Source organism: Octodon degus, unplaced genomic scaffold, assembly GCF_000260255.1.
Source record: "Octodon degus isolate 3935 unplaced genomic scaffold, OctDeg1.0 scaffold00286, whole genome shotgun sequence".
NCBI classification, from domain to species: domain Eukaryota; kingdom Metazoa; phylum Chordata; class Mammalia; order Rodentia; family Octodontidae; genus Octodon; species Octodon degus.
This window is the reverse complement of record NW_004524862.1, coordinates 1,448,399-1,518,519: the sequence shown is the minus strand read 5'-3', so window position 1 is coordinate 1,518,519 and position 70,121 is coordinate 1,448,399. Positions and strand designations below refer to the sequence as shown.

The 70,121-nt window shown below is 49.2% G+C and overlaps 2 protein-coding genes across 3 annotated transcripts in view; both read left to right on the top strand.

Moving 5' to 3' along the window:
- The first annotated feature begins 39,475 nt into the window (after positions 1-39,475).
- On the top strand, positions 39,476-65,437 carry Ctdsp2 (CTD small phosphatase 2). Of its 2 annotated transcripts, XR_002819301.1 has the most exons (9): positions 39,476-40,059; positions 54,375-54,523; positions 57,269-57,307; positions 57,945-58,046; positions 58,671-58,727; positions 61,204-61,296; positions 61,413-61,598; positions 61,878-62,157; positions 62,433-65,437. XR_002819301.1 is itself a non-coding variant. In XM_004647041.2 (8 exons), the coding sequence occupies exons 1-8, from the start codon at positions 39,996-39,998 to the stop codon at positions 62,001-62,003; spliced, it is 816 nt and encodes a 271-aa protein (XP_004647098.1). In that variant the 5' UTR covers positions 39,476-39,995; the 3' UTR covers positions 62,004-65,437. The 2 variants fall into 2 exon arrangements, 1 of the variants encoding a protein (XP_004647098.1); XM_004647041.2 differs by having other exon boundaries at positions 61,878-65,437.
- Positions 65,438-68,563: 3,126 nt separating this feature from the next.
- Avil (advillin) overlaps positions 68,564-70,121 on the top strand; it is a 20,115-nt gene continuing 18,557 nt past the window's right edge. The window contains exons 1-2 of the mRNA XM_004647040.2: positions 68,564-68,652; positions 70,079-70,121. The exon at positions 70,079-70,121 is cut by the window's right edge and continues 32 nt beyond it. Coding sequence (XP_004647097.1) covers positions 68,587-68,652; positions 70,079-70,121 — 109 coding nt within the window. The 5' untranslated portion in view covers positions 68,564-68,586. The remainder of the gene's footprint in view (positions 68,653-70,078) is intronic.

The following is a 70,121-nucleotide window of genomic DNA, read 5'->3' as shown; positions in this document are numbered from 1 at the left end:
AGTTTGGGCTGAACTTGTGCTCACTTTTATAGCCCCCAGACTGGTCTCGAAGCCTCAGAGATCCTCCTGTCTCAACCTCCTGAGTGCTGAGATTATAGGCATGCGTCAACAAGCCCAGTGCTGGGCTGCACGGTGGACACCCGCATTAAGTGGGTGCCCACATCAGGTGGGCGCCGGCATCAGGTGGGCTCCCGCATCAGGTGGGCGCCCACATCCGGGGCCAAGACCACAGAACATGTGGGGCTGGGATCAAACTTGGATGCTTGTGCTTGCCAGGCAAGTGCTTATGCCTCTGAGCTGTCTCCCTGGCCCCTATTTCACCATTTTTTGATAGGTGTGTGTGTGTGTGTGTGTGTGTGTGTGTGTGTGTGTGTGTGTTTCTTTTCTTTCTTTCTTTTTTTTTTTTTTTTTTTTTTTGGTACCAGGAGTCAAACTCATGACCTTGTGCTTGCCAGGTGCTATGCCACTGAGCTGTGTCCCCAGCCTTGTTTTGTTTTGTTTGAGACAGGGTCTTGCCTATAGCCTAGGCTGCCCTTGGACTTATTATGCAGCTTATCTCAAACTTGTCTTATGGTCTTCTGGCCCAGCCCTGTGAGTGCTGGTATTTCAGGCATGCACCACCATGACCCATTCTCTGTTTTGTTTTGTTTTGTTTTGTTTTGTTTTGTTTTGTTTTGTTTTGTTTTGTTTTGTACCCAGGAATCAACTCAGGCCTTGTGCCTGCCAGGCAAGGGCCTATGCCACTGAGATGTCTCCTAGCCCCTTCACTTTCATTTCTCAAAGCTACTTTTGCAGGGATACGAATTCTAGGATTACGTTTTCCAGGGTCTCCCTATGCAGCCCTGAGGACATGGCCAGCATAGCATGTGGGGCGGGGAATCAAACCCCCCCCCTGCACTTGTGAGCTTAGTCCCCTGAGCTATCTCACCGACCCAAATAAAGCGCTTTTCTTTCTTTTATAGTTTATAGGCATTGCTCCATTGTCTTCCAGTTCTTATTGTTCTCAAAAAGCAGTCTGCTGGGCTGGAGAGATGGCTCAGTGGTCTAAAGCACCTACTTAGAACAAGCTTAGCAAAGCATCAGGGACCGCGGTTCAATCCCCCAGCACCACATGCCAGCCAGCCCCGCCCCCTGGTGGGCTGAGCTGGCCACACACACACACCCCACTCTCTCTCTCTCTCTCTCTCTCTCTCTCTCTCTCAAATAAATAAATAAATAAAAAGCAGTCTGCTGCTGTGTTTAACTTTTTTTTTGTATACAGTTTGTTCTTTTTTCATCTGACTGTTTTTGGAATATTTTATTAAACATACACTTTAATCTGTAGGACTGTGACAGGTCTTGATGTTGTTTTTCAGTTTCTTGTGCTAGTGGTTCACTGAGCAACTTGAATTGGTAGGGTTTTAGTTTTCATTCCATTTGGTATATATTTGACCAACATATTTTCAGGTATTTTTTTGTTCTTTCCCTCTTTTCCTGAAACTCCAATTCCACAAATATAAGTCCACTTAAAGTTTTCTTTCAGATCACTGGTACTCTATTCCCCCACCCCAGATGTTCCTTCTATGCCACCCTTCATTGCTGGAGATGGATCTCAGGGCCTTGTACACGCTATGAAAGCGCCCTCCCTCTGAGCTACACCCTCAGCCCTTCTCTCGATTTCATTTTGGACAGTCTCTGTGACTAGATTTTCTAATTTGTCTCTTTTTGCTTCCTCAGTCTTAATCTGAGTGCTTTCTCAGTTCAGCAGTGGGTATGTGGGGAAGTGTTTGTAAATTTCCCAGCATGTTTTTCATCTCTAAAGGTTGGTTTTTAATATTTTTTGTGCCTTTATTTACCATACTTTTTGTGGTATGGGGATTGAACCCAGGGCCTTTTCACTGAGTTACATCTCCAAGCCCTCTCACACTCTTTCAGAGGATTTTGCTAAATTGTGAAATTACTCAGGCTGGGCTCAAACTTGGGATTTCCCTCGCTGGGAGAATGCTGAGATTACAGGCATGCACCACCAAGCCCACTTCTTTACTTTCTTGAATATATGATAGCTGTTTTAATGCCCTCTTCTACTAACATCCTTCTCCTTCCTTTCTTTTTTTATTTCTTCTTATACCCTTCCTTCTTCTCCTCCCTCTCCTTCTCCTTTTCCTTCTCCTTCTTTTCTTTTTTCTTTCCAGTACTAGGATTTGAACCCAAAGCCTTCAAAATGAGCTCCTTCTCCACCTTTTCATTTTATTTTTTAATTCTTTATTCTGAGACAAGGTCTCGAACATTAGTAAATTAGCCAGGACAGTATGAACTTGCAATCCTCCAGTCTCAGCCTGCCAGAGTGCTGGTATTGCAGGCATGCATGATCCTTCCTAGCTCTGACACCCTCTTACTAAGGTCTGGCATTTCTGAGTCTAGTTTTATTGATTGGTTTCTTGATTTTTGTGGATTTCTGGGAGGGTTTTTGTTGTTGTTGTTTTTGCTGTTGTTGTTTGTTTTGAGGGGTTTTTTTTTTTTTTTTTTTTGTCTTTTTGAGATAGGGCTTCACTATACAGTTCAGACTGGTCATGAACCCACTTTGTAGCCCAAGCTGGTCTCAAGCTCACAGCAATGCTCCTGCCTTGGCCTCCACGCCCAGATGGTTTCTTGTTATGGTTCATATTTTTCCTAAGTACTTGCGTGCCTGGTAGTTTTCGAATAGATGGTAATCACTGTGAATTTTATTTGGGTGAGTCTATATGTTTTTATGTTCTTTAAACAGTCTTAAACTTTATTCTAAAAAAAATAATTTATTTTCTTGAAAATGGTTTGATTGAGAGCCAGGGAGATAGCTCAGCAGCATATGGACCTGCCTGGCAACTGAAAGGTCCTCAGTTCAATCCCCGGTACCAAAAGAGAAAAGAAAAAAAGTGGTTTGATCTTTTTAAAGCTTGCTTTTAAATTTTGTTAATTGGAGCCAAGACACCCACTAGGTAAGATTAATTTTGCCCCATGGTAAGTTAGTCCCCTTCTGAGTATTTTATCTAATACTTTACAATTTATGAAGCTTTCCATTTTGGCTGGTGAGAGCATAAATGATTTCCCGCCTTATGTGAGTTCCAAGGATTGCCTCTTCTCTCCTTTTAGGTGGTTTCCCTAGATTCAAGGACTTTCTTCACTCCTATACATGCTGTGGTCAGTACTCAGCCTAATACTCAAGGGTATCCTCCCTCCCTCCCTCTCCTCTCTTCTCCCCTCCCTCTCCTCTCTTCTCTGCTTCTCTTTCTCCTCCTCCTGCCCCCTCCTTCTTTCCCTCCTTCCTTTGCTCCCCTTTTCCCTCTCTCTCCCTTCTAGCTCCCCCTCTTCCATTTCCTCTAATTCTCCTCTTTCTTCTCTCTACGTCCTTCTCCTCATGGTAAGCTTCTCTCTGATTTCTAGCTGTCTTGGCCACTCTGGACTCCCTGTTCCATCCCCTCAACTCAAAGAGAGGAGTTGATCCTCTGTACCTGGCCTGGCAGCTCTCCTAATGGAATAGGTGGGAGCGATGAGAGGGCTCATTCATTTGGTGTTTTCTTTTCCTCAGGGATTATTGTCCTATGCTGTACAATATCCCAAACCAGCACCTCTGCTGTATCTATTTTGTAAAACTTCCTCTTCCAGTGCTGAGGATTGAACCCAGGGTTGTGTGCATGCTAGGCAACCATTCTATTACCAAGTTACCTCCTCAGTCCTTTTTTTAAGGCTTTCACTAAATTGTAAATGCTGGCCTCAAACTTATAATCCTCCTGATTCAGTCTCCTGCATAGCTGAGATTTTATATAACTTTTTAATTGCTTTAGGTAGGAGGGTAAAATCCAAACCTATTGTCCCATCTTAGTCAGAACAGAAGTTGGTCTGGGTAATTTCTACTTAAATACGTACATTCCACTCAGGATCCTGCTTTCAGAAGGTTTCCCTACCTCACCATCACCTCCACCTCTGCAGAGGAATACCCTTTGATAGTGAGCCAATGCGGCCACTTCCTGCTCATGAGCCTTTCGACAGGGTTCCTATGTTGCTCCGTAGTCTGTGGGCTTTGGGGAAGGCGGGTGCCTAGGCACCTGTGCATGCTCTCTGGTGTTCCTTAGCTGACTAAATGTTTAGAAGAATGAAGAGAAGCCCATGGCCACCAGGCCATCACCAGCTAGAACTCAACCATGACAAGTTCATACCCATCACAGGTGCGTACTGCTGGACGTACGGTAAACAGTGAGCCTTGGCACTCACAGCACTCCTTTCAGCACCTCCTGCACCCCTAGCTGAGTCGGCAATGTTCAGAGTGCCCCCAGGAGTCTGATTTTAAATATCCAGACCTTGACAATCGCAGGCTTTGCATGAAGCATGTGTGGGGCTGAGACACATGAGTCAACCATGATGCCAGAAAAGGGTAACTGTTTCACGAAGGCTCTCAGATACTCCCTGTCCTGAGTGTGGTGGAGGGAGGAACAGTGAGGCAGAGCCTAGTGCACACACACACACACACCCCTGCGTCCCACAGATGTGTCCAGAACTCTGCCTGTGCAAGGAACAGGCACAAAGGATCCCAGGCACACACATGGCCAGCTATGTATCTGGGCAAAGCAGTCCCACAAATGCAAAGTCAGACCAGAGTGAACCAAGGAGCAGAGGATCAGGGCGCAGGGGAGGTGAGCCCCAGGATCCAGGTTGCCAGGTCCTTCCTCAACCAACTCAGGCTCTGGAAAGTTTTCCTGGGTGAGGCTCTGCTGAGTGCCCTCTCTGGGCCTTGCACAGGCCACACACACTATGAAGACAAGAGAAATCCTGCTGTTGTTCCTAAGGAATTTCATAATTTCCCTAAGTGCGATGTTTCCCAAAGTGGGGTTCCCTAGCAATCTGCACGCCAATCATTAGGGATATTTGTGAGTAACAGAGAAACTTGAACACAGTGGCAGGTGGAAGAAATCAGGTTTGTGGTGACAAAGCCAGAAAGCTATATATTTAATAAACTTCTTAGGCACACCAAGGTATTAAAGCTCCTGCTTTAGCATTTCATCTCTGTGAAGAATAATTCATTATATTTTGAGACCTAAGAATTATATCTGGAATTGAAAAGCCTTCAGTTTTTGTTTTGTCATCTTTGTTTAAAATTTTTGTCTTTACTTTTTTTTTTTTTTTTTTTTTTTCAGTACCAGGGATTGAACTGAGGGCCTTGCATTTGCCAGGCAAGCGCTTATTCTACTGAGCTATCTCCCCAGCCCTCTTTTTTGTTTTTTTGTGTTTGTTTTTAAATTATTTTTTTTAGAACAGGTTCTCACTAAGTTGCTGAAACCGGTCTTTTAATTCGCAATCCTCCTGCCTCAGCCTCCCAAGTACTATGGCGGCATGTACCACCACACTAGGCTTTGGCTTGGAGGGTTTTTTTGGGCACTATTACTCCCTTAGAGGGCTTCTAGTCTATTTGTTTCTGGTTGATTCTACGAGAGTCTTTATTACGTTTCTCTCATTGCTGAGACAAAATATCTGACACCAAGAATTGAGGAGGGAAAGGTTTATTTAGCTCATAGTTTGTGGAGGTTTCAGTCCATACTCCACTGGCTCCAAGGCAGAGTGGCTCATGGGCAACAGTTCAGAGTGACAGAAAACAGAAAACGCAGCAAGAGCAATAAGAGAGGAGCAAGGACCAGTCAGATAGCTCAGCAGACTAAAGCATCTGCTTAGGCAGGCACAGGAACCAGGTTTGCTCCCTGGTGAGCCATGCCAGACCCACCCCCAGGGCACAGTGAGACAGTGACTGAGACTGGGCTTGGTGGCGCCCACCTGTAATCCCAGCACTTGGGAGGCTGAAAATAGGAGGATCACTACGAGTCCGGTCTGTGTAGTGAGACCCTGCAGACTCTGTACTAAATATACTTTTTTAAAAAGAAAAAGAAAAAGAACAGTAAAAAAAAACCCTCGTTCCTTCCCTCAGATTGTATGCGGGCTCCCTGCCCTAGAGTGGATGTAGTACTCACACCCATAATCCCAACAATGGACCGTGAATCAATCACAGACTCTGGAAGCCTGCCCCAGGACTTCATGAGGCCTTGGTGGGAACATCTAAACACAAACCGTAACATTAACATCTCGTGTATAAAGCTAGAGATCTTGTTAGTCTAGTCTCAGTCTAGAATCTGGCCTGGTATTTCTTTCTCTAAGCAATAGGCCTCGGTGCTCTTCCCAGACAGAAAGAGCTTTCAGTTTTATCTTGAGCTGTACCTTAGAAAAATTTGAAGAAACAGGTTGAAGTCATCAAAATCTAATTCTTGAGCGGAATGTGGTTGTCCATGCCTGTAATCCCAGCACTCGGGGAGGCTGAGGCAGGAGAATTACTGCAAGTTTGAGGCCAGCCTGGACTACCAAGTGAGCTCAAGGCCAGCATGGTGAAACCCTGTCCCAAAAAGACAAAAAATATATCCGATTCTTGCCTGCAAGCTGCACCCCACTTCTGTGGCTCACCTGCAAGGAAATGGAATAAAGGTCTCCTCTCTTTTGCAGTCATTAAAAACCACGAAGTGCTCTGAAAGGAGACAGGGATGAGGCCATGCCACACCGGTCAGGTCCCATGTGGTGCTTCCCATCCTGGCTTCTCCACACCTTGGGTAACTACAGCTGATCTCAGGGACCTACTGACACCTACTAACACATCTAGGTCAACTTTGGGGGCTTTTCCAGTCCTGCTGGTTTCTAGGATCTCCGCCAAGTTTTACTGGCAGCTTTTTTTTTTTTTTTCTTTTTTTTAAGTAAGATATTCTCTTATCACAGCTGTATTTTACCCCTTCTCTGTTTGGTGGCAGGCTACTTTAGGCATGAGTTCATCTATTTTTTTGATTTTTTAAAAAATTTTATCATGGGGCTGGTGAGATGGCTCAGTGGTCTAAAGCACCTACTTAGAACAAGCTTAGCAAAGCACAGGACCACGGTTCAATCCCCCAGCACCACATGCTGGTGGGCTGAGCTGGCCACACACACACACACACACACACACGCACACACACATAAATAAATAAATAAAAATTTAAAAAAAATTTTATCAGAACAGTTTAGATGGACACACTAGCACTTATCACAAGGGATCTGCACCTGTTCACCATCTATCCTGCTTCTCCCATTTTGCCCACTCCCCCTGCCTTCAGCCCCTCTTCCCCTGCTTACTTACAACAGCTTTTGTTTCCACTTTTCCCCTTGTATTCTCTTTTTTATCATTGTCCTTCCTTTCCTGTCCCTGCCCCTCCCTTGTTCTTCTCATCTGAACATTTTCTTCCCATTTCCCAATATGTTACACATTTCACAGTTGTTTACACTTTTAGTTTCTTTTTCATTTTCTTTCTCTTTTCGAGGAACCAGGGATTGAACTCAGCCCCTTGTGCTTAACAGGCAAGCGCTTATTCTACTGAGCCATTTCCCCGGCCCCAGCATTTTCAGTTTCTCATACCAGAGAAGCAGTGTTGTGAAGTTTATCTTTCAACAGTGCCTTACAAATACAGTAGGGACAAGAAGGAGCCGACCCAAGCCAGCACTAAACTGTCCTACTGTGGCTTACTGTGACAGCCACAGTGGGCTTGTGGTCCTATCACGAAACTGCATAACTAGTTACACTGCACTGAAATTTTATTTTGCACCAGCCAGATTCTCGCTAAATCACACCTTCATTTTACTACCCTTCATCTTACTTCTATTGCTGAACCAGGTCCATTTCTAGGACCTTTTTTTTTTGCGAAACAGGGACTGAACTCAGGACTTTGCCCATGCCAGGCAGGCACTTATGCCATTGAGCTGTCTCCCTGGCCTTCTAGGACCTGTTTCTGAATGGAGGAAACATCCCACTCAGGACACTGGGTTTTGTAATCAGAAACATTTAGGTTGGAATGAACACCTGACTAAATTGGCTTAAACAACAGAGTATTCACTGATTCCCATTGCTGTAAAGTCAAGGGAGACAGATGACCTTAAGTGAGGATTGTCCTGGGGCTCATATATTTTTCCAAGGACTCATTTTCCCCTTTTCTCTCTGTCTTTCTGTGGTGATTTCACCATGCCTCCTGCCACTCCAGGCTTCCCTGTGACAGCCACAGCCACGTGGCTACAGCAATTCAGTGCTTACAGCGTCACACTGAGCAGCAGCCGGGACTCCTTTTCTCACAAAGTTGAAATGGGTCAAATGGCTGCCTCTGACGGAGGCTCTGTGGTCGCTGTGCTGATCTGCTTGGAGACAGCAGAGCTAAGGGCCCATCCCACTCAAGTTCTATTTTGCTTTTCTTTTTAAGATTTTTTTCCCTTTTTTCCTGTATTTAGCGCAGGGTGTACAGGGTCTCACTACGTGGATTGGACTCGCAGTGATCCTCCTGTTTTCAGCCTCCCAAGTGCTGGACTTACAGGCGCACACCACCATGCCCAGTCTCCACCGCCCTCTCAGTGTGTCCCGGGGACAGGGCCGGCACAGCACACCAAGATTCAAACCCTGGCCACTGCGCTCTGCCTAAGCAGGCGCTTTTGTCCCCTGAGCTATCAGGCCAGCCCTTAAGATTGTTTTTAACTTATTTTATTTATTTATTTTTTTCATAACCAGGGATTGAACTCAGGCCCTTGCACTTGCCAGGCAAGTGTGCTTATTCTACTGAACTAACTTCCCGGCCCGTGTTTTTTAAAGTCAAGAAAAATAAACGAAAACAATGGTATGAAATTTCAAAACAAGATTGTAGGAGAGTAACAATGTTCAGCATTTGTTGTCTTCAAAGTACTTGCTCATAGGGTCAAGGATATAGCTCAGTAGAATAAGCGCCTGCCTGGCAAGCACAGGGTCCTGAGTTCAATCCATGGTACTGCAAAAAAGAAAAAAAAAACAAAAAAGTAGTTACTCATAATAGAAGATACAGGCATGGAAAAACCAATCAAACAATATCCTTTCAATGTGCTAATAGTAATCAGTAGTATATTTATCTTAACTATGTGTGTGTGTGTGTGTGTGTGTTTCTTTTCCCCTTCCTTCTTTTCTCCTTTCCCCATTCCAGTTTCTCTTTCCTTTTGAGCATTTTCTTCCCATTTCACAATATCTATTGTACATTTTGGGTTTTATTTACTTTTTCAGCTTCTTACACTAGGGAGACAATATGATGTTTATGCATGCAGTACTGATTTATTTCTCTTATAAGTATGGACTTAAGTCACATCCATTTCCCTATAAGTGGTTTACAGTTCAGCCTTCTTAAATTCCATTGCTGAGGAGGTGAAATCCTTTGAAGCAGAACCATGAACTACAGCAGGAGGCAGGGAATAGACACTGAGTGGGCAACCAACAGCAGTTTATAGGCAACTAGTCAAAAATTAGTATGATCTACAAATTTTTTCCCATACCTTAGCCAAAGAGATTTTTCTAAAACTCAGACCCCACCCTTGTATCTGTGTATTCAAAGTGGTTAAGATAGATATATAGTTACATTCTCTTAATGAATAGAGGGATTTGTTCTAATGGTGTTTGTAAATAGGATGTCATGTCCGCATCTTGTACAGCAATTAACCATTAGGAAGAGTGTATGCAATGTGTTAATTATTGAAACTGTCCTACCAATTTGGTTTGAAACTGTCTCATTGCTATTTGTTTCTCAATAAAATTATGGGGAAAAAAAGACCCCACCCATGACTATCCTGTTTTAAACCCTCCTGCCTGCCAGTGTGGTGGCACACACCTACCATCCCATACTCAGTGAGGCTAGGATGGAGAATCCCAAGTTTGAGTGCAATCTGATCAACTTAGTGAGTTAGGGACCCCCTACCTCAAAATTTTTTAGAAAGAGGTAGAGATGTAACCCTGGGTTCAGCATCACATACACCAAAAAGAGTCAAAACTTCTGGCTTCCATTTCTTTTAAAATAAAGGAAATTCATGTTAATAAGAACTATATGACCCCATGTGATCCATCACTGTTTAGCTCCCACCTCCTTTCTCTTCATACCTGAGGTGGCTGACACGTGCTGCACCCTTGCCCGAACCTTCACGTGTGCTCTTTCCTCTTGCCTCAACCACTGGCACCACCCCTCTTTGGCTAATTCCTACTCAATCCACAGAGTCCAGCTTGGATATCAGCTCCTAGTAGCAAGTTTAGTGTCCCTCTGGAGCCCCCACAGTGTCTGGAACTTTTCATGCAAATCATTTATTTGGTATCCCTGATGCTTAATAAAAAGATAAGGAGGCTGTCCCCATGGTCCTCAGGGTATGACCTCCTGAGAGAAAGGGTGGCTGCAGAAACAAGGGAGAGTGGTGAAAGCATTTAGAATGAGCCCCATGTTTCCAGCTTGGGTAACAGATGGATACAGTGTTATGATAGGGAGTTTGGATTCATCTAACAGAAAACTGTAGATCTCCTGTGCTCCATATCCTCTGCCCACTTAGATCCACCTGCAACTGCAGCAGAAAGTCCCCCCACTGTGATGGCATCCCTCTGTGTGGCACATTGCTGACTCCCCATCTTAGGTGCAGCCTGGGCCACTTTGTCAGGAGCAGGCAGAGCAGCCCAGAAACCCAGTGAGGTTCATGTCCCAATACAACCACCAGGACACAGGGACAAGAGGCCACTGAATAAGTGCCCTCATTTCCTGTTCTGCAGAGCAATCAGAGATGCATGCCTCTTGGTTTCTTGTTCCCTTCCTCAGGCCTCCCAACACCACTGCCCAAAGAGACACCCTGAGCAAAATCCCCAGCTCTGCCTTCTTGCCAGGAAAGAGTCCTTGAAGACTGTTTTGGTAGAAGAAATGGAGCAGCTTGAGGGAGCTGTCGTACAACAGCATCTTAGCTGGTGTCTTTGGGAGCCGCCCGTGGGCTGCTGAAGCTTCTGCTCTACCTGCAGAACCTTTTGCCTCAGTTGTCCTTGCTGACTGAACTCTCCCCTTTGACATGCTTCATTCATGTGGTTCTTCCTGAGTTTTCCCTTCCTAGTCCTGGATATTTTTTCAGTTTCCTTTATAAGATGCAGTTGGTGGTGTTGAAGTTATGAGATGGGTACATACGAGCTCATGGTGCTGCTTGACACTTCTGTACATTTTAGATTCTCCAGAAATGCTTTTCAATTCTTAAACAGGGTTTCTCTTCTTGTCTCTTTTTCATTTACCTTGATGTTCTCAAATATGTGCAAAGCTTACAGAAACATCTACTGGGGCTCTGGTTAAAACACACGACCATGCCCTATTTGACCTAGCCCTGCCTTTCTGTTTCCCACCACACTCCCTCATGTCCACACTGCCTGCCCATCACATGGGCCTTCCTTCTCTTTTTCCAACACACTAGAAAGTTCCTGTTCCTCTACGACCTTTGCACTTGCACAGCCACTGTTGACAGACGCAACAGTACCATCCTTTGAAACAGTCACTAAAATAACGTGTATGTGCACACAAGCCTGCACACACACACTCTGTCCCACTGGCCTGTTTTATTGGCTGCATAACACTTATCGCTATCTAAAAATATCTGGTTTACTTATGTTTCTTTGGATTTTGTCCACTTGGTTCACGTTGGCGAGCACTCCCAGAAGGCGAACTCCTATTTACTGCTGCATTCCAACTCGCAGCAGATTCAAGCTGCTCAATCAATATTTGGTGGATGGATGGACAGATATGCATGTGCAGAGCTGGGGAGAGAGGGTTGGAGCATAGATCTGGGAGCTGGCATTGCCACAGTAACAGTGAAAACCATTTCGTGGCAAAGAAGAAACCATTTCTACCCCGTCTGAGTGGGCAGAAGGGAAGGAGACCAGAATAGAATGCAGGAGATTGCCTGGAGTGGAAAAAGGAAAAGCAGCCTGGGAGAGAGGCTAAGAAAGAGGAGTGAGGGGGCCTGGACAGGCATGCGGGGAGAGCTGTCACAGAAGCCAAGACAGACGAGGCCTGGGGATGCAGCTCAGTGGTAGAACATTCGTCTAGTGGGTATAGGTTCCTGGGTTTGCTCTCCGGCATTGCAAGAACACACCAGTTGCCTTGTTTATTTTTGGTCTTTTTTATTTTACTGAATTTTTTTTTTGGTTGAATTGTTTTTTGGGGAAGTTTATTTTTTGTTTTTGGTGCCAAGGACCAAACCCAGGGCTTCCAGCTTGCTAGGCAAGCATTCTACTGCTGAGCCAAATCCCCAGCCCCTGCAAGAACAAACCAAAAAGGACAGAAGAGAGTGCAGAAGGAAGTGATAGACAGATTAAGCAATGATTTTAAAAAATTGAACATAAAAGCACTCATTTGATTAACAAGCTAGAAGTTCACCCTCTCTTGGCCTCTCTCTCTCTCTCTCTCTCTCTCTCTCTCTCTCTCAGATAGGGTCTCACTGTGCAGTTCAGACTGGCCTTGTGCTCACTTTTGTAGCCCCCAGGCTGGTCTCGAACTCACAGAGATCCTCCTGGCTCAACCTCCCAAGTGCTGGGATTACAGGTGTGTACCACCATGTCCCACTTCTGGGGTACACAGCGCACCTAAGTTCTGGGGGATCGAACCCAGGTCCTCAAGCTTGCCAGGCAACTTGCTTAGACTGCTGAGCTATCATCCTAGCCCTTTTGTTTTATTCTTGTCACTTTTTTATTCCTTTTTCTGCTCCCTGGAATGCTCCTCCCACATAAACAAAAAAGACCTGTCCTCAGCTAGCAGAAAAATCCAAAGTATAACATATTAGCTGCACTTTCCATTTCTAGTCTGTTTTTCAGGGAAGGAACAAGACTTTTCCTTACATCTCTCTGTTCAAAAATGGTTTACATGCCCAGGTCTAAATTATCATAGCTGAAAGAAGGGTTTCTCCCGGGCTGGGTTGCCATACATTGAGAAGACCAAGTCAAGCACTGGCTGCACTTCCAAAACATCACACAGGGGCCAGGGAGATAGCTCAGTGGAATAAGTGCTTCCCTGGGAAGAGCAAGGGCCTGAGTTCAATCCCCAGTTCTGAAAAAAAATCACAGTCCCCAGCACTAATGAGGTGAAGGATGGACAGATATGCGTGTGCAGAGCTGGGGAGAGAGGGTTGTCCAAAAACGTGGACTAAGCTGCACTTGGTCATATGTACCTGTGATTCTAGTGCACTGAGAGGTTGACACAGGGAGATCACAAATTCAAACTCAGCCTGGGCAATTTATTGTTACTGTCTCAAAATTAGGAAGAAAGGGAGGAAGAGAGGGAGGAAGGAAGGAAGGAGTGGGCTGAGGATGTGGCTCAGTGCAAAGAACCTAGGTTCAATCCCCAGCACTGACAAAAGAAAGGGAGAGGGAAAAAAAAAAAGCGTCAGGGCTGGTGAGATAGTTCAGAAGTCTAAGTACCTGCCTGACAAGCACAAAGACCCAAGTTCCATGCCAGTAACACATGCTGGGCCAGCCATGGAACCCAGGGTTTGCCACACAGGCCTCAAAACTGGGCGTGGTAAAGCACTCCTATAATCCCAACACTGGGGTGGCTGAGGCATGAGGATCACTATGAGTCTCAACTGCATAGTAAGACCCTGTATCAAAAAGAAAGAAAGGAGCCGGGGAGATGGCTCAGTGGAATAAGCGCTTCCCTGGCAAGTGCAAGGGCCTGAGTTCAATCCCCGGTTCTGAAAAAAAAAAAAAAAAAAAAAACAGAAGAGAGAGAAGAGAAAAGAAAAGAAAAGAAAAGAAAAGAAAAGAAAAGAAAAGAAAAGAAAAGAGGGGCTGGAAAGATGGCTCAGATGCATAAGCAACTACCTGGCAAGCACAAGGACCTGAGTTCGACCCCCAGCCCCACATGCCAGGTGGTCTCAGCCCTGGATCCCTGGGCACAACATCTGGGCCCCGGATGCAATGTGGATGGCCACCATGTGGCCCCTGAATGGGCGTGGTGGCACACACCTGTAATCCCAGCACTCGGGAAGTTGAGACAGGAATATCTCTGTGAGTTCGAGATCAGCCTGGGGGCTACAAAAGTGAGCACAAGGCCAGCCCAAACCATATGGTGAGAACCTGTCTCAAAAAATAAAATAAAAATAAAAAAGGAAAGGGGGCTGGGGAGATGGCTCAGTAGAATAAGTGTTTGCCTGGCAAGCGCAAGGGTCTGAGTTCAACCCCCAGTTCCACAAAAAAAAAAAAAAAAGGAAAGAAAGAGAGAGATTAGGAGGAAGAGAGGATGGAGGGAGGGAGGGAAGGAGGGAAGGAATGGTGGCTCTCAGTCCTACACAGTCACTTACCTGTACCAGCCACAGCTGGGGACTGCAGCACACTCCGTTTGCTCACACAGACATTCCACAAGCTAGCTACTGGGTGGCTGGAGTGCATGACTACCACGCAGGATCCCTCACCCGAAAGCAGTGTCATCTGGACCCATTTCATATGCACGCGAAAAGCACAGAGCACAGCACCATTGATTCACACCTAGAAAACAAAAGCTCGGGACAGTAAGGAAACAGCCACTCAGACTTCTTTATGCCGCGCGGCAGCCTTCCCGGATGCACAGGAGGTTCCACTCCTGGCATGCTGCTTGCTCCAGAACACAGCCTGATGGAGCAGCCCGGATCTGGATAGTGCCCACTGCTGAGTCAGAGGAAAGAGAACTCAGAGACCTTTTGAATTCGCAATTGAATTCTTGGCCCAGAAGTGAAATGTACGGCTTCCACTCACATGCACTGGCTAAAACTGGCCATATGGCCTCATCCAACCAGATTCAGGAAGACAGAGCCTGCCATATGCCGGCGGGCGATAGGCACAGATATCTGGTGAACAGTGCAAGGCTTCCAGAAACCATCAGGGAAGAATGAAATTTAAACTGAGTTTTGAAACATATTTTAGTCTCCAGTAGATGAAGTGAAGGGCCCGAGAGGAGGATCTGCCTGATGGAGAATTATATAGGAGAAGGCACCAAGGTAGGAAAGTGGTTGGCTGTTTGCCCCAAGCCTCTTCATGAGTAAGTGAGGATTGGGCTTGGGTCAGAACTGGCCAGGAAGGCTGGACTAAACTGGGAAGGTCTTCGAAAGGCATAATAAAGATTTTATTTTCTAATAGATTTTTGGCAATAGGAAACTACTAAGGGATTTTTAGGCAGGAAAGTAACATGATTTGATGTATATTTTAGGAAGATAACTTTGGCAGCAGAATGGAAAGAAGATTGGAAGGAGACAGTCCAAAGGCTGGGGGACTAGAAGAGGCGGTTGCTGTAGTCCAGGCCAGGGACAGGGGGGTGCTGGGAGGCGGCCAAGGAGGAGACAGATGGGACGGCCACTTTCAACCTACTAGGGACTGTTGCCTCCCCCCTCACCTTTTCTTTTGGAAATATTCAAACATGTACAACAGCACACAGAATAGTTCAACAAACTCTCATTCGCCATCACCCAACTTTGTTATCTGCACCCAGCCATTTGGATTCACCTATAGTCCCTGTTAACCCCACTAAATGAATTAAAAGCAAATCCCAATTGCCATATTATTTATTTATTTATTTTTGGTGTTTTGTTTTGTTTTGTGGGTTTGGTTTTTTGGGGTTTTTTTTGTTTGTTTGTTTGTTTTGTGGAACCAGGGATTGAACTCACGCCCTCGCGCTTGCCAGGCAAGCGCTTATTCTACTGAGCCATCTCCCTGGTCCTGCCATATTATCTAGCCTCTGATATTTTTAGTATATGCCTTAAAAGATAAAAATTCTTCTATGCTACGTGCAGTGGCACTTGACTACAGACACAGTACTTGGGGGGCTGGGGCAGGAGGATCACCATAAGCTCGAAGCCAGCGTTAGCTAAGTAGAAGTTTGAGGCCAGCCTGGGTTATGTAATGAGACTGTGTCTCAAAAAAAACCAACAATGGCAAAACGCTTAAAAAAAAAAAATTAAAAAATAAAATGTGTGTGTGTGTGTGTGTGTGTGTGTGTGTGTATTTGGTACAGGGTCTCACTATGTAGCTCAGAGATGTGCACTACCTTGCCGGTTTTGGTGGCCGGCTCCAGGGCCCAGGGCAGGGCCTGCATGGCATGTGGTATGAGGGATTGAACTCAGATCATTGTGCTTGTGAGGCAGGCATTTGGACCACTGAGCTATATCCCTGGTCCCCAAAATGCTTTCTTAAACATAACTATACTACCATTATCATATCTAAAGATTAACAATGAGTGCTTAATGTTATAAGATTTCCAGTCAGGCTAAAATTTCCCTGATTATCTCTTTTAGTATTTCCTGATTTGTTTGAATCAGCATCCAAGGAAGGTCCTCAGATTGCACTCGGTTGTCTCTCTCCTCCCTCTCCCCCCTCCCACCCTCTCTCTTTCTCTACCTCTCCTTTTTCTCTCTCCCTCTATCCTCCATGCCTCCCTCCCTCTTCCTTTCCCTCTTTTTCTCTCCACTCATTTACCCATTTGAAGATTTTGGGTCGTTGTCCTACAGAATTCCCCAAATTCTAGACCTTGCTGATGAAATCTGTGCCACCAGTAACGGTGTCTGCTTCTCTCCTGCGCTCCCTGTACTTTTGCCTGGACCTGACACTCCCCTCCCCCCATTTCAACAGAAGCAGAGGGACAGAAAGGGAGAGAAAGGGGAGCCTTTATTTACCAATCTCCATGTGTGCCAGCCACTGTGTGAATTCGTTTAAAATCCCATTCCATCCTCACTACACCCTTTGAAGTCTTATCTCCCATTTTTTGTAGGAGACTGAGACTGTGAGAGGTAAAGGAACCAACCTGATCCCACATAGCCAGAAAATAAAGGAGCCAGAGTGGAAACGTGCCCCTCCCCCTGGCTCAGGGTGAGAAACGGCACCCTCATGAGTGGCACTGGAAGGACAAGCCGTTATCCCGAATCCTGGGACAGAATCAATGACAGACATAGGAACTTCATACGGGCTGTGCTACTGCTCCTAGTCTACAAGCGGGGAGACCAAGGTCCAGAAAGTGGAGGCGGCTTGCCTGGGCACTACAGCTGCTGGGCAGAGCCAGGTTTCATGCCCTGCTGTGTCTGGGGCCGGAACCTGTGCTCTGCCCCCAGCCCCCAGCTGCAGTACTAGGGAGAGCTTGCACTGTTGGCCCCGAGTGGATTTATGCCTCCTGCCACACAGCCCGCCCACCGCCGACAGGATGCCCTCTGCATGCAGCAACGCTACAGTGAGGGAGGCCCAGCACGGTCTTGGAGGCATGGGGTCCCTCCAAGGGCTTCCTCAGGAGGCCCCACGTCCTGCTGCAGTGAGGCAAGCATCCAGGAGAAGCCTGCTCAAAGGGCAGGCAGACACAACGCTCCCTGGGAGCGGCTCGTCCTCCTCCAGAGCTGTCAGGGACAATTGGAGAGAAAAATGGGGACATTCTCCCCCACCAGGATATTTTGTATGCTTTGCACTTGCTGCTGCGTTTCCTTCGTTTAAAAGCTCTAAAATTTCAAATAAAAAAGGTACAATGAAAGCAGCAGCAGGATAAATAGCCACAGTGATCTGAGCCGAGCCCTGGAAGCTTTATTCACATCTTTAGAAAAACTCTGAGGGCTCCTAGTAGCAGCTGCAGTACAAAGCCTCACACTGTAATTCTAAGGCTGCCAGAAACAGGTCTGTCAGGCCTGAGATATCAGTGCATTTCATTACTCTTAAATGTGCATTACCATCTCTGCCTCATTGCCAGCTGGGGGGATTCTCCAGATCCATTCTGGAGCGAGGGAGGGCTGTGGGACTTGTGGCAAAGGGCAGAGAATGGACTGGGGCCTCCAAGACCAGTGGTGGTGGAGGTCCAGGGGGCTTAACAGGTTAGACTACAGTGACAGAAGTGGAGGATCATGCTGTTAACATGGCCTTGGCAGGCGAGGGCAAGCACTGGGAAAGGCTGATGTCACCGCTTCTGGCGGAGGAGCCAGCAAGAGGCAGAGACAGGACTACTGTGGGGAGGCAGAGATGACAGTCGTTGAGCAGAGAAATAAGGGCCTGAAGACACACTGGGTAAGGGGCACCAGAGCCCCATGCCTAGCGGCAGGTAGGAACTGGTCAGAGGTAAATTGGGCCATCAAGACTCTGGGAAATGGCAGGCACAAAGCAGCCAGTGCCAAATCCTGGTGGGAGAAGGCTGCTGGAGGTTTGGAAGTTTGGAGCCTGGAGCAATCTGCATGTTTATAATAAAACTGACACTCAGGGCAGCTCTGAATAATTCAGCAGTCTCTGTGATCTTGTTACAGTGCATGTCCCTGGGGTACAAAGGGAAAGGGGCTGGCTAGGCCCAGGCTGGCTGCCATTGCCTGGCTCCCTGAAAGGGCGTGACAGATGGGCTGAGGCTGGCCACCACCCAGTCACGCTTCGCACAGTGATTGGTTTTCAAAAGAGAACAGGGTTTGTGAATGGAGCCAGCTTGTTGCTTGCTGCCTTCAAATGGATGCTGCTGGGTCGCGTGGCCGGCGAGGCCCCTGCTAAATGGGACATCACCAAAGATGGCTCTTCCCTCCCCTGCCCCCTCACCACCGAGGCTGAGTGCAGGGAGAGGAGAGGACCCTTGCCCTTTTTCTCTGCTAATGGATTTGGTCATCCTCTCCTCCAGCCCTATATCAGCTAGGATTAAGTTCAGGTGCATGCACAAAAAAAAAAAAAAAAGAAGAAGAAGAAGTTAAAACAAGATGGATGTTTCTAAAAAAAAAAAAGATGGATGTTTCTTTCTCACTCATGCAAAAAACAAAACAAGGGGCTGGTGAGATGGCTCAGTGGTCTAAAGCACCTACTTAGAACAAGCTTAGCAAAGCACAGGGACTGCAGTTCAATCCCCCAGCACCACAGACCAGCCAGCCCCGCCCCCCTGGTGGGCTGAGCTGGCCACACACACATACATAAATAAATAAAAAAATTTATAAAAAAAAAATCAAAGATTATCAGCATACACTTTGTTACTTACACCACCTTCAGAGACCTAAACCCCTTGCCTGCCACTGCTCTGCCACCATTAGTCCCTAGCATGCCACTCCTGGTCCAATACCATATTTATATTCCAGGAAAAAGAAAATGGTACGAAAGTACCTCAGATATGTGGCAGCCATTGAGATTTCTTGGAAACTGCCACACTAAAGGTCACATTAATAGAGGGAAGTCTTGTGTTTGTTTGTTTGAGACAGGGCCTCGATAAATAACTCAGATTGGCCTTGATCTCACTATGCAGCCCAAGCTGGCCTTGAACTCACAGCAATCTTCCAGCCTCAGCCTTCTGAGTGCTGGGATTACAAGCGTGTATCACTGTGCCTGGCTCGCTGACAGTTTAGTTACATGGCAGTACAGTAAGTCCCCAATGTACAAACAAGTTCTGTTCTGGGAGAACTGTTCATAAGGTGGATGCTTTCATAAACTAATAAAGTGACTCTTATTAACAGCCTGGGCAGCTGTATAGTACCTCCCTTCAGAGCAAAGGACAGGGATGCTGGGGCAGGGGAGATGGCTCAGTGAAGTAAGCGCTTGCCTGGCAAGCACAGAGGCTTGAGTTCAATCCCCGGTTCCACAAGAAAGAAAGAAAGCAAGAAAGCAAGCAAGAAAGAAAGAAAGATGGTCCAGGGAAATGGCTCAGTAGAAAAAGTGCTTGCCTGGCAAGCGCAAGGGCCTGAGTTCAATCCCTGGTTCCCCTGCCCTCCCCCCCCAAAAAAAGAAAGAAGGAAAGGAAAAAGGACAGGGATGCTGCCTGTTACAAAATACACACAGCCCATTATAAAAGATTCAGTTCCCTTAAATTCAGGGTTCCCCTCCAGAAATAGAATCCACTGTGCATCCAGGCATCACCTGGCCTTCTCTGCAAAGCCCTGTGGGAATTGGAGCTGATACTTTCTTACTAATATTACTGTAAGCAATAAACTGTCCTTCATTTTTGACCCAGGAGTGTGGGCTTCTACCAGCAGTTATGACACTGTTGGGCTAATTTGTTAGCTTGAAAGCAGGATAAAATTTTAATTAGACCCTTCATGGTATTTGGCAGTGTTCAGCTAAGAGTGAGGGTTTCTGCAGAAATCTGCTGTTGGCCTCTTCTCAACTATTGAGCTCCCCACACAAGTATTTTCAGGCCCTTCGACCCCTCCTGCAACTAAACAGAGAAGAGTATATTTGGGTGAAACTCAGCCACTTACAGAATTCCAGCACATCATATTTTGCTTTTTCCTAGCACATCCTGAAGTGCCTAGAGACAGGACAGTGACAGTGTTCCTCCTCAGTCCTGAGTGCTCTCTTGGAGATCCACTGTCTTCCTTGTCCCCTTCAAGCTAGAGAAGGATGGTGAGCTCTGCTCTAGCCTCTGCACCTGAAGTGACTCTGTGCCTGCTCATGGCTCCCTAGGACCGAGCTATGCCTCTTGCTCCATCCCTCACCTTTGTCACTTCCCAGCACCTCCTCCACCCCTCAGTCTTGTCTCTCCACCAGTCACCCACTCAGCTACACGTGGAGCACAAGCCTCTGTCAGCCTATTCTGCCACTACCCCATTGCCCTGCTCCAGACAGTACAGGTGGGGCCCAGCCAGCCCCTTGGTGCCACACCTCATCTCCATGCCCGCTAGCGATGATCTTCTGTGTGGTGGAGGGGCAACCCATCGCATTCCACTGCTCCTTCAGTCTCCCTTCTCTTCCCCTGTAAGCCAGAACTCTGAAGTTACTCAACAACGCTCATTTCTATCCAACACCCCACCATCATCATTCGTTCTCTAAGTCTTGTCTCCTACCTTCCCTGAAGTCTGTGCCCTGCACTCCAGTCCCACTGATCTCATCCATACCCTCCTCTTTCTCACCTGGATTTGCACACACATGCCCACAGGTGCCCCCAATCTCCAGTCTACACGCCATAGATCTGCACAAGTGGCCATTATAAAAAGCTCATGTAGCCTTCACTGACTCCTCACTGCCAACTGAACAAAGTTCAGGCTCCTTTCAATAGCACATAAGATGCTTACTCACCCCCACCCCCAGCTCTTCTCTCTCCTCGGTGTTCCAGCTGTCCTGGGCCACTCCAGCTTCCTTTGTATGCATTGCCCCCAAATGCCCCTGTACCTTTGCACTTGCTATCAATTCTGCCAGGGATGCCCTTTTCTTCTGTCCCCCCCCTCAGTGCACCCATCACCCCTTTTCCATCTTTCAAGTCCCTACTCAAGCATGACCTCATCTGAGAGCTGCCTCTATGCTTCCTCGCAATCCTAGCAGTCCGCCCTGCCCTCTGTGATGCCAAGACAGCGTACACACATTATCTCCATTAGGCCACGTCCCACAATTTATGAAATCATTGTTTGCACTACTTGTCACTTCCTCCATCCAGAACATGAGCTCCAGGGAGCAGGGACCGTAATTGCTCATCTTTGCAGACTGAATGAATTGCTCCTCACTTCTCTCATCTTCAGTTCCAAGGCTAACTCAATTGTGAGCTGGGACCAAGTAACACAGCCCAACACAGTGACCGTTCCCCTGAGGTTTTCAGGGTTGGAAGATAATTCTAGGATAGAGAAAAAGAAGCAGCGTGACTAGGGAGGGGTGAGTGAGGTTTGCTCCACATGAAGATCAAGGAATGGGAGATAGGTGACGAGAGGCGCGGAGGAATCCGGCCCCAAAGGAAATGCAGGCTTGGGTCAGACCAGCAGTGGCAGTATCTTCATCCCTGGCCAGGAAGATGGCTCAGTGGAATAGGTGCTTCCCTGGCAAGCACAAGGACCTGAGTTCAATCCCCGATTCTGAAAAAAAAAAAGAAGAAGAAGAAGAAGAAGAAGAAGAAGAAGAAGAAGAAGAAGAAGAAGAAGAAGAAGAATCCTCATCCCTTTGAAATCTGTTCAGTTTGGGGAGAAAAGGAACTGGGAGGGGGAACTCAGTACAGGCCTTGGGATCTGGATTTGAACCAGGTGCTAACAGAGCCAGCAGCAAACCTAGCAGGAGTCCCCTAATAGCAGTAGCAGGAAATTCAGGGCTCAAGGTGTTTCCTAGGCCTCAGGGACAGGTTGCTCTGCCCAGGGGGGCCAAGGTCTCTACTTCCTGTCTCATCTCCAAGGAGAAAACCCCCACACCATGAGATCTAGATCACATGGTCAAGGCTTCCAGCCCTAAATGCAATGTAGATAGCTCAGACTGGATCCTGGAACAGAACAAGGACATGAGTGGGAAAAAATGTGAAAGGCAAATGAGGGCTATAGTTTGGTTAATAGCTGTGTACCAATGCTAATTTCTCCATTTTGACAAATGTACCATGATTGGATAGAATTTAACTTGGGGGTAAGCTAGGTAAAGGGTATATGGGCACTTTGTACCTTCCTGTAAATCTAGAGTTCTTCAACAGCCAAGCTTAAGATTTAGGAGGCAGGAAGAGAAAGTATAAATGTAAACAGAAGTTAAAGGAGCAACAAGGGAGGTTAAGGAATCTGAAGACCATTCATCTACTCAACAAATATTCGGGGCTGGGGATATAGCTCATTGGCATAAGCGCCTGCCTAGCAAGTGCAACATCCTGATACCGCCAAAAAAAACCAAAACCAAAACCAAAAACAAAAACAAAAAAACAAATATTCACTGAGCACCTTATATGGGCACAGCAGTTAACTAAGGGAGCCATGTCCTGCCCTCCGGAAGCTTGAAGCTTGGGCTTCGGTGGATCTGGGGAGCACCCTCATCTAAGTCCATACCACCACCCTTCGGGCTCCAGCTTGCAGCTCTCACGACACCATCGCCGGCAGCATCCAGGAAGGGCTCTGCCTGACCCAAGGGAGGCAGAAGGCTCTAGGAGGCTCCTCTGCACCCAGAGCCGTGCTGACTCCTTCTCAGCTTCAGGGTCCTCAGGGAACTGCGCTCCGGGGCTTTCTCTTTTAATAAAATGAGCAAAGTAGTTAGAAACTAACATTCAACTGGAGAATATGCTGAAGTTCAGTAGATGCGAAGGTTGTGTTGGAAGGATAAAAGTGCTTTTATCTGAACGATAGGAATGAATATTTAGATTCTGATCCAAAAAAACGGGTTAGGACCCCCTTCTGGAGTTGTTACAAACCATCCTCTGTTTGCCGTCAAAAACAAAACAAAAACAAAAACACTGCGCGCTTACCCAGTACAGGGCTGGGGCTGGCGGCCAGCGGGGACCAGCTCCGAAATCAAGCTGGGGGTCAGCCGCACCCCCACTGGATCTTGAAGCAGCCCTGTCCCCGCGGGACTGCTGGGGCTCGGGCTCAGCGCCCCTCGGGCCGCGAGACCACCGGAGGCACCGGCGACCCGGTCGGCGCCCCGACAGGAGCCCAGCGCGAGCGGCCCCGCCTCCTCGGGAGGGAAAGTTGTTGCTCAGCCCTGAGGAATGCGGAGCCGGAGCGGCGCGGCAGGAAGCGCGGAGAGGCCGGCGGCCGGCGGCGGGGAGCGCGCTGCAAACCTCGCCCTCGCAGGAGTAGCAGCCGGGCCCCGGACCCAGGCGCGGCCCTGCAGAGGCGCCGCCTCCCGGTCCAAGGTCCGCGGGGTGGGGGCAGAGACCTCCAAGAAGGCAGGGGCTTTTGTCTCTTTGAGGTTCAGGCTTTGTCACCCGCACCTGAGGAGTCCCTTGAGCACAGGAGGCAAGCTCAATAAACCTTTTGAAAGGAAGACCAAATCTCTCTTGGCCTCAGTTTCCTTCTGTGTTTAAGCAAGGGTTTGATCTCCGAATCCCCTAGCAACTCCTACATTCTAGGATGCTGAGATTCAATCCCATGTGTACTGCTGTGGTTTTGCTTTTAGTTTTTCAGGGACATTTTTAGTGCTACCCTTTATGATGTGCCAGGAGTGAATTTGACACCAGATGGCTTTTTTTTTTTTTTTTTTTTTTTTTAATAAGAAAGAAGACAAAGGGAGGGAGAAAAATATTTTCCAACTGGTAGTGCTGACAGCATTTTGGAAGGGAATCCAGGGAGGCAAAGAGGAGCTGCTTCAGCCTAGTTCCTCCTGCAGGCTGCCACCCCAGCCTTCTCCAGAAATGGGACAGGTCAGACTGGAGCTTCTTTCTCGATAAGGCACACGACGTGCCATCTTGTGCTATCTACCCTCTCTGGCCTTCAGAGAAGGCCTCTGAGCCGCAGGGTTATAGATTCCAGCTACAGGCAGGGCTCTGGTGTTGATTAGAAGACCAGAGAGACAGCTGGCAAATCAAAAGCTGGCAATCTCTGTTTAAAGGAACATTCAGGAAAGAGGCCCAAGTGCCAGTGCCTCTTCTGGAATTCCTGGTCTGTCAGATCCCAACTCCCTCTTCCCTTCCTGGGGTGGAGCTGGGAATACCTGTCCTTGCTCCAAATGGCCTCTAGCTCCATTCTTAATATGTTGTGGCACGCGGGAAAGGGGAATTCCTCGGATAAGCAATTTGGCAGTGTGCATGGTGATGTCAACTGGGAATGCTGCAGTCAGGCTGCTTCGGTTCAATCAAGTCTTGCCACCACTTACTAGTTGCTTATTTGATGAAGACAGGAGACCTGGCTTTTCTGTCCCTTTGCTTCCCAACTATTAAGTGAAACTGCTCAAATTCCTGCCATAGAAGCTTCTTAGGAGCTAATACAAGAAAAGTGCAGCTTCAACATACACCCCACCCACCCACCCCTCAGCCACCCCTACCCCTACCATACACCCCCACACAAGGTGAGCGCTCAGTACTGTCTTATCTGTTCAGCTACAGGACCTCATGCTGGGCAAGTCCTCCAAGTGGCTGTCCATGGAGAGTCCACTGTGGCACTGGCATCTTTGAACAAAGACATCTCAGTCACGCTGACTGCTCCCTGCCTCCTCCTCTGCAACCCAGGAGCCTGGAGGAAGTCTATACTAGAGGAGCAGAATTCAGTCATTAGCTTTCATCTCTCCCTAAAGCAATCTGGGAGAGAAAGGGAAAGAGGGTAGGAAAAGGACTGCTGGTGGCAGGCTGGGAGGTTGTGATCAATGCAGGAGACAGCAGATAAACCACTATTGGCCACAGGTGGGCAGGTGATGGCTGTCCATGTTTTCATGGATGGGGTGGGGTGAGGGTCCAGGGATCTTCTTTCTAGGTTATTGGTGTCCTCAACAAAGAACTAGATAAGGGCTGGGGATTTAGCTCAGAGGTATAAGTGCCTGCCTGGCAAGCACAAGATACTGAGTTTGATCCCCAGTGTCACACACACAAAAAGAACTAGACAAGACTCAGAAAAGGCAGAAAGGATATCATTTTGATAAAGCAGAAATGAAACCCAACCTGAAAGGTACCTGGGATGAGTTCATGTTCTCTAAAACCGAAGAATGAGGGGGCCAGGGAGATGGCTCAGTGGAATTAGCACTTCCCTGACAAGTGCAAGATCCTGAGTTCAATCCCTGGTTCCTCAAAAAAAAATAAAAAAATAAAACCGAAGAATGAATTTCAGAAACAAATGCAGATTAAGAGCAGAATATTTATTGGCGGAAAGAAAGCTTCTGTCTGAGAGGGACAGAAGGGGACCCAAGCAGGTTGTCCCCAGAAAGCTGTCTCTTCCAGGGACTTTTATAGAGCAAAACCATGCAGGTCTAAGATGGAGAACATGGGAACTTGTTTAGGTGGGCATGAGGTAGGACAAAACTATGGTCAACCAATGAGATTACAAGCACCATTGCTCAGGTAAAATTGATTAAATCCAGAAACAAATGCATTCTCACGTAGCAAGCGGACATAAATATAGAACAGGAGTTTATCTGGTAACCAGCCAATAGTGTTTGGATTAGTGACTCTTCCTGGCTTCCTCAAGGTGATGATCAATCCTGGATGTTTATCTTTAAGGAGGTCAGCATTTGTTTGATCTTTGGTCTCTAGGCCTGGCCCACAGCAGGAACATCCATCTCTCACAGTTGCAACATATCTTGTCCTCCATGCTGTCTCCTTGAGGGCCTGGCCCTGTCCGACTGCCTATAATATTTCTATCTAATTTAGCTGCCTACAACAGTTTTACCGAAGGCTAAAAAGAAGTATACTCTACAGGGCGACAGCAGGTCAGTGAAAAAGGCTCACAGTGGCCCCAAGGCTGAAGGGCAAGGATCCAAAATACCTAGATTGGCCTCCACTTCCTGTAAATAGGCCATTGAGGACAACTCACTCGTCCTCACACCAAATATAAACTATCCTATCAAAAAACTTGCTTGGTCTCTCGCCAGATGTTCATAAAAGATTGCAAACAGTGTCTTTTGATTGCTTGTGCCTGTATGTAAATAAAGAACTGGGAATAACATCTAATTGGTCCTGCAAAACTGCAAATTCAAATGGAGGATTGCAGATACTGCTTTCTGACTGATTCTGTATACAAGCTCAGGGGCCCTAAGCCTAGAATCATTTTGGGTCCTGTGTTGTGTACATGCCTGTTCTTTTCAGGAAAAACCTTGCTCAACCTGTTAGGTGTGAATTTTTATGACCTTTGACACAGTCCATCCAATTGGTTGTCGGTTTGCCCCAGCCCTAATCTCCACATATAGTCTGTACCTCTGCTGTGCTGTTGCTCTACCAACAACCTATTTCACGTGCAGGGTCACAAAACCTTGACTGAAGAGTTCCCTAAGGCCACCTCCTCTTTCTCTGTCACCCACACACCCAGCAGAAGCAACTCCCAAGCAAAAACTTCAGAAGCATCAACTGGTTGGATGAACTGTTAATGGAACCAGGCTGGAACTGGACAGGCAGGGGAAAGACAGCTGAGCTCTTGGGGCACATGTTCACGGCCTCCCCACCCCACCCAGATGGAAGCTCCCTAAGAGCAGGGACTTGCCTTTCCATTCCTGGCTGTACGCCAACCCCTGCCCCGGTGACTGGTATACACTGGTCCACTCAGTGAGTCATGGTCTTCTTCCACCTCAGCTTGTCCTTTTCCCTCCAGCATTCCAGCCAACTCTTTTCTTCTAGGTAATTCTTCTGTCTACAGAAGTCACCCATCTTTATTTTGTAAACTCTTTGATTGTTTCTACCCTGTACCTATCAACTTATTTTCCTCTGTTTACCCCATCAACTACAGAGGAATAAGGTAGCTGGCATTTGTGTGTCAGAACCTTCCAGCTTAAACAATGAGCAAATCTTTTTTTTTCATAGTCAGAAAGGGTTAGTTCCATCTTCAATAAAAAGTGAGGCTCTGGGGCTGGCGAGATGGCTCAGTGGTCTAAAGCACCTACTTGGAAAAAGCTTGGCAAAGCACAGGGACCACGGTTCGATCCCCCAGCACCACATGCCAGCCAGCTGCGCCCCCTGGTGGGCTGAGCCGCGCCACACACACACACACACACCCACGCACAAATAAATATAATTAAAAAAAAAAAAGTGAGGCTCTGAGTCAGCTTCTCTCTGATTCTGTCCGAAATCCTTGGCCTAGTGGGCTGCCCCTTCTGTCTCCTTAGCCAGGGATACATCACATGCCTATGCCTGAACTAATCACTAATGAGGAGGCAGGAAGACCCAATGACTGAGATTCATCAGCATTCTTTCTCTGTGGCTTGGAAGGGAGTTTCCTACCCTGGGTCCAGGGGAGGTAAATATCAGGACAGAATCAAGGCTTTACCAGTGAGCAAGTGCACGAGCAAACACAAATGCAGAGAGAGTAGGGAGTGCCTGCTGAATCTATGAGGTACCCAATCACTCTCCAATAAACTGTTTTCCTGCTTCAGTTAGCCAGAGCTAGTTTCTGCGGCCTATGACCATCAGCCCGCCGCTGCCGTTGGACAGAGTGGTGAAGATAAAAGGAGCAGCCTTCATTGCCAGAAGGAGAGATGTCATCACACAGTCCATGAGATCAGACCCTGCTGACACAGGTGGGAAACCCTGCTAGGCCCGCAAGAACAGTCTGTGGGGCTCAAGGCTTAGACCCTGGGGCTGTGTACTTCAGGGGACTTAGATATGAGTCTACCTTTGAGCTACATAACCTAAAGAAGACAGGTTGCATGGATGTCAGAAATACCACGGTGGACTGAAGGGACCACCTTCCCTTTTAAAGCTTCTTTCTTTGGTGCCCACAAAGCCAACCATCCAGATAGCTGCCCTTTCCCATCTACCACCTTGCAGCAGAAGACACGAATGATTACTCTCCCATTTCCCCTCCTCATTTCTCACTCTCCTCAGGGACATGCTGCTGTGCAGTTCTGCACCTAGGCCTCTCTCTCATCTCTGGACAGAGAGCCTATCCTCACTTGGACCTGTCCCCCACCCCAAATTTGACACTGTCCTTCATTCTATGACCCTCTTCCCACTTTTCTTCACATGGAGGCTGTGCTGAAGAACCTGGTCCAGAGCCTGGTGTGTAATCAGTATTTGACCAGAGGCCGTCCAGGCTGTCCTATCCCTTCCTGCACACGTCAACCCTGCAGCCAACCACCTCCGTGGCCCTCCCTCTGGCTCGAGAACAGCCCCTACCCCCCTTGAGCCAATACCTGAGCTGCAGCCCAGTGCCCACTGCACCCACCCTTCCCGTTACAGTCACCCCTGTCAGCAAATCTGGCCAGCACTGGTCCTCTTCAGGGGCATTTCCATTCAAGCTCCTCCCATGGCTTCAAAGCTCTGGAAGCTCCTCCCCTCACTCTTCCTCCTGACAGAAGGCCTCCTTGCACCTTTGTCAGCAGGAGCAACAGCTTCTGTCTGCCATGAACTTTTTATGTATTTATTTTCTTAGTACCGGAGATCAAACTCGGGACCTTGTTTTTGTTTTGTTTTGTATTTTGGCAGAACCGGGGATTGAACTCAGGCCCTTGCACTTGCCAGGCAAGCGCTTATTCTACTGAGCCATCTCCCTGGCCATGCCACGAACCTTGATGTGTCCACAAGATGGAATCTCTGACTTCTAGTCACGAGATGGTAAAGCCCCCTTTCTCAAAAGTCACCCACCCAAATGACAAGAAAAATAGGAAACAGAAAGCCAAAGTCCATGTTCAAGTAAACTAGGCAAAACTTAGAATCCCAGCCATATGACATTAAAATGTAGATGGGGGGAGGGAGGCAAATGACCTCACAGAGACCCAGAAAGGCAGGCCCCAAGACTCTGGCACATTCCCACAAGACGCAAGCTGATTCTTCCCTTGGAATCCTGGAAAAACTCAGGAATTGGAAGTAGCAATTAGTCAGGAGGCAGAGCCTCAAACCTGGGGCTTGCTTAATGAGCAATGATACTCAGGAAACCCAGCTGTACCCAGCAGATCAGGGAACTTGCTGTATCCCCTACCCCACTCATGCAAGACACAGGAGATACTGCAATAGAGATGGCAGACTTTGCTGACAGGGGTGAAGGTATAGTGGAGAAAAGGGAGTAGGATCGAACACCAAGTGGAAGTCACCAGAGGGACTTTTTCTGGAAAAAGCAAAGTGTGCCAGAGGAAAAAAGGCAACTGACACTAACAATGGTGCTCTTCAGTGAGGATCTAGTCTGCCAGCCAGTGACTGTTTCACCTTAAGATCACACAGGGAGCATCCACCTGGCCCTCTAGTGCCTCCCTCTCAAAGACAGAGGGACAGGCATGGCTACCAGAGGGCTGAGGAAAGTCTCCAAAGTGACACAGATTGAAGCAACAGAATTCTGGAAACAAGAGGAAACAGAGACAATACCAGGAGAAGTTACACCCTCAGAGGAGTAAGATGCTGCATGCAGCCAAAAAATGTGAAACTTTTTATGAAAGACAGAAAACATGAAAACATTGCTGACATTTTGTGTTGTTATTGCTTTGAGACAAGTTCTTGCTATATAGTTCAGGCTGGCCTTGAACTCACAATGTAGCCCAAACTGGCCTTGAACTTGTGCCAAGCCCTCTGCCTCAGCCTCCCCAGTATCAGAGTTATAGGCATTGTAATGGTTGTTACATTGGGTCAACTTGAGAAGTTTAGAAGCTTAACTAAACAACTGAGGAGGGTCTTCATTTTGTAAACATCCTGAGCCTGTGAAAGAGAAGAGCTAGTAGGGGTGTAAAGGACCCACCCTAGGATACAGAGCCTGCACACAAGGCAAAGGAAAAGAGGTATGCCCCCAGCTTTTTGCTCTTGCTGTCATCTGCTACCTTAGCTGTTTGCCCCAGTGACATGCCATCCTGCCCTGGAGCCAGCTGAGTATGGACTGAAACCTGCACAATCTGTAAGCTAAATAAACCTTTCCTCCCTTAGTTTTGGGCGTTGAGTATTTTGTCTCAGCAATGAGACAAAATATTAACTATTGCTTAGTTAAGCAATACTTAACTAAGATAAGCATATACCACTGCCTGGCTTGACATTTTTAAAGAAATTAAAGAAAACGAGGCCCAGGGAGATAGTTCAATAGAATAAGTGCTTGCCTGGCAAGCCCAAGGGCCTGAGTTCAATCCCTGGTTCCGCCAAGAAAAAAAAGAAAGAAAATGAAGGGGCCGGGGCGATCGCTCAGTGGAATAAGCGCTTCCCTGGTAAGCTCAAGGGCCTGAATTCAATCCTTGGTTCCACAAAAAAAAAAAAAAAAAGAAAAGAAAAGAGTAATAGCTATACACTTAGTAAATAATTTAGTACATAACCTAGAGGATATCACTCAGAAAATACAACAGAACAAGAACTAATGAAAGAAAAATAACAAAACGGGAAGATTAAGGAATCTATAGCCAAATAATAGGAGTTATAGAAAAAAAAAAATCAACAGAGAAAATGGTGGTTGAAGAAATATCAAAGAAAGGGCCAGCCAACTAGCTCAGCGAAGTAAAGCACCTGCAAGTAGGCGCAGGGGCCAGGGGTTCCATCCCAGGGCCTGCCATGCTGGTCTCGCCCCCCGGGTGCCCTGAGAGGGCAATTGACACTGGGCGTGGTGGTGCATGCCTATAATCCCAGCGCTTGGGAGGTTGTAAACAGGTGGATCACTATGCGTCCAATCTCATAGTGAGACCCTGAACACCCTATAGACCCTTCCCTAAAGAACAAAAAAAAAAAGAAAGAAAGAAAGAGAAAAAGAAAAGGAAAGGAAAAAAAGAAATATCAAAGAAATAGTGAAGGAATTTTCCACACTAAAAAGACTTCTTGTTAAGACAGTTTCTTAAGTGTTAACTTGCATCAGGAGGGCCTGTGAAAGCACAAATTTCTAGGGCCAATCAACGGACTTTCTGATTCAGGTATGGAGTGGGGCCCTAGGATTTGCATTTCTACCCTTTTCCCACAGCTGATACTGATGCTAAGGCTCTGAAATCTACACTTTCTGAGACCACTGTTTTAGAGTAAAATGACCTACCTATGAAGTGTCCCAAAAGTGAATGAAAAAATGATCTGTGTCAGTATATCAGGAACAAAAGAAAAAATCCTAAGAAATAGACGTAGGGGGAGGAGGGGAGCTGAATTCAAAGTCTCAGGTATCAAAATTGCAACACTTTTTTTTTTTTTTTTTGGCAGAACTGGGGATTGAACTCAGTCCCTTGAGCTTGCCAGGGAAGCACTTATTCCACTGAGCTATCTCCCCGGCCCTGAAAATGGCAAAACTTCTGAACTGCCAAATCAGAAGCTGGAAAACAAAAGAGCAATGTCTTCAAAATTCTGATGGAAAATAATTTTTCTGGGTAAAATTTTAACCCAGCCAAAACTCTCAGTCAAGCGTAGGGGTGGAATAAAGCCATTTTAAGACTGCAAAAGTCTCTAAAACATCACCTTCTGGGCCCTACGCCCTCTTTCTCAACAAGCTATGAGAGGATGCAAATCAACAAAACAAGAAAGTAAACCAAAAATTTGGGGTCTGGGAGAACAGAAAAGAGCACAGGGGTTTGCTAGGGGTGTAGCTCAGGGGTAGAATGCCTGGCCACAGGACAGGGTACCACAGCAAGTAAGTACAGAGTGGCAGGTACCCTTCAGGCCTACTGACCAACACGTCCAGAGAAAATTGCTAGGATGGAGCACCCCAGGACACGTATCTTCAAGGAGTAAAAACAACCGATAAGATTCTGTGACAACTTTGGCCACAGGCAAAACTGTACTGAAAGGGTGTTTCACAGAACTTTTGAATGTGGAAAGACAGAGCCAGAGACTCAAAGAAAATTGAGCAAATTTAAAAAAGAGAGAGAGAGACAATTAACTCTAGAAAAAAAATGTACAAGAGAGAAAAATGTAAACAGAGTAGACAACAAAACATTATATTAGAAAAGGAAATGTAACCAGAATACTTGCCTCAGGAATGAACAATATTTACAAAGTGAGTAACAAAATCCCTGAGCACTTTTAACCCATTATGATAAAAACATAATAAGGGTGAGGGCAGAAGAAAAGGCAAGCAGAGAATCAAAATCCTTCTCTACCGAAACAAGAAGCAGACAAATTAGTCAAATGAATCCATAACGGAACTATATATATATATATATATTATTCAGAAACAAGGAAAGAAATACCAGAAGAAACAGCTCAGAGTTGAAAGCACGGCCCCTGGGGACCAGGATAAGGGTTGGGAAAAAGGCCAAGGGGACTTCTGTTTTTATTACAAGCCTTTTAGCACTATTTGATTTTTTTTTAAAGCTATGTGTGTGTTATCTTGATAAGATAAATATTAACTTTAGGAAGCAACTATTGCTCTGGTGCTACATCCTTCCTCCCAGCATGCCTGCAAGACAGTGTGGACTGAAGGAAGGGGCTCCCCCACCATTCATCAGCTCCCCCCACCTTTCTCAGCTCCAGTTTCCCCATCTCCTCCAGCGCCTGTAGTGGCCGTCCTCTGCACTGTGGTAACCTGTAAATTTCCGAACTAGGGCTTTGCAGGCCCTGTGCTCTGCCTTAAATGATGTCCTCCACTTGTCCACTCTCACCCAGATGGATGAAGTTTGATGTCTACTCCAGTTTAGATAGCATTTCCCCCACACCCCTAATCTGCCCGAAATGCTTTCTATTCCGCTGTGTGCGTGCCCCTTCTCCAACTCCAGAGGCAGCCCTTGGCTGTATTGCAATTGGCGCTTGCTGGGTTTGCTCTCACTCTGGACTAGAAGCCTCAGGAGGGAGGAACTCTTAATTCCCTGGAGCTCCAGGATAGGGGCTTGCTTAAGGAGTCAGTATTATGCAACTGAATGAACACAGGCCTGTAAGGGCTCATAAACATTCAGATGAGTGAATTAGTGATTCACACACACACAAACTGCAGACCTGCTTCCTACCCTAAGTAAAAGTCCAGGCCTCCTCCATTCCATTGCCTCCTCTGCTTCCTCCCAAAGAGACAAGCTGGCCACGAGGAAAGCTGACTGTGTCTGGCACTCACCTTCCAATCTCCTCACTCCAGCCTCAATCCCGTAAGGAAGTCAGGGCCACTTTCTGTGATCAGGGGGCAGGATCACCTCCAGTACAGGCCTTTCTAATGAGATTATACTAGAGTGGCATGAGCTACTGGGGTATCTATCCATCTGCTCAACTCTGAAGAAGCAAATCTATCCCCTTTTTGCTGTCCTCAGGCCAAACGTTCAGCTCTACAGGTCTTGGACCTAGGCTTAAGGGATAGATCTTGCCCGAAGCTAAGCGGCTGGCCCTTCCCGGTCTTCTCACTTTCCTGTCCACACTGCAGGCCAGGAGTCGGCCCTTCCAGTCGAGCATGCCCTTGTGACTCGAGTCCAGGGTCTTCCAGTGGGAGAGGAGGTCGGGAGGCTCGGGGCGGACGTGGCTGGCCCCAGCCACACACACAGTGCGCGCTGGAGGGTGGAAACGGCCTCGGCAACTCCCAGAGCTCTCCAGTCCAACAGAAAGCTGGCCCCTGGGGGGTCAGAGGTGAAGAGCACAGAATCTGCACCTCCGATAGCCCTCAAGGACGGCTGCCCCGGTCAGAGGCGTCCTGCCGCCCCACCCCCACCGCGCCACGTGACCTCAAAGAGCCGCCAGGGCGCTGGAATGCGGCGACCCCAGCGGTGCCCCGCGAGGAGCGGGGAGGGCGGGGAGCCCGCGGGCCCGGCCTCGGCACTGGGGGTGGGGGAGGCACGTAGCAGGGGCCCCTTCTCTCCTTTCCCCGCCGCGGGAAAGGGGTGGAGCGAGAGGAGAGGGAGGTTTGGCTGGGTCCAGGGAACCTGTAAATACCAGTCGGGAAACTCGATCTGCTCCTGTCCTTTCCTTATTTAGGAGAAGGGCTGCAGCCGGGCATTTAGTGGCTGGTGGGGGCTCAGGTCACGTGGCTTCGTAGGATTCGGGGTTGTGGGGAGCTATGCTCCGCACCGAGTGTAGGTGGGGAAGGCGAGATTGGGGAGGCTGTAACTCCAGGTGGCTGTTGTCACACCCTTCCACATTCAATGTAAGGGTGAGGTGAGAAAGTCGCAGGTCAGCGCGGCTCTGGGTCCGCGCCCCACACACCCTCTTGGGTGTTTGGACCAAGGCTGGCCTCAGCCTCAGTCTTGATTGGCTTGGAGTGGCCCGCTGGCTCCTGCGCCTTGGGTGGTGGTAAGGGCACCGGCAGGTTTACACTGAGCCTGAGCTCCCCTGTACTGGGTATAGTGTAAGGAGGGGCAGGCGTCCGCCTCCCAGCTTCCCGGCTCTGTGCTTCAGGGACAGCAGGCAACGCCCAGAAAGATAGCTGTTTGCTTGGCAGTGGCTTCCAACTCAGCAGCGGGTGCCTGGCCCTATGAGAGGCCTTAGGGGTGTACAGAAAAGGCAGGGCCTGCCCTAAAGATTACACTGCAGTGGTGGAAAAAGTCAGTAAACCAGAGAAAAAAATCTGGTATAGGAGCTCGGAGAAGCATCTGAGTCAGATTGGGACCTGGGAGGGCTTGAAGATGAGGCAGAACTTGAGTTGTGTCTTCAAGGGTGACTAGTGACCACGCAGGAAGGGAAGGGTGGAGTGTTGAGGCAGAAGTAACCTAGGCCTCTGATGAACTTCATTCTGAAAGTCTTGGAGAAGAGTTTCATTTTCTAGGAACTGGGGATGGATTTGGATTTGGGACCTAGAGGATGAAAAAGATTGCTTAGGGATCTGGTACCGACCTCCCCTGAGAGAACAACTCTGGGAATGGAAAAGGGAAAAAAAGGGCCTGACAAACACTGGAGAGAAGCCACAGATGTTCAGGACTCCCTGTGGCTAGGCAGGAGCAGGGAGAAAGACAATCGGATGACTTAAGGTTTCCAGCTTGGGGACCCGAGGCCAAAGGAACAGATTCAGAGGAACAGTTGATGATTGATGATGGTGATGTTGCTAGGCACTATTATCTCTCGGGTGATGAGCATGCCTCTACCTTACAGAATTCATCATCTTGGGGCCAGGGAGATGGCTCAGTAGAATAAGCGCTTGCCTGGCAAGAGCAAGGGCCTGAGTTCAATCCCCGGTTCCGCAAAAAAAAAAAAAAAAAAAAAAGAATTCATCATCTGGAGCCCCTGTAAGGTTTTCTAGGCTGCTCTATAGAAAAGCTCTAGCCAGGTATGGTGGCACATGCCTGTTATCCCAGTATTCTGGAGGCTGAAGCAGGAGAGTCACAAGTTCAAGGCCAGCCTGGGCAATTTATTTATTTATTTATTTATTTATTTATTTATTTATTTAGCAGTACTGGGGATTGAACTCAGGACGTTGCACTTGCCAGGCAAGCACTTATTCTACTGTGCTATCTCCCCAGCCTGGGCAATTTAGCAATTTAGCAAGAGTCTGTTTCAAAATTAAAAGGGATAACAGATATAGCTCAGTGGAAAGGGTTCAATACACAGACACACACACACACACACACACACACACACTCTCACACCCACACCCTATGCTTCGTCCTTCCAGGATTCAGTATCTGGCACTCCCACATTTCAGTCACTGTCACCAGTTTCCGTCCTACACCCCAGCTACCTTAGCCAAGGAACTTACTTAGCCAAAGGGATGCCAGGACAGGACTGCATTGCACAAGCCTTGTGACAGGATGACACAGGGCTCTGGAGCCCTGGCGCCAAGACCACACCTTCCCAGTTACAATATAGAACGGAACCAAGACAGGGGGGAACAATCTGAAAAACCAAGAAAGTGTTCCATTTATAAGAATAATAAAAAGTACACAAAAAAGTAACATTTTAATGACATCAGAAAAGGCCACCCTGCACTTAGTCCTTACTTTCTGTTGGGGAAAAGGCGGGGTCCGGGAGCAGGCAAGAGGTCTCCTAGAGGAAGCTCCTCCAGCTCCATTTCCCTTTCCCCGGCTTCAGCTCAGGAACACCCAGTCTGACTTCAATAGCCTCAGGAGATCAACAGGATGGTCACTGCAAGGGAGCCCCACCCTTATGGTCCCAGGTCCAGCTGGGGGGCTGGGCAGTGCTGCTGTTGCCAAGTTGCTTCTCACCAAACTTTCAGAGAGACTTAGGGCCAAGGATGGAGCGGGTAGGTGACTAGGGCAGCTAGTGGGTCTTTGGAAGGGGTTTTATGCCAAGAAAGCCTTGGTTTCAGTCATAACTCTTGAATCAAATTACATGGGCCACCTAAAGTTACATAGGAAGCAATGGGCCTCTGACCTATAGACAGCAGGCGATGCAGGAGGCTGTGGCAGGCAGAAGTTAGAATGGCCACTTGCATCCACCTCCCTCACCACCTTAATTGTAGGAAAGAGGCCCACTGAAGCCCTAGGGAGCTTCTGAGCGTGGAGACCTGTTCCCAGCCATCTGGGGGCAGAGCAGCAAGAAGCCCAGACACCAGTAAAACTGCCACTACCTTTGCAGTCTCTGGGGCACAGAGGGCCTGACCAACCCTGTGCAGAGATTCTGCCTTCCGCTTATATCCGTCCTTCACCCTTCCTGCTGAGTTGTATTCACATCCCTGTGCCTCTGGCCTGAGAAGAATTTCTTTTTATTATACATGAACTTGTCATTTGACCTCAAAGCAAGAGGTGCTTGAAGGTCATCTCCTTGCATTTTTCAAAGACCACCCACCAAAGGGAGGAGAGCACACAGGAGGTGAGAGCAGTGTTGTTCTAATACTGGGGCATAACCCAGAAGTGGATCACAAAACCTATTACAGAGCATCTTTGAAAGTGAAATAAATATCAGAGTGGTGCAGGGTGTGATGGTGCACAATTGAAATCCCAGCAAGTGGAAGGCTCAGGCAGGAGGATCATTGAGGTTAGAGACCAGCTTGGGCTACAACGTGAGCTCAAGGTCACCCTGAACTGCACAGCAAGACCTTGTCTCAAATAAATAAATAAATAAATAAATAAATAAATAAATAAAGTGTCAGAGTGTCAAAGGTAAAACACTATCCCATGAAACATCTCACAAAATGTGTTTCTTGCTATGGGCCACTGAACCTCTGAACAAAAGAACCATGCATAAGATCTAAAGTAAAAATGTACAGAGCAAATTCATAAACTGTGACCCTTCTCTATCAGGTACTAAGCCAGAAGGCCCCTCAAAAATTCAGTAATGGGTGCCAGAGAGATAGCTCAGAGGCGTAAGGACCTGCCTGGCAAGCACAAAGACCAGAGTTCCATCCCTGGCCCCACACGACCTGCAGCCTTGACCCAGGATCCTCAGGCCCACCATCTCTGCCCGGGATGTGGTGTAATCCCAGCACTTTGAGAGGTTGAGCCAGGAGGATCTGTGTGAGTTCGAGGACAGCCTGAGGGCTACAGAAAGTGAGCACAAAGCCAGCCCAAACTGCATAGTAAGACCCTATCTCCAAAAAAAATTTTTTTTTTTTTTGGTAGAACCGGGGATTGAACTCAGATCCTTGTGTTTGCCAGTCAAGCGCTTATCCTACTGAGCCATCTCCCCGGCACCTCCAAAAATATTTTTTAAAAATTTTTCAGTAATGAAGAGGACAGTATCTCAATATGCCTTTTATTTGGGAAGCCAATGGACAAACCATGCCTCTTTAAGTCGCAAGTTCCTGGTGAGTGTATGTAGATTATAAAACCGTCATGTGAGAGTACGCATTTGGCTAGGTTCTAGAATTTTCTCCATTCTGTAGCTAGGAAGAGAACTATGATAAAATGTTTTTTTTTTTAATTTTATTTATTTATGTGGATAAAATGTTAAGGATTCAAGTCTAAAGGTCTAAAGACAAACCAAATGAGACAATGTATGTGGAAGATTTTTGAACATGCTAGAAGGGAATGGACTGTCTCTTCTGCTCTGAAAATGGAAGCAGGGAGGTGAAAGTGTTCTACCCACCACTGCAGTAATGGGGTACCGGGCCCTCTCAATTCTCTGTTCTCTGCTCCTGCTGCAACAGACCTACCTTGCAGGAGGGTACGGGTAGGGACAGAAAGGCCTCCTAGCAACCTGACTACTGAATATTTATCTTGAAGAGCCTGTTCTTTTCATGGTGGGAGGTACATATGTCAGAACTTCTTTTTCCCTCTGTTAATGAATTAGGATCTACCCAAACTCAGTGTTTAAAGTTATATAAGCATCATTCAGATCTTCTGTAACAGCCAATTTCATTTTTTTAAAAAAACAGAATTTCCATTAAAATGGTGTTATATAAAGAGTGTGTGTGTGTGTGTGTGTGTGTGTGTGTGTGTAGGACAGCAGAACACATGAGCAGAGGCACAGTTAAGGCACGCAGATGCCTATGTGTCACAATGAAAGAACCTGGCAAATTTGACTGTTCTCTGAACACCAACGAGGAAGACCTGACACACATTGGGCAATGGGAAGTACAGCAGGAAGCTCACTAGCTGCCCCATCCCCTTGGGCCCAGGCAAGTCCTGGCCTTTTCTGGAAGGCCTTTCTTTGGTAGGGGAGTTCCACTGAGTCGTAGCATATTCCGGTTGGGAGCAGCTCAGAAAGCACCTCTTGCAAGCTCACTCTATCCCATTCCTGCCAACCTTGAGCTCAACAGCTAGCTCCCTTCCTCCCAAGGCAACTCACATCTCCTGTGACAGTTGTAGATCACTGAAAAGGACCTGTTACTGAGCTGGAATCTGCCTTTCTGGAGCTACCACCTTGTGGAGACAAACGGAAATCCCTCACCTACAACCTTGAGCAGAGGGAATTTAAAAGTCCAAGAGGGACCCCCCCTGGTAGGGCACCTTGGGTCCCTAACGAGCAAGCAGGGGGCGGCCCGAGTCCACAGCGCTGAAACTTCAGCTGGAGAGAATTCCAGCCAGCTGGACTGAGGATGGGACTATTTGGGGGAAGAGATGCCTGAATGAGAATAAAGTACTTAGCTCAGTAAAGCCTTGTTACTCAGGTCTGTGTGTCTCTTTTGAACTGTGGAGGTCATAGTCCTGAGGTCAGTTCCAGCTTTGCCACTGGATCGTCTCTCCTCCCCAGATCCTTTCAGGATTCCATGGTTATACTTTCCCGTGAATCAGTGCGTCCTGAGTAGGGCCAAGCAGGAAGTATGGTAACTGCCCTGAGCCCTGGCCCAATCCAGTTTAAACTTCTCGGCTCGCCCAGGTTGCCCAGGTTACCCAAAGGGCGGAACCATTCTGCCGCCCTCGAGCAGACAGACTGCAGTGACTAGAACACCCAAGCACCGAGCAGGAAAACGTGAGCTTTGGAGTGGCCTTTTTAAGTAGTTGGAAAGGGGGTGTGGCCGAGGATACTGGGAGGCCGCAGCCTGGAGAGGGGGGAGTGGCCCGGAGGCGTGGCCGTGGCGATTGGAATGTTGTTGGGTCCTCGCACCGCATAGTAAGGAGGGGCCACGCCCCTTTTCTCCTAGAGGGCCAATCGGAGCGCCGGAGCGGTTTCAAGTCTCCCCCGCCAGTCTGCCCGCCCGCCACCCCACCCCCCTCGGGGATTCGCGTTTTCCGTAACAAAATAGCAAAGCTCTGGATTGTCCGCAGCCCCGGCCGCTCACAAGTGAAGGGTCCCGGGGCCTAGGGCGCTGGCGCGGAGTGGAAAGCACCGGCAGGCCGTGGAAAGGCCGGGTCAGCTGCGGAGAAGCGCGCGGGGGTGGGCTCTGCAGCCGCGGGTTGTTTATCTGGAGTACGGAGGGGAGGGGGGAGCCTGGAAACCGCCCCGTGTCCCATTTCCTCCTCTTGTTTTCGCTCCGGATTCTCCATGTTGGACCCAAACTGAGGAGCCCGGAGCTGCCACCGGGGGATCGGGGCCGGGGGCACCCGGGGGATCCGCTGCCCGGGCCGCCCGCCTTCAGTTCAGGCCACCTCCCTTCCCGGCCCGGGGAGGAAACGAGAAGGGGGGATGTGAACAGCGGCGGGAATCGGAGACTAGGGAGCCAGAGCGGAGCGGGCCCCCGCCCAGGCCCCCAGCCCAGCCCTGCCCAGCCCGCGCGCCCGCCCGTCCTCCCGCCCAGCCAGCCCGGGCCCGCGGAATTGTTAGATGGAACACGGCTCCATCATCACCCAGGCGCGGAGGGAAGACGCCCTGGTGCTCACCAAGCAAGGTAGGGGCAGCAACTTCCCAAAACTTTGCGTCGCCCCCGGACGGGAAGGGGGCCAACATATCCCAGAACCCTCGTCCGGGGCCCTGACCCCCGGGGGCTCCATGATCCGTCTGCCCCCGCGTCCGGGTCGGTACGCAGACCTCGCTGGGGGCTGCGCGGGCCCGGGCTTTCGCGCCCAAGGGGGAGGGGTGTCACCCGCGCAGCTGTCAGCCGGCCCCGCAGCCCCTCCCTCCGCGGCCCAGACGCCGAAGGGTAGCGCCTGTAGCACGAGCCCACCCGCGTCCGCCCCCTCCCGAGTGTGCGTGGGGGCGGGGGTCGTCACTTTCCTGCACCGCGGTGCGCGGCTGCGCCGGGACCATGGGAGAAGGTGGGGAGGGGGCAGAGGGGTCCGGAGCTGGAGCTGAGCCGGGGCTGGAGTTCAGCGTTTCCTAGTCCCCCAAGCCGAGATCTCTCAGGCCGCCGGCGGTGACGACGTCCGGTGGGACTTGGGACCAAGTTGGCAGCCCGGAGCGGGGGCGGCCGCGGTGGGGGAGGGGCCGGGCCCTGGGCCGCGCGGGGCTCGGACGGGCGCCCTCCCGCCGGTTTCGCTGAGCAAACAAGCCCGAGCCGAGGCCCGGCCGGAGCCCCTCCCCGCCTCGGTGCGCTCCCCCGGGGCCGCCGCTGCACACAGAGCCGCGTTTGTTTAGCTCAGGAGCGGTGCCCCTGGTTACATAATTCGCCGGATGGCATCAGACCCGGCGTGTTTCTGAATCGCGCAGCGAAAAAGTGCTAGTTCTTCGTGGACAGCGCCTCGTGGTCTCCACCTTCTTGAGTGTCCGGAGGAGATGCAGACCCCTCGCGGGGGAGGGGGGCTTGGAGACCGGGCGCAGGGAGACCCTGCCTCCTGTGAGGGCAGGGTGAAGGCTGGGTCAGAGGATGTAGTCGCTTAGTTTGGGATCTATGGGAGGCCTCGAAACTCGTTCACCTTCCCCCATGTTCTTTTGGCTTAGAAGAATGTGTCCAAAATAGCGGGAGCGAGGACTGACCCCGGTTATTTTCTGGAGAACTCAGGGCTTGGTCTACTTGACCCTCGAGGCACGGGAGTTAACATGCTCCTGGGATTAGATTTGTGCTTCCACTTTTGGGTCCCTCTTCCAATAGGTGTGAAGGGCCAGTGCTGCGCTTAAATTTGCTAAGCCCTGGTAGGTGGCCAGCCACGGGGCTCTTGTGCCGCCCCATACCCCACCTCCACCCCTACATTTGGCTTCCTTAGCAGGTCACTTACTCGTGGAGGAGTTCGTGTTCCCAAAGAACACCCCCATCTTGCTAGGGGCAAAACAGCTGGGGTGGTGTGTCAGCCTCTGTGGAATTCTTTCCGTGGAATGGGGGTGGGTAGTGCATGCCTCTTGACTCCCCTGCCTAAGGAGGGATGGAGCTACACCTACTCAGATCACAACCCCCGGAAGGCCTCCCCGACCTTCGGCAGCAGTGCTGACCGGCCAGTGTGACCCAGGAGGCCAGTGTGACCCAGGCAGCAACTTAGCTACCTCCTCTCGCTGTTCAGCTGTGCTGAGAGCTGAAAAAGAGCCTGCCTGTGTTTATAACTCACTGCTGGACTCTTTCCACTCTTTTCCCAACCTCTTCCTGGGAAAAGACTCTCGGAGCTAGCTAAAAGTAAAGAGATGGGTGGGGGAAGAAGACACGAGGGGGCAGTGGTGGTGAGAAGCCTGTGAGAGCAGCCCTGTGCTTCCCCCTGCTTCTCCCTCCTCTGCAGGGGATCCTGAGGAAGGATGGCCCTTGTAGCGGCCGGCGGTGCCAGAAGGAAGGAGAGCTGGGCTGTGAATTGGCCACTTAGAGATCAGAGCTGAAAGTTGCATCCACCAGGGCCATCCTGAAGCAGTGGCGGAATTAGAGATCAACAGAAAGGCCACTTCTGTACAGTGTCGGGTCGCGCCCGTTGAATTTTCTTGGGGGAGGGTGTTAACATTTTTATTTTCTTTTGTGTGTGTGATTTATCTTTCAAACTTAGGCCAAGAGGAATCTGAAGTTTCAAACCAGCAGCCACTGGCCTGGTCGGTCCCTCCCCTCCCTTGTAATTTAGTTGCATTCCTGAGAAGACTTACTTGGCTCCGGGGCTGCTCGGGCACTCAGCAACCAGGACGCCAACTTTGAGTGCTACATCATTGCAATCTGCATCTTCAAACAAAAACCAAAGGGAGGGGAGGGAAGGGAGCAGCTGTTTTAATTAGCTCCTTGAGGAGCTCTGTCTCTGCCACATCCCATCCCCAAGCTCTGCCTACCTTTAGAAAAGAGGAAAGTGGAAGGCAGGTTATTGAGAAGTTTCTGGAAAGAACTGTTTCTAGGACGGGTGGTTTTTTAGTGAAATTGTTTTCGATTGCACTTTTTTTTTTTTTTTTTTTTTAAGAGCATTTTGTTCTCTTTGAGTGTTAAGCTGGCTTGGGTGTGTTGATGATTCAAAAGTAATTACAGTAGGGGAAGTAGGACAAAGTTCTGAAAGCATCAGTGATAAAGGCGCCAAAATTGAATCATATGGGGTCGGGGAGATGGCTCAGTAGAATAAGCGCTTGGGGCCTGAGTTCAATCCCCGGTTCAAAAAAAAAAGGATCATTTTCCAGACAGATGGATGAAATGGCTTTCTGGTATAGGTAGGACAGGATGTATGATGTATAACATCAAAAAGTATCACTTTGGCAAGACTAGCTGGCCACTTATTACAGCCCCATATGGGGTTGTTACCCCATTGCTGTGAGATTGTGCCTGGGCTTTGCTTTTAGGCAGGCAAAAGCCAAGGAAATAGGGCCTGCGAATGTGAAGTGGATGAGGTGTCCCCTGTCCCACTTGTGACCCACAAGCCTGTGGGGGGAGTCAAGAGACACAGTAACAGAGAGATCCATTGTCCCTTCTCAGGGAGGAATGCTGAAACTTTGGATTCATCTCATGTGTGGAACTGGTTTTTGGTTGGGTTTTTGGTTTGTTTGTTTTTTTGGAACTGGTTTTGATAGTCACTAATAGGAAAGCTTCCTCTCAGAGACTCAGATGCCTCCCAAACTTGGATGTGGCCGGATTTTCTAGCACCTGCTTTCTCCACAGAAGAGACAAATTCTGCCTTTCTCAGGGAACTAGTCAGATACCTTTTGCTGTAGATGTCCCTAAGCCCTTAACATGACAGGCTGCAAAGTGTCTTGCCTACCAGGGCTTCCTCCTCAGTTGGCTCTGGGGAGGTGACCCTGCACAGCCTGGCTGGGCTAGGGTGCACAGGTAGTGTGGGCTCCTCTGTCCTGGCCCAGCACCCTTTTGGCCTGTTTGTGCTTACTTTTCCCGTGGTTGCTGAGACTTGCCCCATGTCTTCTCTGGAGTTTTTCTCCTTTTTTCAAGTGATAAGGGGCCTGTGTGGCCATTTAAGCTTCTTTGCTCCTACCCTAAGAGCCCCATGGGACTAGTCCTAACCCAGCAAGAAAGTTGGCCAGTGTCAAACATCTGGGGCTAGAGCTCTGCATTTCACTTGCAGAGCTTTCCGGAATTCCCACATAGACTCCTCTGTCTGGCAAGTGGGGTATTGCTGGCTCCTCCTGTTCTATTAGACAGTTGAGAAAAGTTACCTAAAGGAGGGAGGGAGGTACCTTGTATTTTGTTAAAATGGGACCTACTGTACAAGTCACGTTTCTAGCCAGCGTGAACGAATGCTCCCTGTCCTCCTGTGGAGAATTAATAGAAATGCTCCTACTGTGGGAAATAAAGCCAATATGTAAATGTTTGTGGGATTATGTATGTGTCAGCCCTTCCTCTCCCTTCGGTTTTCTTTTGTCTGCACGTTTGAAGTATTTTGGGTATTGTCTTTTCTTCTCAGCTTGGGAAAGTTGGCTCTTGTAGGACCAGGGTAGTGGTCATTTGTCCCTGCTTTTCCTGCTTGCAGTAAACCTTGAGAAATTGTGTTAGCTTTGTGAGTGCTTTTATCTGTAAAACAGAAATAAAGCTATTTATCCTTCTGTAGTGCTGGTACATAGTAGATGATTAATTTTTTTATTGATAAATGTTAATGACCTTTTTTAAACAGACTGCTACTCTTGTTCTCCCTCTTCTGTTGCCCCAAGACACCTAGCATAAACAGTACACAGTCTTGAACCTGTATGTTTTACACTTCAGGTGTCTGGGTTTCAGAGGGGACCCCCTGTGGGGCTCAGGCCTTCCAAGCAGAACCCTGCTGCACAGACCACTTCTTTGCGTCCCTGTGACTTGAGGTGGGATTTTGTCTGCGTGTCCACTGAGTAGCCTATGCCGTAGGGCTTCAGTCGGTTCTCTTGGGCCCCTGGGTATCTGGCACCTGGAGGTGGGAGGAAGCCAGAGTGTCCCATCTCCTGTGAGTCTCTTAAGTCTAAGCCAATCCTTGGAAGCAGTTGCGCAACCTCTCAGAGATAGATATAAGGATACTGGAGACAGCTGTGTGCCACATTCTCTTGCTGTTTGCATTTGCCTTGAAAGATAATGAACTTGGTGAAGTTCAGATTTCTTTTAGGGAATTTTAATAATAAAGAACAGGTTTTGAAGAGAAATGGATGTTCTTAAGCTATGCCCTGGCAGCTTTGATTGGTGGGTAAAATGTTGAGAGAACACAAAAGCAGCATTGAACTGCCTTTCATCCTGTCTTAGGCTGGCTGGCTGTGGAAAGTTAGGAATTTAACTCACTGGTGAGGGGAGGGGCTCGTGGGATGTGGCTCCGACAGGATCTCTCCTCTGAAGTGGAAGGGTAGTTCCCCACTGGGTGTAAGATAGCACATTAACATGGAAGTCTTTTGAAAGAACTAGAAGAAATTACAGTGGAGAAATTGACTTATTAGAAACCGGAAGCCTTTTTGGAACGACTGGCGTCTCTGTCAGCAGGGTATCCAGCCCTTCAGTCTGGGTGTGCCTGTACCTGCCCCAGGATCTGCTGCTGCAGAGTGGGTAGCCCGTAGGTGCGGGTGTCCTTGACTTCTGAGCAGGAGGCGTGTGTGCCTTGCTTTATTGGTCCACTGCTCCTGGAGTTTAGTCTTGAACCAGATCTCCCTGGGGATCTGATGTTTTTCTTGCCTTCCCAGGAGCTTTTGGCCACCACCACTCTCCCTAAAATTAGGCTTTGCTCTTGCTCTTCATTCTATACCTGTCTTATCTCTTTAAAACTTTTTATTGGTACATGTTTGAAGTACATAATGAACACATTCATCGTAGGGAATCGGTACATGTGCATAACATCTCAATTGGTTCCCCCCTTTTGCCAGTATCATATTCATTTATCTTGTAAATCCTTATAATACATACAGATCAATAGCCACATTAACAGGCAAAAGGATAAAACACATAAGATAAATATACCAGATTAAAATACACTGTTTGTTTGTTTATTTATTTATTTATTTTGGAGCCTGGGATTGAACTCAGGCCCTTGTGCTTGCCAGGGAAGCGCGTATTCCACTGAGCCATCTCCCTGGCCCCAAAACACTGTTATATACACTGGCCATACTGGATCATAGTACCTTTCTCTTTTCATTCTGTCTTGTTGAATTTGCACTTTCCACATAGACTACTCCCAGGAAACAAATGGGCCCCAGCCTCAGTAACAACCAAGCAGACTTAGAAGGTACAAGTCACCTTACTCCTGTGGGGAGGATCCGTGCATCCCACTCTTCCATTTCCATGGCAGAATGGGCTGGGGCCCTTCCTTCACAGTCACTGGGACCACTGGAAGAGGCCACAAGCTCAGGTCTTTGTACCCATGTATAGAATGCAACAAATACCTCTGGAAAGTCAAACCAGACCCCAGGCATGAATTCCTCTGAGGCCTGCAGAGACACCCAGCCAGTCGGGTCTTGTGGGAGGAGACACCACAGGGACTTTGCTAAATCTCCTTCCAGCCTTGGAAACGGTGGTCAGAGACCCCTGGTAACCTTTAGACGTTGGCTTTCAGCCAGGGACACCCATTAAAATCTCCTATGACACTTACTAAAAATACAGAGGCTCCATCTGGGACTCACTGAATGAATCAGAGCATGGCAGGTGGCCCACTCACATGTGTGTTCCAAATGCTCCCTGTGATTCTGACAGGTGTCCTTGGAGAAGAGCCAGGTAAGCACGGTGGTGGCCCCAGCTCCCTCTTCAACCCTGAGCAGGAAGATTCACCTTGGGGGCCCAGTTTTGCTGTTTATTATGGATCCTGTGGTTTCTCTATGGCAGTCCTTAAATTTTCTGAGTGAATGAACAGAGTAGTGATCCTTGGTTACCTCATAATGGTCATAGCCAATATTTATAGAGCACTTACCATGGGCAAGGCACTACATACTATATTTTCTGGAGTTTTGTATCGAGTATCTCACTTAATTTTCATAACTACCTTATGTAGAAATTGCTCCCCTTGATCTGTTAGGGAGGTCCCTCCCTCAGAGTGCTAAAGTACCTTGTCCAGGCCACAACTCAGCATCAACCAAGCTCTTCCCCAGGCCCCATTGTCTCACTGGCATTGGCATTGGCATTCCACCCAGGCCACTGCTGGTGCTGCCTTGAAGGGTCCATGCAGGGAGACCTTTCCCGTTGGCCTGTGAGGGGAACTAAATGCAGAGCCCCTGAGGTTTCCTGACTTCTAGCCCAGTGTGATCACTTGGTGAGTCACACGTATCCTGGTTGGCTGGGCCTCAGGCAGCTGAAGGGTGTGGGTGGAGCTCGCGAGTGTGCCCGGCTGTGAATGTTTCCCTAGCAGAGTCCTCACAGTCCTGCGGGTGCCAGCAGCATGAGGAAGACACTGGTTGGCCAACCTCTGTGACAGAATTGGGTTTTGTGGAGTCCTGGGAAAGGCCATTTATTTCCCAGACGTGGTCGTCGCTACACACGCTACCTCTGTGCGACCCCTGAAATGAGTTAGAAGAACTCTTTATGATACCTTCAGAGTGAATACTTTGAGATTGAAACTGAGATAACAGTTGAAAGCACTTTGCTTGTGATGACTAGTAGTTGACCAGGAGCTTTACTTAGGGCCAGGATACTCCTAAGCTTATCGTTCTCACCCTTGAGATAAAGGAATTCTTCCCATTTTATAGTTAGAGAAGTTAAGGCCTTGGGTCAAATATGACAGAGTCAAGGATTTTGTGTGTGTGCAGGGGACAGTTTGAGACAGGATTTTGCTATGTAGTTCAGTCTGAACTTGAACTCACTGCGCATCCTGGGCTGTTAGCCTGCTTCAGACTCCCAAGTGCTAGGATTATAGGTACCCCACATCGCACCACCACTCCTGGCAGATTTCTAACCTTTTTTCAATGGCAAGAACCGAGCAAGCGCAGGGCCTTGTGTGCTCTCAGTAAGTGCTCTATAACTGAGCTGCAGAGCCACAGTGTAAACGCGAGTCTGTGGCACCTTGGTAACCACTGTTTTATTCACTGATTTGAGTGTTCCTTTGTTTTGTCCTGCGCCTTCACTTTTCTCTATCTCATCATGCTCCTCCTCCTCATCCTCTGGTCAGCCTAAAAGCAGGTTTATGCAGCTGAAGGGGAAAGAGGCTGTGGGTTCTTGACCTTTCACTAAACTAAACTCGGGCATTCTAGGAGGGCATCAAACTAAGGCAGGAACTCTGCTAGCCACCGAGAAGGTGTTTGTGCCCAACCTGGTGGTTTTCTCTTACGCCCGCGCCCCCAGGCCTGCTCAGCATCTCCTTACAAAGAAGGAGGGCTCAGGATGGCTGGTTGCCATTTCCCCACAATGTCACCCCTACTTTAGCTGGTGCTGTGAAGGGAAGGACCCGCTGCTCTAAGGCAAGGCAGGAGCTAGCCTTCAGAGTTTCTTAAATGGCGTCTCAGCTTTGTCCCTGCTGGCCCCGTGGACCAGCAGATGCCTTCCCGCATCCCACAGGACTCCTGTGCTGCTGACGTGGCTATGAAGAACTGTCTCCATGTCTAGAACAGGACCTGCACTTCTGAGGGACCCCACACCAGCACATTTTGAAAGAATGTTGAGTTGCCCAGGAGGGTGTTTTTCCAGCAGTTACTTCAGAGGCTGATTCTGAAATCAAGTTTGTTAAGCATGCTTTGCAAGTTGCCGGTTGTCCCCTGCTCCCAAGACAGGCCTTGAGGGAAGATTCCTGAAATTGAGATCAGAAACCCCATTGCTGAAGGGGACAAGGGAAAGAAAGGACAGAGGCATGTGACCTGTGATCCCCCACCCCACCACCCCATTTCACAAGTGGTATTAAGGGCCAACAAGTGAAAGAAATCGTTTGCTTAAAAAGAACGAACAGGGAGCCCTCCACCCAAGTAAGGGGAACTACTGGAGACTTTGGAGGCAGTGGTAGGGCTACCCCATTTGCTAGCTACGGGAGGACACATGGTTTCAATCTCAAAGTGTAGAAGGTGCTGGTGTGAGCCCCACAGTGTGGCTCAAATTCCTTTTTCAGGGAAAAAAAAATGCCCAGCAGTCAGATTCACAGCTAGTTTTTGGAATTTAGGTAGCTAGTGCTGAGCTAGGCAAGAACCTGCCTGTCTAGGTAGCTGGAGAGAACAGTCGGTGGGTGGGTGGGTGCTGGACAAAGAAGTGCACCCTCCCTGTGTCCAGGCCTTTGTGCGGGAGAGTTCCAGGCATGTCTTACCCTCTTTTGCCCCCCTGGTCACAGAGCCCTTCTATCTACCAGATGCTTTAGTGCCTGTCCGCGGCCAAAGCCCAGTTCTGACAGCCTGGGAGAACTCCACAGGACGCCCTGTTCCGATGTGGTGTGGCAGCACAGGTCAGGCAGCTGGCCAAGAAGGGCCGGAAGTGCTTCAGATACTCTCCTTTTTCCAATAGTTGGTGGGAGGGAGGCCACTCGGAAAAACCATTTCGTTGTGATAGCTGGACCAGACTCTTGCCAGAATGGATGGGAGATGTGTGTGTGTGGAGGGGGTGGAGTTCTGGGGGCTGAGTTAAGAAAGCATGTATGTGAACAGGTTTGTTGAAACCTTGTAGCCCAGCTGTGAGATTGCGCATCCTGTAATCCCAGAACTCTGGGAAGCTGAGGCAGGAAGATTGCCAAATTTAAGCCCAGCTTGGGCAATTTACTGACCTAGTGAGAACCTCTCCTAAAATTTAATAAAGGCTGGGAATGTAGGTCTGTAAAAAGGTACTAGCTTCAATTCCTAGTACCTCCTAAAAAGGAAAAATAAATAAATAAAAAACAGCCAGCAATGACCTGAGAGATTGCCTTCTGCTGGGTCCCAGGAATTTTCCTTCAAGGATTTAGTATTTTGCTGGACACAAACCTGTTTTCTTAGTGACAGTGGATCTGGGCCTCATTCTCAGGTTAAAAACATCAGGGGGGCTGGGGAAATGGCTCAGTAGGATATGTGCTTCCCTGGCAAGCGCAAGGGTCTGAGTTCAATCCCTGGTTCCGCGAGTAAAAACAACATCTGATAAGGCAGGTCTGCCTCTGCCCATGTGAACGTGTACACCATTCTTTCTCATTTTCTTTTTCTTGGTCGTACTTTTTTTTTTTTTTATGTGTTTTTTGTTATTGTTTTTACAGTACTGGAGATTGAGCCCAGGCTCTTTATACTGAGCCATCCCCCACCATTTTTATCTTTTAGTATAGGGATTCTCTAAATCACTAAGTTGCCCAGGCTGGGCTCGAATTTGCAATCCTCCCAGACGTGCTGGTATTGCGGGTGTGCACTACCATGCCATGCTGTGCGCACGCTTTTTATAGGAGGAGACGGGAGGGTGTCACCGGTGCTGGGGTGCCATTCACGCCAGGTGGCCTTGCCTGCCTTCCCATCATTTCAAGGACCGGCCAGGACTGAGGCAGACTGGGGCATGGCTTCTGTGGTAGGTATAGGAAGAAGGTTTGGGGCAGTTCCTGGGCACTCTTCCTTCAATCTCTGTTCCTGGCATTCAGCCACATAGACTGGGCGTGCACAGGTCTCACTCATTTGCTTCTGGTCTTCTTTGATGAGACCCTGGATTTGCCAGCCAGATTAATTAATTAAAATAAGCATAGCATTTAAGGAGTTTGCATAGTAGTTTACTGTAGGTTTTGTTTATCTTTTTGTTTATCCCCAACCCCATGTTGTGGATGAGGAAACAGGGACTCCAGGAGGCTGTGTGGTTGAGTCAGTAACTGGCTGAGCCTGGTCTGCAGCCCAGGGCTTCTTGGTGAGCAGGCTGCCTCTCTCCACACCCGCCTCCGTGAGGAGAGGTGTGTTGGAGGGGTACCTGGCCTCGTGGCCTTCAGCCACCTACCTACCTGCCTGCTTCTTAGGCTAGAGCTGACTCCCTCACTGGATCTGCGCAGGTCCTCTGGGACATCTAGTCCAAAAACAGGTGTTTAAAGCAGGAAGTGCACACTCACTTTAGCATCTAGGCAGTAAAAGAGGACTGGATGTCCATGGAGGGCAACAGTAAGAGGAGGGAGGGAGGGCAGCTGGCTGTGGAGCTCACTGTCTGTCTTCCCTTGCTGGTGAAACCTTGAGCAGTTGAAAGCTTTTCGGGCCTGTGGATCTCCTGTGTCTCACGTTCCTGTTCTAGGGGCCTGCCAGTTAGCTCAGTTATTTAAGTGTCCACTTATGCAAACGCAATCAGACAGAGGATAGCTGCAGGATGCCTGCAGGATAGCAGGATACTGTGGTTCCATCCCCTGCTCCTTGTGCCTTACCAGACCCGCCCTTAAGGCAGACGGATGGTTAGGGGGAGGCTGTAGCTGGCTCTCTGGGGCACAATGCTGCGTGCTGGCTGAAAGGAGCCATGGAAGATTCCTTGACAAAAATTTCAGATCCCACTCTACTGTGATTCCCCTTCACCCTTAAACCTACTGAACAAAGACTCCAGTCCTTTCTTGCCCCTGGTATCTGTAGTCACAGTGATTCAGAATGGTGGGGATGGGTTCACTGGAGCCTCGAGAGATTCCCAGAGCCTTATACTATTATCTATTACCCTTTTTAAAATTATTTATTTGGTATGGGGTCTCACTATGCAGCTCGGACTTGTAGTGATCCTCTTGTCTCAGCCTTCCCAGTGCTGGGATTACAGGTGTGTGCCACCACACCCAATTTTGGTGGCTGGCTCAGTGCAGGGCCTGCACAGCATGTGGTACCAGGGATCGAACCCAGGTCCTTGTGCTTGCCAGGCAGGCACTTAGACCGCTGAGCTATCTCCTTATCCCCCCTTACCCTTTTGATGGCCTACCCAAGAGAAATGAAGGAAATAGTGGGCTAGATCCCAAACAGATCTCTTGGAAGTCCACCCTAGAGATCAGTAGAGCAAGTGTTCCCGTAAAGAGACCTTCACAGTGTTCACAGACAGGGCTTCCTAGCAGTCGCATACATAGATGCATCTGGTGTCCCTGAACTGTCAGAGGTCCTGTGGGATATTGCTTACAGGCCTTGGCTCCGGGTTCGGACAGACCTGCTTCCACTGTCATGCCTCCATAGTTTCCCTCCTGTGAATTAAACAATCATTGCCTGCAGTTGGGTTTGTATGAGGATTAACCATAATGGTGCAAGTGTCTAACAAAGACATGACACATCTTGGTGCCCAGTATACGTGGCTGAGGCCCAGGAAGACTCAGTGTCTTGCCTCAGGCACTCAGCTCCCGAAGTGAAGTGCCACCTCCCTTTCTTCACTAAAGAAAGCTTTCCTGTTTCCAGTGCTTCTGAACTGTTGCAGACTTGGAGAGGCCTCCTTGGGTCCCGGCTCTGTAGAACCCACAGAAGTAGAAGCCCTTGAAGTCATTCCAACCAGTCAAAGTTATTGAGCAGTAGCTAGATGACCGCAGCAGGCTGAGGCCTTTTAGACCTTTTGGGGGAGGCTGCCATGTCGAGGGAGGCTAGAGCAGATCCTGATGAGTTCTTTTTCTAAGGAGAAGGGGGACAGAGAGCCTGGAGAAGGATGGAGGTAGGAGGGGCTGGGGAAGCAAGAGGAGTAACGGGTGTTACACCCTTGCTGTTGCGGGCTCTGGATAGTCTGCTTCCAGCGCCTGCCCCAAGGTCAGCACGTTTGTGATCTCTGAGGTACAGGGGCTGCCAGACCCATTGTGCTGTTGAGAAGCTCCTCAGCCCCTGCAGAGCCCAAGCTCCGTGTAGGGCCGGGTGCTTGTGCCTGTTGGGCCCCCCCGTGGTGGGCAAAGGCGAGGCCTTTCTGTGGACCCGGCCAGCTGCCCCTTTCACCCTGCTGCCTCTCAGGATTACTCAGCCTTTGCAGCATCAGTCACTAAGATGCAGAGTGCATTCCTGGTGCCCCCTCTTCAGGAAAGGCCGGGGCTGCGTGGCCTTTTAAGAAAGGCTCCGAGCCCGGGTTAAGCCTCTGATTGTGGCTGCATGAAGAAACCATAAACCAAAGGAAACACAGTGGTTCAGCTTTGGCCTTGGAGCTTTGTGTCAGCATCTGCCCTGCTTCCGCGGGCTTGGAATTCAGTGTGAGCTGGCAGGCAGGTGGGGAGGCCGTTCTTTCCCTTTGGTTTCTGTGCGGATTATTAGAATAATGGACATGGAGGGGGCAGGCTGAGGAAGCTCTCAGCTTGCTGACTTTGGTCTTTGTGACCTGGGTCCCCCACACAGCTTCTGCAAAACACAACCCCCTGACACCTCCCACACACACCCCTGGGTTTGTGACAGCTCAGTTTGGGGGCTCTGTCATCATTTTTGAAAAGCTTCCCAGGGGTCCTCCCAGTGTCCAGGGATCTGTCCTGGGGGAGGGGGACTGCGCTGACATCAGAGGTCAGCCCTTCTCTTCCATCAGGCGAGCCCATTTCCTCACCCTTTGGCTCAGGGACAGTTGGCTTTTCTGTGCTCTCCAGGGTCGCAGGCAGCCCACTAACGCCGTTCAGCACACTTCTGTTGCCCACGTGTGTAAGAGCCTCCCTGGTGCGGACTCTGAGTCCTCCTTCAGGGAGTCCACAGCCACATACCGTGCTTTTGTCTTCTCCCCATCCAGAACACGGGGAGGCCTCAGTGGTACATTCTGTGTGTTTTTCTTTCCCACAGAAACAGAGATATTCAGTATTCGTTTTGTTTTGTTTTGTGTTTCAGGCAGGGTTTTGGTGTGTAGTTCAAGCTGGCCTTGAACACACTGTTGCCCAGGATAACCTCAAACTTGAGTGATTCTGAGTGCTGTGATTATAGCTGTGAGCGCCATACTGATGTTCCAGTGTTACTTTTCTGTGTGGTTTGCCAGTACCTTAAACGGGAACAGCTTGCATGTAATCCTTAGGCCCAGGCCGGCCTCCCACTCCGGCTTTGGGATACCCGCAAGACCCACCCCCAACTTGTGCCTGGGAACCGCTCAGCGTGGTTGTGTAGCGCCACCTCCTGGCCACAGTGTCCATTGTAGGTGGCAACTTGTTGAACAGTTGCCAGGACAGTGGTGAATAAAGCAAAGGGAACTTGCAAAACATTCTGAAGTCCATTTCCAATTACTTTTAGATTCTAGCTTTGTGTCTCTGCTTGGTCTTATGGGGAATGCTTTACAAAGCGTGCTATTAAAGTGACTTTATGACCAAGCGTGGGGGCACGTGCCTGTAATCTCAGCACTTACGCAGCTGAGTCTGTGAGGTTAAGGCCAGCCTAGGCTACAAAGTGGACTTAAGGCAAGCCTGAAGTATGTATTGAGACTATGTTTTCAAAGCCCAGATAGTCATGGTGACTGCGCAGCTGCAGTGTAGGACCGGAGGCCACAGTTTAGGGCCTGGAGCGTGTGTTTTGTCCCATGGGCTTTAATCAGTCCTATTTTCCCAGTCAGGCCCCATGTCTCTGAGGGAAGGGTTTGTTGAAGAGAGTGGCAGGGTGTAAATAAGATATAGCTTCCTCCTTTGGACCACCGCCTCCATTCTGGAGTTTCAGGTCTGAGGTTTTAGGCAGTTTGGGCTCAGTTCTGCTACCTCCTGCCCAGCACCTAGAAAAACTGAGGCGGAAACAAACAACAGTGTCCCTAACTCAGGGGGCTGAGGTACATTGGTGTCTAGAGCAGGTGACTTTCTAGGAACTGGTGTTGGGGGAGGTTTATGTCCTTGTACATTACTTCTGAGTGCCTCCTCAGTATACTGGGGGGCTCTGTACCTGGTCCATCTTCTCCTCTGGCCCCTATGGAATGAAGATCCCAATCTGCAATTCAGGGCTCCCATTTCCCAAACCAGAGAGTAAGGTTTCCTGCCATTTCTGCTTTAAAGGAAAGATGCTGGAATAAAGTGCATGCTTACGGTTAAGTGCATGTGGCTGCCTGCCAGGCGTATGCCACGTACCTAACAGAACTTACATACCGCAAAAGGGTACTGCTCACCGTAGCTGTTGACAGAGACTGATGTCCCTATATCTGATGCCCAGTCATCCCCTCCTCTCCAGGCCTGGTCTCCAAGTCCTCTCCTAAGAAGCCACGTGGACGTAACATCTTCAAGGCCCTCTTTTGCTGTTTCCGTGCCCAGCATGTCGGTCAGTCCAGTTCCTGCACGGAGCTCGCCGCATACAAGGAAGAAGCCAACACCATTGCTAAGGTAGTTTCTCCGTAGGGGTGGTGTCAGGCAAGGCAGGGGTTGATGGTAGGCAATCCCTGCAGACCTCCGCCAGTAGGCAAAGTGTCCTTGCCTGGGGTTGCTGACGTCTTCAGCTTAGAGGCCTTTCCCCTCTACTTTTCTTAGCAGTCTGTTTCCTAGTAGTCCCCCACTATCACTGGGCTGGATGTCTTTGTGGTTTCTGAGGGGTCCTGCAAAGTGTTTTGCATATATTGTCTCCTGTAATACAGTAGCCCTGTAAGGATATTTACAGGATTCTCATTTTACAAATATGGAAACTGGGTCCCAGAGGATGCACTGCCTAGAAAAGTTCTGGTTAACCAAAGATAGTGTCAGGATTCAAACTTAGATATAGGGTCTGGGGAGATAGCTCAGTAGAGCAAGTGCTTGCCTGGCAAGCACAGGGTCCTGAGTTCAATCCCCAGTACCACGAAAAAAAGAAAGAAAGAAAGAAAGAAAGAAAGAAAGAAAGAAAGAAAGAAAGAAAAGAAGTCAAACTTAGATCTGACTCTAAAGTCTGTTTGTTTTTTGTTATCCCAAGCTGCCTTGCACATGTTTCCTGACTTGCAGGGAACCTAGGCATTAAAAATACCATGCCTTTTTCCCCTTAGTACAGGAGGGTGAACCCATGGCCTTATACATCGTGGGTAAGCGCTCTACCATCAGCTGATTTTCAGACCTTTTTATTTCGACAGTCTCGCTAAGTTTCCTGGGCGAGTCTCAGACTGAAGTCTTCCCACCTTTTCTTCCCTGCTCCTCACTTCAGCTGTGCTCTTACTAGTCCTTCCAGCAGTTCCCACCTCTGCCTGTGCCAGGCACTCGGAAATGTGCGAGTAGTTTTGTTTTTGTGTATTTTCTTTTCTTTCTTTCTTTCTTTGCTTTTTTTTTTTTTTTAAGGGAAGTGTCTGCCAGGGTGTTCAGGGTCTCACTACTAGGTCAGACTCTAGTGATCTGCCTGTTTACAGCCTCCCAAGTGCTGGAATTTCAGGCATGCACCACCACGCCCAATTGCCATCTCAGTGTGCCTTAGGGGTGGGGCTGGCATGGCAGGCCCAGGGATCAAACCCCTGGCTCCTGAGCCTGCTTACAGGTGCTTTAATCATCTGAGCTATTTGGCCAGCCCTGTGCTAGTAGTTTTGATTGCTAGGTGACCAAGTGCTACTTCTGTTCTGAGCCAGCCTGCGCAGTAAATGCTGTTCTGCCCCACATGCCAGTGGTATCCCTCTGGAAGGAACACCAAGGTGTGCAGCTGTCTTTCCTAAACCAGAATAGGACATTTACATTGGTGGAAAAGTCGCTTCACTGGTGGGAGAGAACAGCTTAAAGCACAACATGACGTGATTACTGAGCAATTTGGGGTTTTGTTTGTTTGTTTTTTGGTGTCTTTTTGAGACGAGATCTCACTGCAGCCCAGGCTGGCCTTGAGCTCACTAGGCTGGTCTTGAACTTGCAAGGATCCTCCTGCCTCAGCCTCCCACATGCTGGGATTACAGGCATGTACCTCTACACCCAGCTAAGCAATTAATTTTATGAAGAGTTCTTAATAACATGGAGAATATTAAGCTACAGCATATAGCCAAAAAGCCAAATGTGAAATTACATACTATTAATCTTATGGTACAAAAGACTCCTAATAACCACTTGAAAGAAATATACACTAACATGCCAAAACAGAGGTTTTCTGTTAATATTTTACTTCCTTGCTGATGTGGGAGATTAAATCTAGGGCCTTTGCGCTGAGCCGTTTCCCCAGCTTTTTTCTATTTTTTATTTTGAGATAGGAGCTTGCTAAGTCACTTAAGTGGCCCAGACTGGGCTCAAGCTTGCAGTTCTCCTGCCTCAGCCTCCCAGAAGGCTGGGATCACAGGCATATGCCACATGCCCTGCTTATTTTATTTTGCAATGCTGAGCATAAAGCCCAGACATACACACTACTACTGAGACACATACCCCACCCCACAATTTTAGGGTTCCTTCAAGGTTCTCATTAGAATCACTTAGTACTTTTTATAACTGCAACATTTTAATTGCAGGGGGTGTCATTTTGAGTTTTACACTTCATATTTTGAGGGTTTTTTTTGTTTTTGTAGGGGTTTTTTTGTGGAACCAGGGATTGAACTCAGGTCCTTGGCTTGCTAGGCAAGCACTTACTGTACTGAGCCATCTCCCTGGCCCTTGGTTGGTTTTTTGCAGTCTTGCTATGTGGTTTAGGTTGGCCTCGAGTTCACAGTGATCCTCCTGCCTCAGCCTCCTCAGTGCTAGAATCACAAGTGTGGCCCCCCAACTCCTGGCTCTCCACATGGTGGCTTCACGTTGGCTTGCTTGATGTTTTGTGGGAGCTCAGTCCTTGCGTGTTCCCTGAGGTAGCCATAGAAAACCCATGTTCTCAAGGAGAAGTGGGGTTGAAGGACTAAGCAGGAGTGAGCAGCTCAGGTGGTGGCTCTGCCTCCATATGGCCCCGGGTTGACTGAGTACATTCCTTGATCCTTCTTTTGTTTGAGATGAAGTGGCAGCTGGGAACAAGGGCACCATCTTCTCCATATTTTGTCAGGTCTGTTAATGGAAAGGAAGCACTAGCCTTTCCCCTTTCCTGCCCAGCTCTTTAAAAAATTGCCACTCTCGTCATGGAAGGAGCTTCCAGTGGCTAAGTCTTTTGGCGGAAGCAGGGGTTTGGATGGGGCAGGAGCTATAATTGAGCTGGCCCTGACTGTCACCTTTTCTTCCTAGTCGGATCTACTCCAGTGTCTCCAGTACCAGTTTTATCAGGTACGTGAATCTGCTGACCCTGCGGTCTCTGGCAGCCCAGCAGGCGTAGCAATCCCTTCCTCTTTGGTCTCTGGCCAGCCACCTCTGTGCCCTGGGAAGCCTTTGTTCCTTCTTTCTTTTTTTTTTCTTTTGCGGAATCAGGGATTGAACTCAGGTCCTTGCGCTTGCCAGGCAAGCACTTATTCTACTGAGCTGTCTCCCCGGGCCCCAAAACCTTTGTTCTAAGTGTCAGCTGCCTCAGGAATGGCTGGTGCTCCCTGTGCTCTTCCTGGAGCTGCTGCGCACTGCGCAGCAGCCTGGCTGCCACCTCCAAGTCCAGATGGACTTCCCAGTCTCACTGTTAGGCTGAAACCAAGGAGCTACTCTGCCTCCTCTGTCTTTTGCTTTTCTTTTTCTTTTCTTTTTTTTTTTTTTTTCTTTTTTTTTTTTTTTTGTGGTACCAGGGATTGAACTCAGGCCCTTGAGCTTGCCAGGCAAGCGCTTATTCTACTGAGCCATCTCCCCAGCCCCATCCTCTGCCTTTCAAATAGTGTTTATTCTGAGTGGGTGATTCTGTCCCCATGAATCAGAGTTCTGCTTGGGAGAGTGGCCAGGCTTTCTGGGTGGATACATCTCAGCAGTTGGGCTCTTGTTGTAGATCCCTGGGACCTGCCTACTCCCAGAGGTGACAGAGGAAGATCAAGGAAGGATTTGTGTGGTCATTGACCTGGATGAAACCCTTGTACACAGTTCCTTTAAGGTAAGTTGGCATCGCGGTTCTCCTACACCCATCGTGGGCCTGCCTGTGAACCTGACAGGTGTTGTGAGGTGGCCTAAAGGTGAGGATGGAAGTAACTGCAAGGGGCCCGGGGTTATAGCTTAGTGGTGCAGCACCTGCCTGGCAATTGTGAGGCTGTGAGTTCAATTCCCGGTACAAAAAAAAAGCTAGAAGGGAGTGGCCAGGCCTCTCTGCTGTCATAGACATGGAGAGACCATACAGAAGACTGTCAGGTGGGAACTCCCTAGCCTGCCCTTGTCCACAGCACTGCCAGCGGGCTGCATACACACACATTCACACACACACCCAGCCATGTAGTGGCACAAGGGCTTCGTGAGGAGTCAGGCCTGAAAGAGTTGAATCAGCTTTGGCTGTGCCCCATTTTTCGTTTGTTTTTTAACTCAGGGAAGCCCTGAAAAATTAACTCAAACTGAATTTGGCAGGATGGCACCGAGGTGTTGAGGAGAGGGGGTTTTGGACCCAGTGTGGGGCTGAGAGGCTCTCAGTGGGCCGCCAGGAGCTTCCGGGAGCCTCCACCTTCCTGGGGGCACAGTGGGGGCTTCCTGTCTCTCTCATGCTGATGTCCACAACCTTTCTGCCTTCCAGCCAATCAGCAATGCTGACTTCATAGTGCCTGTGGAGATCGAGGGGACCACTCACCAGGTGAGCTTCCAGCCAGGCCGCGCCCAGCCCAGGGTGGGGACCTGCCCTCCGCTGCACTGGTGCAGACTCCTTGGTCCTTTTGGGCTTGTGTCCATCAACTAATTCTTTTTCTGTGACTTAGGCCTCTCCTGTTTGATTGCTGCCTTTGACACTCTAGGCAAAAGTTGTTTTTTGTTATTTTGTTTTTTAAAAAAAAGGAAGAAAGGGCTGGTGACATGGCTCAGTGGTCTAAAGCACCTACTTAAAACAAGCTTAGCAAAGCACAGGGACCGCGGTTCAATCCCCCAGCACCACACTCCAGCCAGTCCCGCCCCCTGGTGGGCTGAGCTGGCCACAGACACACACACACACACACACACACACACACACAATTTTTTTTAAAAAAGGAAGAAAATGGGCCAAGGAGATAGTTCAGTGGCTTAAGCCCCAGCCTGGCAAGCACAAAACGTTGAGGTAGATCTCTAGTACCCACAAAAATAAAAGGCAAGAAAAACACTTTTCAGCCCCATCATCCCCTCTAGCTCATCTTTTACTTTAAAACCAGGCTACAGTAAATTCAAGGCCAGCTGGAGCTATACAACAAGGCTATCAGAGAGATGGTTCAGTAGAAAGTAGAATAAGCGCTTCCCTGGCAAATGCAAGGGTCTAAGTTCAATCCCCGGTTCTGCAAAAAAAAACACCTCTAAAGTAATAATTATAATAAAGCCCAGCTGTCAAGGGCAGTTTATATTATTTAATAGTAACAGCTGTCTTCTATCTGCATCCCTCCTGGGAGCCAGCACCTATCAGGGCTTATTGCATTTTCTGTATTCCTGCATAAATGGTGTTTCTGCCTGTTACAGGCAAGAAACTCAGTACTGATGCTTTTCTGCTCAAAGGCCCCTACCCACACCTCAGCCCATGAAGAACTGTTGAATTTCTTCCTCCCCTGCCCAGGCAGCTGTTCCTCCGTGAAACCCCCTCTGACTTCCTGGCCTTGTGGTGGCTTCTGTCAGAGTAAATGCCTGGTAGGCATCTGTCAGAGTGAGAGACTAACCCAGAGCAGGCTCTGGCCCTGACAGTCGCTTCACCCAGCACAGGGTTAAGGATTCTGTGAAGTTGGCAGGGAAAGGACTGTCCCCTCCGAGTGCTTGCCAGCTGGCCCAAAGGGCAGCAGCCACTGGCACAGGCACCCTGGTGGCCTTGCCACTTGTTTGCATGGCAGGTTACTCATGTGGAAATGGAGTGTGAGGCTCTGATGGGATGGCGTCACAGTCCCGCCTGCATTAGGGCTTTCCTTCCTGCCACCACCACAGGCAGCAGCCCTTCACAGTCTAGTGGAGGCTTGAGAGATACGTAGAACAACAGGGAAAGACAAGGCACATACGTGCTGGGAGCTCCTACTTAACAAGGAGGACATGAGTACTGATACAGGGCTAAAATCAAGATGAGGGAGGGCTACTGCCCCAGGTAAGTTTAGGCAAGAATAGTGAGGGTTTTTTTTTTAACTGGTCGGGTACCTGGGAAGAAGGGGCTGTGAAAGCTGAAGAGATGGGGTTGGGGAGATGGCTCAGTAGAATAAGTACTTGCCTGGCAAGCCCAAGGGGCTGAGTTCAATCCCTGATTCCACCAAAAAAAAAAGCTGAAGAGACAGTGGCTAACGGGCGCCAAGTGTGGCTCCCCAGAGCAGCGGATTCTGCTGATAAAAGGGGTCTGGTAAGCTGGTGGCGGGTTTGGGCCAGCTGTTGGAGGGAGTTATGGCATGTGCTTTCTGGGCTAGGGAGTAGTGTGAATGAAAAGATCTTTGAGGAAATAAGTGGTCCTAGAAGCCTATATAGGCTGAAGGCAAGGAGCGGTAGAACACAGACCGATGGGGAGACCCGTAGCCAGAGAACCTTTGAGAGTGAAACTGCGAGTCATGAGAGGTGGGTGTGGGTGTTGGGTGGATGCAGCCACGAGGAGCACACACACAAGGAGGCTCTCGAGCAAGATGGGGCAGGGACTCCCGACTGTGATCGATGGGAGATGGGGGAGGGGTGTCACCTCTGCCTGGTACAGTGCAGAAGTCTTGTGTGGACATGAGGTGTCAGGAAATGTCTGTGTCCTTGCCTGATGGGGACCTGGACAAACTGTCCTGCTGGAGCCAAGGACACAGTGCTCCTACTGAGGCTGTGGCTGGATTCAAGTAATCCAGGATAGGCTGTTTCCATCTGTGAGGCCTATTCTTGATTACTTGTTTCTGGAGGCAGCTGATGACCCACCGTTGGAATCAGAGATGGCTCCCAGGACACGCTGTGTTGTCCTTCAGAGCTAAGGTCGGGACTACTGAGCCAGCAGAAGCATTGGGGCAGGGGAGGCTACCCTGGGCTGGGCAGTTCCAGCCAGCTGGGTTTGGGAGCCTGGCCCTGTGTGCCATTCTATCTGCTAGCAGGGAAGGGGACAGGTACTGGGCTGCTCAGCGCAGGGTCCCCCAACAGCCAGCTGTGCTTCCCTTCAGGTGTACGTGCTCAAGAGGCCTTATGTGGATGAGTTCCTGAGACGAATGGGGGAGCTCTTTGAATGTGTTCTCTTCACTGCCAGCCTGGCCAAGGTACTGGGGAGCCTCAGGGGAGAAAGTATGAGATGCACAGCGGCTATGGGCATCCTTGGGATGCCACGGGGTGCCCTCGGGACTGCACCCACACTGCGGCATCTTTTCTCCCTCAGTATGCTGACCCTGTGACAGACCTGTTGGACCGGTGTGGGGTGTTCCGGGCCCGCCTGTTCCGGGAATCCTGTGTGTTCCACCAGGGCTGCTATGTCAAGGATCTCAGCCGCCTGGGGAGGGATCTGAGGAAAACCCTCATCCTGGACAACTCGCCAGCTTCCTATATCTTCCACCCTGAGAATGCAGTGAGTGGTCCCGACTGTCCTGCACTGCAGAGATGGGGACAGAGGGGAGATGGCTCAGTAGAATAAGTGCTTCCCTGGCAAGCACAAGGGCCTGAGTTCAATCCCCGGTTCTACCAAAATTTAAAAAAAAAAAAAAAAAAAAGCATGCTAGGGATGGGGTGGGGGCTCGGGAACCATGGGTCTCCCTAGAGGAGTGCCCCACTGGGGCTGGCACAGCAGCACCCTGAGCCAGGGCAGGAGGAAGTGGCAGTCACACTGATGCCACCTTCTTCTGCCCAGGTGCCTGTGCAGTCTTGGTTTGATGACATGGCAGACACCGAGTTGCTCAACCTGATTCCAATCTTTGAGGAACTAAGTGGAGCAGACGACGTCTACACCAGCCTCGGGCAGCTGCGTGCCCCTTAGCCCTCCTGCTGCCAAGCAGTGGCTATCTTAGCAGGGGACTTTGCTACACTGTGCCTTTTTTGATCAGCCTGACAGCCCGAGTGAAGATGGAACCCTCAGCACCTCAGCAGATGGCGCCTGGAAGTAGATGTGGTTGGAAAGAGCTCTAGGGCAGGTTAGATGCCAGCTGGGTGGGTCAGACCAACAGTATCCAGAGGTGCCTGTTCCAAGCCAGGTTCCCAAGATAGACGTGTGTGTTAGTATGGGGTGTGTGGGTGTGGGTGTGGGTGTGTGTGTGTATGTATGTGTAAGAAATGGGGACCCAGCATTTCAGTGGGGAAGATCAACTTTTCCCAAGTTAGTTCATCTCCTCTCCTGCCACCCTGTGAGCTGTGCAGGGGTAAAGACTGTGATTGCAGGCTCTGTTACCAATCCACGGCCTTTCCTCAGGAAGGCCTATGCAAGGAGAAAGGAGAGGTCAGCGGCTGCCTTGGTGCCCCAGGTGCACACCTTTGTGAAAACTCCAGCCTGGTCACTGCAGATAAAAGATGCCATTCCTGGGAAGACGAGGACTCCTTTCCAGAACCAGTAAACCTGTGACCATCAGGTCCTATGGCCCAAGGGTTGTACCGGCCTCCAGCCGAGTGCCTGCTGTGCACCCCATCTGTCTCCAAAGGTTTAGGCGCCGGGCCTGCCTTCCTTACCTCCCAGCCATAGCCCTGATCCCGAGGGGAAGGAGGTCTGCTGCCTGCCCTGGAAGACAACAGATAACTGATTTCCGTTCTTGTGAAATTCCCATTCTGAACATGGAGCATTGGACCTGGTTTGTTTCTGGCAAAACAGCAATCCTGGGCCTGAGATGAGTGGGAGGTGCTGGGGTGCACGGAAGAGTTAAATCTCCAAAGCGAGTGTATGCCCTCCTGCCTGGCAGATCAGCTGAGCTGCTTTCCGTGAGTCTGCTCTTCAGGGACTCGGTGCTAGTGCTGCTGCTGGCACAGGGACTTTCGTTCCGAAGGCTAGGAAAGGCTGTCCAAGCTGCCTGGCCCCTCCCTGGCTTGGGCAGGGTTCTTTCCTGTTGCGTCTTCCCCGATGGTCTGTCCTGTGCTGAAGTCTGTTCCTGTCTTCATCCTTCTTGGCTCTCACTTCCTCTGAGTCTCAGAACTCCTGCTTTGCCAGACTGAGGGGGACAGGCACTCTTACCATGTGGTTTGCTAACTTTCCACACCCTCCAAACAGGAGTGAGTGAACCCCTTACACACCTGAACTCTGGGTATCTTCTGCTTTCAAAAATTATTAATAATGAGTACTTTTTTTTTTTTTTAAAGAAGTCACAACATGCAAGCTTTCCCCTGGGTGAAAAACAGAGGAGGAAGTGCTGCTGTAATTGGGAGCACGAGGGCCCTCCACAAGGGGGACCCTACCTCAGCATCACTGCCTTAAGGCCTCCCCTGGGTGGGGCTCTTTCCTCCCTCCTAGGATGGAAGAGGGATCCCCTCCCTGTCCCTGGAGATACAGATGTCCTAGAGCATTTGTGGATTGCTTCTGGTTCGGGTACACTGCCCACTCAGGACTCCTCCTATTGACCTTTCCAGTTTCTGCACATGATCTAGATCCAGCCTCAGGAACTAATCAGTTCGAGAAACCAGGTGGCAGAGCAGCCACTGAGCATTCTGAGTGGTAGCGGTGTGGCTAGATCTTTGTAGTGTCACCTTTCCTTCCTGTCCCAGTGTGGGTGGCCTTGTCTTTCTCTTTGTTGTCAGAGAAGAAGAACAGAGCACCAGCCCTCCTGCAGTCATTCCCCCAGGATGATTCCCTGTGCCTGTGGGGTCCTACACAGAGGGTGCCAGGTGCTAGCCGGGAAGGCCATCTCTGCAAGGAAAGGAGATGCTCAGAAGCTAAGGACAGCTGTGGCTTGAGACCAGGTCCTGGCTTCCACTGCCATTCTAGTATAGCCTCAGGCAAGTCTCTGCCACCTGTCCAGGCCAAGCTTTTCTGACTAAGCAATAAGAGGCTCTGAGCTGATTGAACTTTTGCCCTCTTTCAGATTTCCATGTTTTTTCCCCCACAGAGCCTGTGCCACCCCCATTCCTGTCAGGCTCATCGTGTGACCGTGACCAAAGCCTAAGGCAGCCCAGTCGCCCCAGCTGTCCAGGCCCCACTCACCTGCTCTCCCGCAGGTTTTCCATGGTCATGCCACCTCCACTCTCCATCTCCTTTCCCAGAGAAGCATCGTGACCAAAACTAAACAAGGGCGGTCCATGTGGACCAGCACCAGCCTGAAGTCATCACTTGCCATCTGCATTCTGGTTTCACAATGTGTTGGGGCAAGTGGTGGTTGTACAGCTTGCTTCTCAGAGGAATCAGGCAGACTTACTTAATGCATTGAGGAGGGCAAGACTGAGAGGAAGCCACTCCCGCAACCTGTGCTGGGGCTTGCCACCAGCCTGTCCCCTGAGACTGGTCTTCAGGAGAAAGTAGGCCACTGTGCCCGCTGTGGTCACCAACTCAAGCCATGCCAGAATCTGCCCGCCTGCCAGGTTCAGCTCTTTCAGGTGCCTCTTCAGGGACACAGTGTGTCTCTCTGATTGGGCTTCTAAATCAGCCTGATGTTCTCATCCCTCTTATAGGGGGGCTTTGGACACAGGACCAGTGCGGTAAAGGGTCCGAGAAGGGTTTTCTCTCTGCACATTGTAGAGGGGATGCACGCTCGGTAGGCCCATGGGTCTTTTGCTCGAGTGAGTTTGCCTTCAGTTACCCTGGGACCTTCCGTTTAGTTCCCTCCTTCCTCCCAAAGATTTTTGTGTCAGTGCATAAATGCAGCTCTTAACAGTGGCCCAGAAGGTTGTTTTTTTTTTTTTTTTTTTTTTTAATACTAAAAGCATAGGAGCCTCAAGGCAATGCTTCCTGGGGGGCGCACCCAGCAGTTCTGCTGCCCCTGCCCTCCCAAGTCCTCATTAGTGGGGCAGCCCCTTGTACAGCTGGCCTGCACCAAGTGGCCCAGCCAGGCGCAGTATTTGAGAGCAAAGCCCACTTTCCCCTTCTGGTCTTCAGTTGGTTACTTAATTGTTACTATCATTCAACCACCTTTTTTTTCTGAAATGGGACTTGGTTTTGTCTTTCTCCTTTTTTTAAGCGCCAGTAAATATCTGCATATTCAACCACAGGAGAAGAGGTGGGGGCTGGCCAGCTGTCAGCCCACCTCTTCATCTGGTGAGCTTCTTTGCTTATAAGTACCCCGAGTTTGCTGTGATCCCCTTTCAAGATGCCATTTGGAGGGGAGGAGGTCTGCTTCCCACTGACTGGGCTATGGGATTCTGACTACCTTGCTTCATGATTTGATAAATTTGTTGTATTCAAAAACTTGAAATGTAGGACGCCATTAAGTGTCTGTTTATATTTTTGGAATATTTGTATCACTTACAATTAATTAATAAAAGCCGGTTTTTAAAAACCTACCCACAATGGCTGCCTTCTTATCCCATCATGTATTGGGGCTTATTATGGATATGACCTTCCCTTGTGGCACCCAAATGGAACAAGTGCTGGGCTTCCTGTCAAGGTTGCAGAAGCCGACCTCCGTTAAGTTTCTCCATGCTCCCATTTGGAGCCAACTCCATTGCTATCCAGGTGCTTAGCAAGCACCTTGGTATCCTCTTGACTGCTGGGCATGAACCAGAAGCCCTAAAGATGCGAGTCAATTCTTGCCTCCCATTCTGGGCCTTCCAAACCCCGAATCCAGATGTTCAGAGTCCAGCATGGTTCCTGGTACCCAGGAGGCTTTCCAGTACATACTGGCTGGCAGAAACCCTCCTGACTCCTCTCTAAGAATCAGCCAGAAGCTTCTCCGGGAGGCTCCGGCAACCTGGACATCCAGGCACACAGAGTGGGCAGTGCTGCCTGCTGTCATCGGCATAATGCATTCATATCTACAATATGGCAAATTTCATATCCTCCCTGTCTCTTTTTGCATTATTGATGGACTCTACACTTTAAAAAAAAAATCAATAGATCAGGGTGTGGCGCTGGAGTTAAAAGAAGCCCTTAAAAGTCCACTCTCCTTGTTTTTGCTGCTTTGAATAAGAACAGATAAAGCTTTCCCTCTGGTTTGAATAAGTCAAGCCCGTGATTGGCCAGGACTAGGAAATGCAGTAAAGATGCAAACACAAGCAAATATAACCCAGAGTCTGTGCAGCCATTAGGCTGAGTCGCTGGATCTGGAGGTGCTGCGCTGGGGTAGTTCTTCCGTGCTGCTGCTGCTTACTGGCTGGAGAACTAGGAAGACGGGAGAAGGTAAGGTCTCTGATTTATGGCCGTTCCTCAGTTGAACAATCCTACTGAATGAAGGAAAAGCGCAGGAGGGAGAAATTACTTTGGCTTTGTTGTCTGTGTTGAGGCTTTTAAAGGATTCAGCAAGGGGTTTGTGATCAGTTTTGCAAACTTCCTGTTGAGAAGTGCAAAGGCCATTCTTAGCTACTGAACAGGTCAAGTACATTTTCAAAGGGGAGAAGACAAGGTGAAAGTTCAGACCAGCCTCTGGGCCCACCCACAGGGGATCTCTGACAGGAGGGATTGCCAGCTCCAGGGATCTCCGCAGTCCTCAGAGGATACTGAATTAACAAACTAAGACTTGGAAAGGGGAGACTCAGCTTTGGAAGGATATTGCAGATGGAATTAGGTTTTCTGGATGTTTCCAGTGTGGTAAGAAGACCCCTCTTGGAGTGTATCCTCTCCTGCATTTGGGGTACCTGGTCCTGTGAGCTTCCCAATTTTGAAGTCTGCTAGGAAGTGGAGCTGCTCTTGGTCTCTGAGATTCAGGCCTAATTCCTGTTGGTTTGGTTTTTACCGAGTTGACACTTCTCCTGTCTCCAAGGAATAAATGAATTGGCCCTAGCCCCCTTTCTCTAGTCGGGCCAGGCATTTATTTGCCTTTAATGTCTGAAATCTAGAATTTGGAAAAAATCCAAGCCTATTTCCTGGCAGTTCTGAGCAGCACAGGGTGGGGCTGTGTAAGTTATTGAATTAAATCTTCCAACACTGGCTGCTCCACATCATTGCTCTGCTTTAGTCTTGTTTTAGTGGAGCATAAAGGGAGTTTGCTCTTTTTGTTTTATTTGTTGCCAAAGTCCATACTAGATAATGGCACATGTTCTCCAAACCTGGTTTCATCTATTAAGGCTCAAGAAAAGAATGGTCAGATATGTTCGCTCGCTTGCATCATGTGTGGGGAGGATTGAATCCAGGACCTTGAATATGCTGGGGAAATGGCCTGAACTGCCTAACCCTACATATTTTCCTCCTAACAAGTGCCATATGCCTCTAAATAGTAAGAATCCATACAGTCCTTCCTCAGTACATTTTAAAAGTCCTATGTAAACTCATCCATCCCATTATTTTTCCTTTACTTAAAGGAAAAACTAGTATTTGTGATGCGTATTGTCATATTGAAAGCTTGGTAGCTGGAATTACTGAGGGAAACATAACATCAACCTCATAGGAGACCTGGGTATATACAGGTTCTTGATAAACCACACCACACTGTGACTACAGAAAGCCCCAAATCCACACAGGCTTCTCTTTACCACTTCCTCATCTCCTAGTCCTACCTCTATCAGACCCAAGGAACTGGAGACCAAATTTTCTGTGTGTGCGGGGGATGGGGGGAGGGTGGGGTGGCCCCATCTGCCCACTGACTGGCAAGCCCAGGCCACACCCACCTTCCTCTGCCAAGGCCTGGAACCCTTCTTTTGTCCCAATCCCAGCTGAAAAGCCCAGGGAATGTATTAGTCATACAACAAAGGCAGAGAGGATAGAGATGTAGGATAGTTCACTTAAATAAAACAATAATAAATTTATAATCCCAAAGAGCAGGTCAAAGAGGTGATGTGAGAGGACCCTGAAATCAAAGATCTGGGAAAAGTAGGGGTGAATAAGGTGGCAGAAAGCTATGAAGTTTGGAAATTTTTCTCATGTTTTTTCCCCTCGTGCCATAGAATTTAGATTAACCTATGAAGGGTCTCAGTATGTCCAAGTGGCTGAAAGCACAGGTTTTTTGTTTTGTTTTGTTTTGTTTTTCTTTGGCAGAACTGGGGATTGAACTCAGGCCCTTACACTTGCCAGGGAAGCACTTATTCCACTGAGCCATCTCCCCGGCCCCACGCACAGGTTTTAAGGTGGATACGGATCTCATTCTACTGCGTACCCTCGGGCAGGTTCTTTAACCTCTAAACCTCAACTCTATTACAGCATGAGATGAAGAAAATATGCTCTCCTGAAAATTAAATGGGATAATGTAGGCGAAGTGAGTGAGCATAGGGCTTAACATATTTGCCTCCCCCTACCCCATGGGCCTCTCCTGGGCTCTTAGAAAGGAAGTGGTGGGATAGAAGCAGGACTGGCAAAAAGGACAGAGCCAGCCATGGTTTCTGCAAACTTAATCTAGTTGTTTCCCTGTCACGCTGGAAAGGTGTGGATGTGCATACCACAAGGAATGGCAGAATGGCAAATGAGATTGGGAACTGACTTAGGAGGAGAACTGGCTTGATGCCCAGCACAAGGGGCATTAGCTCTTGCTCTGTGATGTTTCAGTCCTGGGAAGAAAAGCACGATGTCTCTGAGCAGTGCCTTCAGGGCTGTGGGCAACGACCCTGGGATCATCACCTGGAGGATTGAGGTGAGCTGGACCCCTCCTGCTGCCCACTGGCATCCGTGGGCAGAATCTCGCTGCCAGTGCCTCCTAGATAGTAGCCTCCTGCCCTCCTGAGTCCGTGGTTTGAGCGCAGTGAGAGGCAGCCTCAAAAGTACATGTTGCCCCATCCTCGTCCCCTCCCTGGTACTCAGAGCAGGTAGGTAGACGGTGAAAGAAGCTAAATGCTCTTAGCCCTGGAAAGCAAGGCTCTGAGCCACTTAGCTTGCTCTCTGTCCCATCAGCATCCATCTACTCTGAGTCTGCACTAGCAGTTAATGTCCTAGGAAGATGGGTGGACTCTGAGGAGGCCCCACGAGAGAACCGGAACATAGAATGCATCTCCTACAGGACCCAGGCTTCTACAAAGCAGGGACAGGGCTGTGGCACAGATGGCATTGCTCATCCCTGCCCCTGCCCCACCCTGAGCATGGCTCCCTCAGAGTGACTCTGAGCCTGGAGCTCTGGGCTGAGTAGCTCCAGCTGCCCGATGTGAGGCCACCTCCTAGCCCAGCCGTGTGCTGCTGTATAAAACCAGCAGTGTGAAACCGTGGATCCCAATCTTCAGCCAGGCTCTCAGAGCTTGGAGAGACCCAGGCCACTTCCATCATTTTAAGCCTCCCACTTTACTTAAAAATGTAGGGGCCGGGGAGATGGCTCAGTAGGATAAGCGCTTGACTGGCAAATGCAAGGATCTGAGTTCAATCCCTGGTTCCGCCAAAAAAGTTAATTAAATGAATAAAATGTAAGGGTACTAAGGTGGAGTTACAGAAACCATAGTCTATTTTATCTTCATACATTTCACACACATACTTTACGTAGAGCACACGCAGTGCGCCTGCAGGGCTGCTCACTTGGAGCAGTGATAAGAACTTGCACCTGAAGCTGTGTGGGTGACTGCCCCAGGACAGGCAGTCCATGCAGCGACAAAACGGGTCCCCAGCCCAGACTCCCAACAGTAGGGCACAAGGCATGGAGTCCCCAGCACTTAAAGCCATCAGCTTCCCCACCTCTACACTCCCAGTAGAGCAGGCCTAGGCAGCTGTGGGTGGTCAGGGTGGATGGGCACTGGTGGCCTGACTGCTGGGGTTGTGGGCAGGGTGGGTGCCTGACAGTTCATGTCCTCCTCTTTCCCTTGCAAAGCCCTGCAGGGGTGCACAAGGCTCCACACAGTATGGTGAGATGAGACCGAGCAGGCGGCGGGAGGAGGGCAGGGAAAAGAAAGCTGGGATGGGACCCAGACTGGGATCCAGGCTTTTGCAGGTGGTGCCCGCAGAAGCCGAGTGGCAGCCACACAAGCCCCGTGCTGGGGACTTCTTGCTCTCATAGCACCTGTGCCAAGGACAGTGTTAAGGGCGGGTGGGTCGAAGGGAGGGGCAAGGAGTGCTGCCCTGTACCTTCCTTGTCCTTTCAGAAAATGGAGCTGGCACTGGTACCCCTGAGTGCCCATGGCAACT

Excerpts from the sequence above, each read along its gene's own strand:
- Ctdsp2 (XM_004647041.2), top strand. The coding sequence starts at position 39,996 with ATGGAACACGGCTCCATCATCACCCAGGCGCGGAGGGAAGACGCCCTG. Across the intron at positions 40,060-54,374 it reads CCTGGTGCTCACCAAGCAAG|GCCTGGTCTCCAAGTCCTCT; the intron begins GTAGGGGCAGCA and ends CCTCCTCTCCAG. Across the intron at positions 57,308-57,944 it reads TCCAGTACCAGTTTTATCAG|ATCCCTGGGACCTGCCTACT; the intron begins GTACGTGAATCT and ends CTCTTGTTGTAG.